The following is a 72089-nucleotide window of genomic DNA, read 5'->3' on the forward strand; positions in this document are numbered from 1 at the left end:
CTGGGACCTCCCCAGTCAGCCAGGACTGCTATTTGGTACAGTGTGCTTTATTTCTACCCATGTAACATCAAAAAATCTTTTTCAGCAGATTTGAGATGTGTTACATCTCCACCATAAAGTAGAGGAAAGTGATACAACATTCAGTGCAACTCCACTTAGGATAAAAATGAGGTATAATTAATATGGCCCAAAGTATGTACAGTATTAGACTATTTTGAGATCAAGTAAATTGCTAATGTAATCTAAAATTTAATAGAGGTTATTTAAAGTCTCTCTCTCTCATAGGTCAATGGTGAATATAAAAGCATACCCTGTAATGCTATCTTTTCAAAATTAAATAGGATATTTGAGGCAAGTGAAGTTATTTTGCATTTTAAATCTGCTATTAGATCAAAATTATTTGGTAAAACATTTCAAATAGTGGGTGCATCAATATATGTGTATAACTGGAATTGCAACTTGTTTACTTTATGTTGCTTCTAATGTGTCTCGAGATGCACCATATCCCAAAATGAAGTCTGGTATTTACCCAATAATGAGAGGCCTTCATTTTCACATGATGTCCCAGAAAAAAACCTTACACTAATGTGACCCTCCCACCAAAAGCCTCCTGTACATGAGCAGATAATTACAGCAAATTTTAACTAAAATTACTTCCTATAAGAGGTGGATATAATCCACCAACTTTCCCCAACAAAGATATCTTAAAAAGAGAAAAGAAACTAAAAAACCCTGCTATCTGATAAAATCATCACCTACACCCTGTTCAAAGCAGAAAATGGACATCACCTAGACTTCTGTAGGGAATATAAAATAGCTTGCAGTGTTTCAAAGCTCCATCAATTTATGAGGTAATGCAACTACCGAAGGCTGACAATAATGCATATGAAATGAATAAAACAATTTCTGAAAGTTCAGTCACAAACAAATTCAGGCTTAATTGATTTAGCAAGCCCATGAAGAGACAGCCTTGATTGTCTAGAACCAAGCTATACTGTAAGAACATTTATGAGCTGTTCTGCTTCATTTTTAAGTCTCATATCTGCAATGACCCACCTAGCCAACAGTGTTATTTCATTCAGAAACAAACCAAGGCTTGTCATCAGAAAGCTATGGACTATACAGAAGTAACGGGTTAATTAAAATAAATAATAAAAATCAGGAACTGGTATCTTCCACTGAACAGAAATTATACTGAACATACCTTTCTAATCCTACACCTAAACAAATACATATTTTTTTTCATTGAAAGCTGGAAGAATCTCATATTATTTGTACAAAATATCACAATCACTTATATCACAACATGATATCAGGAAAAACAAAAGGGATTCAGTCTCTGCATTCCTTCTATCAAACATTAATTTTTCGTCTGGTTTCCCTGAGAGACTAACAATGAGCAGACACCATACAACTGATTGTCACCTGCACACCAACAGGCAATTACAGCTAATTTTAACTTAAATTGCTTCATGTAAAAAGTACAAGCCCAACTGCTTATTGAGAAACTGGGAAGAGGAACCAAATACCCATCAGAAACCAACCGGTTCTCCACCAGAACGGCACAATCCCTGCAGCCCTTCATCAAGAGCACTACAGATTCAGTTCTTTTTACCACTGCCCATCCGCCAGCCGTAAGACTGTAATGCTTTGAATACATCCCAGTCTGATAAAGAATTAGGCAATCAAATTAGTGGAGAGACAATGGAATTCATCACCAACCTCAACAGCATGACAGGTAATACAAATCTTGCAAAACAGATAGCACAGCTGAAGATTTGAAATATGTAATCTTTACTACTCAAATGCTAGACTGAGATCTGCCAAAATAGCTGGAGTTTTTACCCTTGTTCTATTATGGTTATTTTGTATTATATACATATGCTGGATGGCCCATTAAACACAAGCTAGGAATTCCAAGATTCCATCTGTATCTTTTTAATGTACAGAGGATAAGACATACAGCATGGAGGGATAATCAAAATCTTAGAAATAAATATTCATGCATCCATGAGAATGATGAGTTTAAGCTGGTTTTTTTTGTCCTAGAGCTTTGTGAGCCAGAAATTTGAAACATTCTGTAAGATTCCTCTATACCTTAAATGATATACCTCTCTGAATAGAAACTATTTGCACTGTATGACTAAGTTTCACAGGTATGTCTGTATCTTGAAAGGGGTACACACATGAAAAATAACATGAAGTAGTTATAATAAGAATCAATCTAATCAGTATTGTGTACTGCAAGCCTATACAGTTTTTTTTAAAGGCCAGGAAATGAACTAATGGACATTTTTAAGACTCGATTTACACATTCCATCAAATGTTACAACCATCTCAACCATGAATGACATTAACCATATTTTTATGATGTGACTTTGTAGATACATACATAACTAACACACTGGCCTGTTTTAAAGACTTAAATTATTTCTATTTTAAAATAAATGTTAATTGCACTTGAAACAATAACAACAGATTAATATCATGGACCCTTCAAAATACATCAGTAGTTTCACACTTCAGAATAGAAATACACAGTAGAAAAGAAGCATCAAGCAAGAGCAACCAAAAGGAAAACTCAGCCAACTAACAGATAAAGAAACAAGGAACAAAATCACAACAATCAAGTCATTAACGCCCAGCTCCACCCACTGAAGCCAATAAGAATAAGGCACAAACATTTTCTTAAAATGTAATCATATATGCTTCTAAAAAAATATGGAATGAGAGCTGCTGTACTAACAAAAAATACTTATCAAATATGTATACATTTAAAGAGTTTTAAATTATTTCCCTATCCTCTAAAACATTGCATTCTACACAGACTTGCATCAAACACATCACTACCTTCATACATGCTATTAACTGAATATTTCTATTGCGTTTTATGGTTTAAAGATACGATACCTCTGTCTGAAGTATGGCAGCTCTCTGTTCTTTGGCAGTAAGTGACTCTTTAAGCACTTCAATGTGTTGCTTGCAATCTGAATTCTGATTGCTAAGGGTTTCAAGCTTAGTTTGTAAGGCAAGAAGTTCTGATTCTTTCTTTGAGAGTTCTTGTTTCAGTTGGTCAATCTGTAATGATGGAAAAAACCATTAGATCATTAATTTCATTTCCAATTCATAGTTGCACCTAAAATCTGAAAGTTGTGAATAACCATGACATGAGAGCTCAGGCACCTGTGAATTCTGAAAAAGAATTAATATTCAGCCTTTTTACTCTCACAACTTCAACTGAGTTTCTTGTAGTTTAACATACCCTGTCTTAAGAATGATTGCCCTGCAGTTGCAGAAGTTAAAAGGAAACTCTTAAAGATCATACACATTATTTGGCCTGTAAATTCACTATGGACCTCACTTAAGTTCAAAGGAATTTATGCTGTGCGAGGCAAGTCTGACAGGACGGCAAAAATGCACACAAAAATAGTGTTCATAAAACTATAAATTCACTGCAATATCCTCTTCCTTCCAACAGCATGACTCTTGTGACTTACCACTGGGCAGAAGGAATCAAGGTTTTTTAGGAGGCTGATAAGGAAAAGCAGGTGTCTTAGTAAGGAGAGGAAAAAAGAGAAGTAGAATTTTAACCTTACTCTCCTTGCAAATATGTTGCTGCCCACCATCCCCACCTCCTTTTTCTTTTCATGGCAGTTGATATAGAATTCTCAGGTACTAGGAAAGCCTAGCCAAAAAGAGATTAACTTAAGTCTGGGGAAAATGTTACCAAAAATTCCACAGAGTGAAAGGTCTGTGAGACTGTAAAAGTGTATCCTCGGGGAAACAGCAGAAACCCAGCCACTAAGACAGAGCTTCTGAACTTTAGAGAATTCGAGGTTCATCTGTAAACATCATGGAATTGTGACTATTCTTCTCTTTCCACAATGATAAATGGGAGGGGTAGCCACAGAATGCAAGAGGGCGGTGAAGTTAGAATATACACATCTGAACAATGCACTGGACTATGTACAGAATTCTGCTAAAGGATGAATTAGGTGACATAACTATTCTTCTTAAAGTCCTGTGAAATCACACTAGTCACCAGATGAGTTCAAATACACCACCTCATGAGGATTATTTGAGATAAAACACCTCAGTGCATCCATGTAACTCACAGAAACCACACAATTTATATTCGGAAAGTTTTCTTGATGACTGTAAGACCTAGATATTTTTCTTTAAAATTCAAGTTTCAATTCTGCAACAATCAGAGAAGTGCTAGAAAAGGTCTTTCCATTCTCTCCCATCAGTTGCATCCCAACGGACATTTGGAATGCAAGAAATCTAGAAGGGCTAGATTGAAGGTAATTCAAAAATACTCAGGACGAAAGAGAATATGTATCCACAGACTGATCCTACTCAATCACATACTAAAGATCCACATACTAAAATATTTCACAGATTAAATTTTATCTGGCAGAGTCACTGGTAACCTTTACTGCTGATCAAAGTATTTCTATTTTGTTTTACATTGCAAGTGTATCCTTAAAATTTAAATTTTAAAAGTTTCTTCCAACTATAGTCTATATGCATGTCTTAATATATTTATTCCTTATTTCTCTTTGTGAATCTCAATATGTCTGTCTAGTTGATTAAGGTACTTGGCTAGCCATCCCTGCGCTACTGTATAAAATCAAAAATCTATACTGGCACTAAAAGCAATCACCTTAATAGTCTGAAAACATCAAGATAAGAAAAAGAGCATATGAAAAACAGATGTCAAGAAATGTAAGGAGTGCAGTTAAGAAACTGTTAGAGAAAAATTTCTCTTGAAAGCAAATCACGTTCCTCCATCCCATGCCAGAACATGTAAGCAAATATGGCAACCGAGACAAAAACAGAGAGAAAATGAACAAGGGGAAAACCTGCCTACAAGATATAAAGACAAAACATAGCTCTGCAGCCAATCTGAATTACACCACATGCTCTGTTACAAGACTCACAGATGCTTAATTTCTCCTCGAAACTTCCTGCTTTTTCCATGACAGAACCCACACCCTGAGAAATAATCAACAACAACAACAAAAAAGCTTCATTTTTATTGCAGGTATGTTCTTCATGACTTAGAAACTGAATCTGTTTAGTATAACAGTCCTAAAGACTGCCAGGAGTTTAAAAATGTGTTAGAGCTCCCAAATAAAATAAAAATAAAATATAGTAAATTAAAAAAATACCAAACACATAAAAAGTGTGTTGAATAATTGTGCTTTTGACCGGTATTTTATTAAAATAAAGTATAATGGTGAAAATGTACTAAAACTTCAGTTTAAAAAAATTAAGTATCAAAACCACCAAAGGCATAACAAGTTCTGCATTATCTGTTAGTGCGTAAAAAAACATAAACAGGACATGAAATACTGACTCCAGTAGACACGCAAACATTTTTGCTTTGCTGTATTTTAAGTGGTGTGGAAGGCCAACACCTTTACGATTCAATGAGATCTCCTGATCTCTGTACAAAAAACAGACAAAAGCAAAAACATTCTTGTACTTTATGAAGAGTACAATGAAGACAGACTGCAAGTCTGGGTGTAAGTCCTGTAGCATCTAAAGAACTCCAAGCTTATTCCCTGATCCTCACCTTTCCACTACCTAAGGTATTTCACATATGTAATTTGCCTGTCACTGCTTTTTCAACATTGCCCAATATGATCTTGCTTCACCTTCTTTCCCAAAACCCTAGTTCCTTTGTCTTCCTTCTCTTTATGATTCTGTCACCTACCACAATTCAGTTCCTTAGATACTACCATTTCCAGAAAATCATTATCTTTTTTCTTACGTTCTTCTTCTTAACACACAACATAGAGTAACTGGAAACAAAGAAAAGAAACAAAACTAAACTAAACAAAACAAAACAATCAGAGCTTCCCCCCTGTATATTGTGTATTAAAATTAATTGGCTAAATCTTTAGGTAAATAATTACATTAAATGAAACTATGCTGATTTACACATTATAAGGATCTGGCCTTAGGTGACAAATGACAACGGCTTTTTCAAGTGACGAATTTAAGTAAAGGAAAAACAGCAGCAATGCAAATGAAGCGGCTGCACACAGTAGACTCTACAACTCTATCTGTAGATTCTACAGGTCAAGGCCTATTTTAAAAATCATATTGCCAGACCTATGCACAAAACGATGCTGTAGTTCTTTTCCTTTATATTTCTTCTACAGGATCACCTAGAACTTGCATGCTTCCTTCATACAGCATGAAAAGTTGTTATATACAGACATTAATTACAAAGTGCCTAATCAACTCTTAAAACTCATCTTACCAGTACTTTGCTGAAGTTGTACTAAACTATCGGTAGATTTTCATACTCATTCTTGTCGATAGCATGAGAGGTCTAATACTCAAAGAATTCCAGAGTGCTAACTCATACCGATTCCTTCAAATATATGGCCACTACCCAAATGACAACCTTAAGACTTCACTTGTTTTGACAATTTCTGTATTGTGTGAGTGAAGGCAATTTTTGTTCTATCAAAAACAGATCAAGAAGAGTCCTCATCTAGTGAGCAAGAAAAAGAAAAAGCAAGTTTTCTTTCTCATTTTTACAACTTCTATTTAACTGCAAGTCAAAATTAAAGCCTATCTACTCAAAAGGAGTGAATATTACTAAGAATTAGTTGAGAAAAGGAACAATTTCCACCATTCTCTGCCACTCATGATTTAAAACAAGTTATATTTTAAGAATAAATGTGAAGCATTAAGAGCTTTACAGCACCTAAGATAGTTAACTGCAAGAAAGGTTTTGTTCTGCTCTTTGCCATCAATCAAGACTTCTATTTATCAGAATTTATCAGCAATCTCATGTTCAACAGATCAGGTATTATAAGATCTGTTTGCTGACAGCTACATAAATACTTTCCACCTTGAAATGATAAAAATAATATCTTCGGCTGCAAATCTCAGTTGTAAGTGGAAGAAATGGACTGGTAAAAGAAAACAAAGTTTCATCAGAATACAGCATTTATTAAGGATGAGAACAGTCAGAATAGTGCTCCATTTGTGTATATTCCTGTGCCACAGAAATATACTCTCAAAAACATCACACGATTGTTAACTAAATACTAGGCTTTGTACATTATTTTTCCTATCAACAGAATTGCTGAGATGCATTACGAGTTTTGCTGTAAATTACTTAAACTGAATGGCTTTGGAATTAACAATATTTAAATAAGCAAAATCATTTTCCTGATGATAATGTTGCTTAGGATCTTTATTTTTCAGTAGTGGCGTTTCAGGAGCGGCGTTTTTCAACAGTATAATTTTATTCTTTGATTTTTTTTAATTATTATTTAATCAATTTGGATTAATGCCACATGGGCACTAACTCTTTCATTTCTTCTGTAGCACAAACCCCCAGAAGATGATATAAAATATGCCTCAATGTCTCAAGAAACCAGCATTTCCTGTGATGCAGTTTACAGGTTACTACAGTTTCCAAACTGGGAGACCATAACATCTTTTCCGAGATGGTAGATCTTCGGTATCCAGTACTACACGGCTGTGAATTTTCTTACTTCAATATTCACTGTGGAATTCAGACAAAGTAAAAGCATCTTGTCAAGAAGATAATGAAGGCCTAATTTACACAAGAAAACTGAAAATCAGATAACTCAGATTCTCCAGAAGATGCTGACACCATTTCATTCTCTGACCTCAGGCAAGCTGCATACCTTCTCTGCATCTTAACTTGCCCAAATCTGAAAGAGTGGTAATGGTACCCATCTATCTGATATTGCAAACTTTGTGCTCAAACAGCAACGCTGCAAAGTATTTTTAGCATGAATAGAAAATGGTAGGAAGAGAACTACACTTTAAGCCAATTAGCTACTATTTCTGCTTACATGGCCTCTAGAGACATAACAGCACCAGGTCCTCCTCAAGCAGCTTTTTCAGGGTACACTTTTCAGAAAAAGCAAATCAATCCATAAGTTCGCCAGAATTTCACATACACAATTTCCACATACACAAAACCTCTAAATATTAAACAGAATAAGAACCCAAAAAATAACTAGGAGAGAAACATTTTTAAAATAAACTAAGTTTTCATAATAATCACAACTACCAAAGTTGTTTGCCTAGGTTTTATTCTGGCATTATGGTCAAGTTTTAAACAACACTGCAAGAGATGAGGTGGCCGGTTTTCCTCTTCAGTATTTCTACTTCAGCCTCCTGTGACTTGTTTCACCTCATCTTTGTTTAGCTTATAAATAATACCAGAAAAAAAGCTATTTCCAAAATCTAAATTTATTTACATGAGAATGGGAGCATAAGCTCCAGTCTCCATAATTTCAAACTTTTTTCCTTCTTTTTATCAAGTGCTTTAATTCAGTATTTTTATCACTTCATAAACACAACACATTCAAGGTAGAGAGCTGGGAATAAACCAGCACTAATTGTAAGTTTACATATATTTATTACAATATTTAAGACAATCATAAAAATATCAAAAATACATATTAGAAATCACAGACAAGTATGTGGAGTGCTCATCTTTACCTGGACAGCAGCTGAGCACATCAAAATGAAAGGAGGTAGAAAGACCAGCTGGAACAACAATTCAGACATCAAGCTTCACTTCTGATATATTTAAAAATAATGAACAAGCAATACTGCTTTGTAAGCTTGATACCAAGGAATGTGTTACACCACCACACATTTGCCATCTGCTTGTGGTTAACTCATAATTATTAATGTAAAATAATTTAAAATGAAAGGTACAATTTGGCATCACCTATGGAAGAGCAGTCCTTACTTAAAATTACAGCTAAAACAAAAAAAAAGCACAATTAAACTTGTGTCAAAATGATCCAAGTCAAAATTATGAACTCATTAAAAAAAAACAAAACATACACAAGAAAGAGAGAGAGGGACACGGTATAGACTGAAGATTATAGTAGCCTCTGCAGAAGTGGTGAAATAGCCTCTTCCTTGACTCTTCGTAAGTCAAAACATGAACACATTTTTATTTATCCAATATGCTTCACTCCTCCATAGCTACTGAGCATTGCATCGTAGAGATTTACCAAAAGAAGACATGCAGAGAGCTGCTCGTGTTGAAAAGGGTCAAGTTAAAGCTTTTGTTTCTGTTATTTAAACAGCATTAAGCTATTTCATTAATAGACCTTACCTTATTTTTCATGAACTTCGAGTGACTCTTGTAAACTTCTATTTGTTTGATTTCTTCTTCTCGGTCCTCCGTGTTCAGAACTCCATTTGTCTTTAACATCTGTATTTCATCTTCAAGATCTCTTATATTGCGCTCAAGTGAAGCTATTTTTGTATCCTAAGTTACAAAAAGAGCATTGAAAATTATACAGAATGTATATTAAAGTGTAACAGAACTACATCTGTACTTGCAGGAACACCAAATAGTAAGATAGCAAAAATAGATGGTACAAATAGAGATTGCATATACTGTCATAAATCAAGGTTAATCCTCTTTATTTTGGCTTAAAGAAATGCAGAATTTAGACCTCTTTCACCACCAGAAAAAAAAAGTGCAATGTTATGTGATGTTGCATAGCCTGTAGAGAATACATTGTGGTCAAAATTCCATCTTCAGTCCCACACAACTAGGCATGAAGGGAAAAGGAAAGATCCCCTATTTCCCACAGGTACATGATAACATAGCTTGTTTGCTTTGCTAACCATCTAGGCCTGGCTACTCTTCCAAGCTCTTAAACACCAAGTTTAGCCTAGAGAGGCCAGTACATAATCGCTGCAGGGCAAGAGGCCACTTCATTTTGTGACTTGGCCGAAGGCGGATTTTCCCTATTTCCATAGAGTTTTGCCTGCTCTGAAGAGGAAGAAAGGTTGTCTCCTCATATACTTTTCCTCCACTAATTCAGCCACATCACCAAGAGGGGATTTAGCACTCTTTATTATAAGTCCCAAAATAAACAAAACTACAACTAAAAAATTTCTACGTCACAGCCAACAGCTGCCATGCGTGCCACCTCAGTACTGAATACATTCAGGGATTTTTTTGTAGTTGCCGGTCATTTGGAAATTGGCTAAATCTCCTCAGTGAAAGTCAGAAAGATTTAAAAAGTGATTATACAAACTTCTAACATAATTTTGTGTTTAAAAGAACATTGCAAAATGACTCATTAGGAAATCTACTTTAGGCCCTGTTTGCAGACATTTATTAAGAAACTGAAAACATTATGATTCAACTGGTCAGACAAGCAGTTCAAGAACATGAAGAGATTGTGATTAAATTCCTGTTCCACTGAGGGCAATATAAAAAAAACAAAACAAAACACAACAACTGATTCAGTACGATCAACGGCATCTTGGCCTGTATTAAAAACAGTGTGACCAGCAGATCCAGGGAGGTGATCATCCCCCTGTACTTGGCACTGGTGAGGCTGCACCTCGAGTGCTGTGTTCAGTTCTGGGCCCCTCACTATAAGAAGGATGTTGAGATTCTGCAGCGTGTTCAGAGAAGAGCCACAAGGATGGGGAGGGCTCTGGAGAACAAGCCTGATGAGGAGCGGCTGAGGGAACTGGGCTTGTTTAGCCTGGAGAAGAGAAGGCTGAGGGGAGACCTCATCACCACCTACAACTGCCTCAAGGGAGGTTGTAGAGAGGTGGGTGCTGGTCTCTTCTCCCAGGTGATGGAGGATAGAACAAGGGGAAACGGCACCAAGCTGTGCCAAGGGAGGTTCAGGTTAGAGATAAGGAGGAAGTTCTTGACTGAGAGGGTCGTCAGAGGCTGGAACAGGCTGGGCCGGGGGGGGGGGGGGGGGCCCAACCCCGGGGGGTTTAAAGAGCGGGTAGACGAGGTACTTAAGGATATGATTTAGGGGGTAGACAGGAGCGGTTGGACATGATGATCTCAGAGGTCTTTTCCAATCCAGCGATTCTGTGATTCTGTGATGACATTAACCTAGAAAGCTAATTTGGAAAAAAAATACTAATTTAATTGATCCTTTAACCAGGACAAGCTAAGCTTGAATCACTCTGCTTAACCATAACTTAGCTTCTATTTCTTTTTGCAAAATTATAGTTCTTTTCCTGAGTTCTAAGAGGACACCAAACCATCTAAAAGCAAGCAAAACCAGAGCTCCCGTTATACCTTCTTTCATTATATAACTAAGCAAATCTAGTAATTAAGACACAGGACAGATCAAAGCTCCAAATAGCACCTGAACTTTCGGTACTCAAGCAAAAATGAAACTCGGGTTCTTTTTCATATTTAGCAACCACAATTACAAATCCATATGGAATCAAAGCTATTCAGGGACTAAACAAGGTCCTTTAGGTGGCATACTATCATTCCTCTAACATTTTCGCTTTATAGTCAAATAAATCTGAGAGAAAATTTCTTCTATTATTCTCTTATTTTTTACATTAGTTAAGATAATAGAGGTTTTTGAATGGGAAATATTTTAACTATTTAGTTTACAGTACAAAAAACTGTTCATAAACAAGTGAAAATATTCCCAGTCTAAAATGTGAAAATAGAGATTTTTCAAGATCTGACAGGACAAGGATTCATGATATGAAATTAAAAGCTTGTATTTTCCTTAGAATTTTCACACTCAAAGAAATTCTGCATAAAACTAAAATTATCACATGATGTAAATTACGGTAACTGTGGGCCTTCAAGACTTTTCTCTCAGGGACTGATGCTCTTTCACTAAACAGGCTAGAGTGCATACAGATACTTTTGACTAGAGTACCTGAATATCCTTTATACCTTCAACTGAGGAAATTAAGAACACTTATTCTCAGCCAATCCTATTCCTATGTGGGACAACACCTCTCAAAGAATGGCATTTACTGTAGTTAATGCTACTATTCTTTTGTAAGGCAAATAAAAGCTTATTTGCCCACATCTTTTCCATTATTAGTGACTCAAACTCAGTAATTCACACTATAGGAGCTCTGTGAGAGGATTCTACCCATGCAGTGTGAAACAGTACTAGAACTTCACACCTTCTCTGCAAAAATAATGTCACATGAACATGTTCAAAGGACCTCAAAGAGCTTTCCCATATATCTCAGTTAATGCAAGTATTTTGGATACAGAGACAGTGTGCCTAGAAAGTAAGCTGTAACATAACAGCTCATTTGACAAATCATAGCACAGACTGACCCAATTAAAAGGTCTGCATAGAAATAATCTATCCACACTGTCTTCATAAAGTCAGAGCAATTGAGCTTAAATTCAAGTTAATCTGAACGACATAAGAAACAATTATTTGCCTTAGACTTCAATGGCAAGGTCTCTCAGGCCTGTTCACTTTAATGAAAGGGTTCAAGCAAGAGAACTATCAATAGGACTCAGACAGGGCTTACTTGTGAGAACTCAACCCATACAAATCCATGGCACTCAACTAGCTGCATTCGAGGGTGTTGAGATTGGCTGCTGTCCTTGCAAGCCCACTCTCTAGCATCTTCCAAAAATCATGGAAACTGAGGGAGATCCCTGACAACTAGAGGAACACAAATGCTTCTCTTCTCATCAAGAGCAGATCAAAAGAACAAACTAGGGAACTACAGGCTTGACAGCCCTACTTTGTTCCCTGGGAAAATCATGGTGAAGTCTTCTTGGACAACGTTTTTGATTATATGAAGGAGAAGATAATTTGGAACAGCCAGTAGGGGTTTACCAACAGTAAATCATGCCTGACCAACCCAGTTGCCTTCTGTGATAAAATTATTAGATTTGCGGATGAAGAAAGAACAGTGGGTATGAATTTACCTCAACATTAGAAAAGGCTTTGGATGCTGTCTCCCATACTTTTTTATCCAAGTTAAGGCATTATGATCTGGATAGGTAGACAACTAGAGCAAGGTGAAAACCTAGTTCTATGATCAATACTAGAGGGTAGTGGTTAATATCTGGAAACGAATAATAAGAGTACCATGGGGCCCACACTGGGACCTGTGCTGTTTAATATCAGTGACCTGAAAGAGGTGACAAGTGAATTATACCAAGATGGGAGAACAGTCAATATGCTCAAGGACAGGGCTGCTATCCAAAGAGACTTAGACAGACTGGATGAACAGGCAGACAAGAACCTTAGGAAATCTAACAAACGATGAAAGCAAAGTCCTGCGCCTGGGAAGGAAGAAGCTCTTGCCACTGTACCAGGCTGGGACTAACTCCCAGAGGAGCAGCTCTGCTGAAAAAGACTTGAGGATTTTGGTGGACAGCAAGATTAACAGGAGCCAGTACTGTGACCTGGCAGCAAAGAAAGCAAACAGCATCCCATGCTGCATTACCACGAGCACAGCCAGTAAATAGTTCCAGGAAAGAGATTATTGCCTTCTACTCAGCATTCATTAGACTTCAACTAGAGTTAAGCCTAGTTAAACCTAAACATCCAATGTTAAACCATGCAGTAGAAGAAAGACCTGATGAACTTGAGTGAGTTCACCAGGGGACCACCAAGAGGGCTGGGGAGCTGTAGTACTTGTCCTTTGAGAAAAGGCAGAGGAAAGTGGGCTTGTTCAGCCTAGAAAAGAGAAGGCTCCAAGGAGGACCTAAAAGTAGCCTTGCAATACCTACAAGTGTTATGTTTTGAGTAAGAGCATTGGAAATGGTTGCCCAGAGAGGTGGCATTGTCTATCTCTGCAAGTTTTTCAAGATTTGACAGGATAAAGCCCTGATTGTATCTCTTAATTGGGGCTTTGCAATTATGAGACACAACATACTGCAGGCAAATATTCACCAATTCCAAAGAGGTAGAAAGAATTTTCTTTCTCTGTCGTTACTCTCACAGTTATTGTAGTACAGTGTTCTTAAGTGTGAATGTCTGATGCCACTGAAATATGTTCAGCATGTCTCTGTATTACAATTTTTAGCACTCTTAATAATTAATGATGGAATAATTAATCACAAATGACTTTGCAATATAATTAATTGCAGAAGCAGATGCATGCATTTCCCAAAAGCAGAACAGACTTCAGTGCTTTTTGTTTGGCTTTTCTCTTCTGCAGATAGCCAGCTACATTGTTCATAACCACAGTAATGCAAAAAATTAAATTTATTAGTCTTTATAAGATCTAATTCTATTTATTCATGGGTAAAAAAATTTTCAGTCAAGCCCTGTTCTACTGAAAACATTGGAAAACCATGATACTGTGACTGTAGCAAGCAGCAGAACAGAGAAATCACCTCATTCCAAACAGTTAGTTGACAACTAGCATCAGAGTAAAAGCACATTTCTTCTGGGAAAGACTATGCCCTCATTAAACAGTTTTGTTCAATCACACAATCAAAACCACAGTAAGTGAATAATAACACTATACTGATAAAGTTGCATACGTACCTGTTCAACCATATAAAGAGAATGGCTATAAAAAGAACAGCAGGATAAGCACTTGCTTACAGTCACACAATGTGATCAGCAAATCTTTGTGTGAATCAGAATCGTGATAAATACAGGCCAGCCCCCCGCTTCCAGGTACTTAAAAAGTCCAGAATACAAATTTTCATTAAAAAAAAAAGTCATAGGATGATGGGGCAAAAAAAAAAATAGACTTGTCAAATTTTGCCTACTGCTAACATTGGGAAAATGGGAAATACAGAGCTAGTCTGCTGCTGAATGCAGATCCATTCACTTGAATCACACTGTGATATACCAGTTTTCACTGGCAGATACATTTCTGGGTTGTACAGCTATGCAAAGAAACCATAGTGACTGTCTGAAGAGCTTTTCAGTGTGTTTTAATTCAGTGTTTTATGTACAATAATAAATAATTGTAGCTCTCACAGATACTACAAATCAGCTTGCTCCATCAGACTTCATTTTAGAAATGTCCTACTCCTATTATTGAAGAAAAAAAGCCAAAATACAAGTTTTTACAGGCTTGGGGACGAGTGGTTGGAGCTGCCAGGCAGAAAAGGACCTGGGGGTGTTGGTGGACAGCAGGATGACCATGAGCCAGCACTGTGCCCTTGTGGCCAAGAAGGCCAATGGCATCCTGGGCTGTATCAGAAGGAGTGTGGTTGTAGGTCTAGAGAGGTTCTCCTGCCCCTCTACTCTGCCCTGGTGAGACTGCATTTGGAATATTGTGTCCAGTTCTGGGCCCCTCCGTTCAAGAAGGACAGGGAATTGCTTGAAAGAGTCCAGCAGAGCCAAAAAGATGATGGAGGGAGTGGAGCATCTCCCTTCTGAGGAGCAGCTGAGGGAGCTGGGGCTCTTTAGCTTGGAGCAGAGGAGACTGAGGGGTGACCTCATTCATGGTTATAAATTTGTAAAGGGTGAGTGTCAGGAGGAAGGAGCCAGGCTTTTCTTTCTGATGTGAAATGATAGGACAAACAGGAATGGGAGCAAGCTGAAACAAGGAAAAGTTAATTTTTAACCAATCTCTGCATATTGTGATTAGAACTGTATAAAAACAGTTTTCCTAACTCTAGAAAAATTGTCAGTTTTGTATTAACTTTTTATTGATACAGAAACCAGAAATTTCACAAATTTTGAAGACTAAAATCTATTTTAGAACAACTGATCAAAAACATCAGTGATGACACAACAGAAGTCAGACATCACCTTCAGTCACAGACCATTCAAGGAGTGAGAGGTACTGTTCCCTTATGCATGAAGAATACAGGAGCAGCAATCCTGTAAAAACAGACAGGCTGCTGGCCTGCCCAGGAAACCTGAACATTTTCCTGTATGGACAACTGCTAGAAAGGAAGGAACCTTGTAGGTCAAGGCTTGTAGAGAGAGCCTAGAGCTCCCAATGGATGCTGCTACAAGGGAGCTGGGTTGACTTACAAGATAGATTGAAAATTAGATAGCTTTGCTTTCACTAAAAGTTTTGACAGAATAGGCACATTCCCATAAAACCTTCTGATTTAGCTGAATCAGCATTTTCCCACAGAAAACTTCAAATGGAAAATTTTCAGCCAGCTCTTCTTGTGGCACAGGGTCTGGCAACATTTCAGAAACTGAAATAGGAACAGATGCAGTATTTCCTTCTAACCTCTAAGACTTATCCACATTAGCAACATTCTAAAAACTACATGGGTCTGTATTGAATCACAAAGAGGATTCCTTTGCAGTAATATTAAGGAAGTAGCTTAGAATTAAATGGTTCTAATAAACGTCTTTTGAGTTCTACAACAATGCAACATTTGTGCATTGATTTTTCCAGTCAGACCCTCTAAATCTGTTAAAAGACGTAAGATTATATAGCAGGATTTGCGATATAGATCAGGGTACTCAGCCTAATCATCCCCTCCTTCCAGTAGTATCTCTTCCTCATCTGCTTTATTAGAATAGTGTTGCAGATACTCTGTGGGAGAGAGATTAGGGCTATTTCTATGCCTGACCTAGCAGAAATTCATCTGTTTGGGAACATAACATAATTAGTATGTGTCCTGATGCTGAAGAAAATAATATTTCACAACAGAAAGGAGAGTAACTATACAAATGAGTTTCCACAATGTTTCATGAATCTCGTACATCCAGTCTTTACAACTAGACTGCTATAGTACATTTCCTGAACACTCAGCGTGGGGATAAAGGGCAAAACATTTATAAATAATACAGCGTTCCAGTCTGTCTTACTCTGAAACAAAAAGCAACAAAATCCTACTCTTCATCATTTCAAATACTCCATAAATTTAAACTATGTCTGCAAAAAATCTTGCTTGTAAGGCATGCAACAAGCAATCAGTAGTAAATATTTGAAACTTCACATTTAATAAAACTTGCATTTAAACGCACATATGCTATCAACAGATCACACACGACTACTCTGACTATATACTTTCTTTAACTTTGTCAAATTAATGCAAAGAATATTTGGGTTTACTTTTGAGGACAAGGCAATGTGAAAGTTCATGCAGTCTTCACAATAGGAGTATGTTGCACTGCAAACACACGTAACACGCTTTTTTAGAATCAAACCCATACCTGAAATATCAAAGCTGGATCAATACATAAAGATGGCTCTTTCTGCAAGTAAGGTAAACCATAAATATTTTCATTTACTTTACAGCTTACCACTTTTAAAGACTTCTTAATTCTTGTTACTAGACTGTATCTATTTCAAGATGGTCAATACCCTACACTTACGATGAGCTTTATGCCAGATCTGTAGGCAACTCGTTTCTGATTTTCTCTCTCAAGTAGTATCACTGGATTCAGCCTGGAACTGTTTGAACAAGATCATAGATAAAATCATAGAATGGTCTGCGTTGCAAGGGACCTTTAAAGATCATGTCCAACCCCTCTGCCACAGGCAGTGACATCTTTCACTAGACCAGGTTGCTCAAAGCCTCATCCAACCTGATGTTGGGCACTTCTAGGGGGGAGGCATCCACAACTTCTCTAGGCAGTCTGTTCCAGTGTCTCACCAACCTCATTATAAAAAATTTCTTCCTTCTATCCTATCTAAATCTACCCTCTTTCAGGTTAAAACTGTTACCCCTTGGTCGGTCACAACAGGCCCTACTAAAAAGCCTGACCCCATCTTTCTTATAACCCACTTCAAGTATTGAAAAGTCATAAGAAGGTCTCTGAGGAGTCTTCTCCAGGCTGAACAACCTCAATTCTCTCAGCCTTCCTCTGTGGGAGAGGTGTTCCAGCCCTCTGGTCATTTTTGTGGCCCTCCTCTGGCCCTGCTCCAACAGGTCCATGTCTTTCTTGTACTGAGAACCCCAGAAAAGAATGCAGGACTCCAGATGGCGCCTTGAGATGACCAAGTTTTGACCCATTTCATGTGCTCAGAAGTACATGTTATAGAAAGAATGAAATGAAAAGTGTGTTTCATTTTACTCTTTTTTGTTATATTAATCAGTGTTAATCAACTTTGGATATCACTGACATCCAATGATAGCAGTAATCTGGCATTTGTCAGCACACAATACACAAAGAAGTATGCCTGGGTGCAACTGCAATTAAAGGAAAGGATTTTAATGTACTAGCTTTATTTTACAGTTACACAAAGATTTAGACATTAAAAAAAAAAGCTTCCCGTATAACACAAGTCATAAAATCTCATGAAAACTGTTAAATATACACACCATGTATTATTGCGCTTTTACTACTGTGGCAGATGCACCCACCCTACTAAAGACCTGAGAAAGACCCAACAAAGACAGTGCTAAAGTTTCTGGCCCTGGAGGTGCCAGGACTGCCTCCCCCCTCACAGGTCGTGTCTGGTCCACACAGTGGGGGTCAAAGGCGGGAAAGTTGGGGTCCTCAGCCAATAGGGGGTGACACGACCATGGACTGACCACAGAGCAGATTCGACCAGGGTATCAATGGGGCCCCGCCGGAGGACTCATTGGAGTCGGTCCTCCTTGGAGCAGCAGGTCTGCAGTCGGGGACTCTCCCCTTGAGTTGGGACGCCACTTAAGGAAACTTCTCGAGATTGAGAGCCCTCCCTTTCTGGTGAGTGAGTGAGTGCACATTTTGGATCGTTTGGCCAGAAACTTAAGAATTCTTAACTCAGCTGTGTCTGGTAATATTCCCAACCAGCATATCAAACCTGTATTTGTTGAATGTCAGTGGGATGTTATTTTGGTGAATGAAGTTTGTCTGCTTCATTTCAGTTGCAGATTAAAGCTGGTTTGAGTTCATTATTTGTGTGCGTGCAGCCATTTTGGTGTGATTCCGTGACAACTGCCTCAAGCTTCCACACACTGTATTTTACAACACATTATTGCCATTACTGGAGAGACTTTATTTTTTTTTTGGAATGAACATGTCTCAGGCAGGTATCCACAGTCCGTAATCTCTTTGCTTTGTCATTTCCAGTTTTGTAAACCATACAAAATTAAGCTCCAACCCCTACCCTTCTGTGATTCTGTGGCCAGGAACACATGAGAAAAGGAAGCATCCTGTCCTATTTCTGTCCTGTGACTCTGCTTTCTAGAAGAAGGGCAGACTTCTGGAGAAGAAGGTCTGTTGCAGATGAGGGAACAGAGATTAAAGAACGTAAGGGGAAAGAATAAGCAGAAGACATCGGACATCCAGAAGCAAAAGTGTCTAAGAAGCAAAGCCAGAATGTTAGTAAAGAAAAGCCTGCGTAATGCATCTGAAAAGACAGCAGATTATCTGAAAAGGAATAAATAAAGCAACAGAAAGAGGAGTCAAGACATTATCTGAGTTTTCGGGTTTTTTTTGCCATTTTTCTTTTTTACAAGTATACAGAAGATAGACACTGGTCAAGGAGACAACAGTTATGCAAAAAACACAATCGCTGAAAAGTCAACTACTTGCAAAGTTTTCAGAGAGAAATGAAGAGCAGGGCAGAATATGAAAGGTAGCACAGAAGAAAAGCTCTTTAGGACCAAAAAAACCCAAACAATCACACATGAGATGATAGGTAGGAGAAATGGGTATAATTCATGGGATGAAAGGGAGGACTGACTGGGAAAAGGGACAGAAAGCATTCAGCAGTGGCAAGGGACAGAAGAAAACCACAGGAAAGAATAGAGGGATTTATGAAGGAGGGAAAGCTGCCTCCTGGCAGAGCCTGGGGGAGCCATAGAGGGAACTCAGACAGAAGTAATGCGGTGAGGGGGTGGAAGCAGTTGGGTGTGGTAAAGAGAAACGAATACTGCTTGGAGCCTCTGCATGGGGGAGTGTATGGCCCCAGATTGCCATATCACAGGGTAATCCCTCCCTCCTTCTATCCTCAACACTGTAAAGAAATTGTTACTTCAATGCTTGATCATTCAAAACAAATGTTCTGCATTTTTTTCAAAATAAATGCTGTCTGGATTAAGACAATTTAAATCTACTTGAAAACATTCCAAAGCTGGAACTTATAATGAAAACTGCTGTTTAATCATATGGATTTCAACATCTTACATTTGCCCCTTTTTATTATCAATATTGGGCCTAGTTTGGAGAGGGCAATCCCAAAGGAGCCTGTGTTCATAGGAAAAGAACGAACTGCGTGCCTCAGAGCCAAGAGGCAGCTCCACATCAGAATGCTCCAGCAACACGACTACAGCCTCACCTGTGACAAATGAAAGCCCTCACTACAAAGATCAGATTTTTTTAAAGTGGAACACTGTACCACACTCAACTCTCCCAGGAGACAAACAGAAAATACTTTACTGTCTTCAGAGACAGACACTGTCAGAGTGGCTGCAACTGCAGTCATCATGCGTGTTATTCATGTGTCGTGTGTCTCCTCCCCCATTCTTTTCAAAGAGATTTGGTACAGGAAGAAGAATTGCAAATTATTTTACAACATAACTTTTATATTGTTAATAAACCATATGGAATACCATAAATTATTCTAACACTTTATCTCTCTATCCTAAAACTTTTAAATTTGCAATTCTGAATATTAATACAAAGGAACAAGTTTCTGAACCAGTATCCTACTTTCCCATATACTGAGGGTAACAAGTTACTGCAAAAACACATGATTTAGATTTCATACATAGACCTCTGAACTAGAATAAACAGAGAAGGTCCAAAGCAAATACACATCAGAAGATGGAATACTGAAATTGATGTACCTTCTTTGTTACTCATATAATCCAAACTAATTATTATCTATTAAAAGGCAGATACTGTACTTATGAAGTCCTGCTGTTATTGTAACTGTGTATTTACCACGATGTTCAGACATGCTGAACTCATTTGCTCGTAACAGAAGTCACTAGCAAAATGAGGCCTTTAATTTGCACTTCCTTTTGAGACTGAAATGAAAGACCATCATTAATGTTTTTCAGGCAGCACTGCCAACTCACAAATTATCTCAAGTCTCATGGCATTTTTCTTAAAGATGTACATTCCAGACTCACAGAATTATGCAAAAATATCAGTTTTCACTTCTTAAATTATTATTTTTATCTTTTGTTATTATGGGGAAAAAAGTCACAGCGCTTTAGTAATATATATCAAAAAGAAGAAATGATATTCAGGACTAAGATAAGAGTTTCATCACATCTTATCGTATCACTCTGCTGATGCAATGAGTATTTTCCTTATGTTAGGTATAACATGATGGCCAAGTAACCACCAACAGAAGTACTGTTTCTGAAGACCAAGGGAAAAAAACATTTTACATCAGCCTTGAAGAGTTTTTGTTTGTTTCTGTTTGTCAGTGTATTCCATCTGCTTTGGCTAATCCGAAATTTTTCCCCCTCCACAAGTCCTTTTAAAAAGCAATATTTAGTTCTCATTATTCTGCAATGCTGCACTTGATTTTCCTTTTAATCAAGTGTCATTAAGAAAGCAGACTGAGAGAAAGACTTACTAATTATATAGCTTCACAGCAAAACAAATTGAGAAGCAAATGTAATGATTGAATAGTAGAAGTTATAAATCGAGGTGTTGCGGGTTATCCTTGGCAGGCAGCTAAGTGTCAAAGCTGCTCGTTCACTCCACCTCAGTGGGATGGAGGAGAGTATTGGAAGGGCAGAAGTGAGAAAACCTATGGATCAAAATAAAGCCAGTTTAATACATAAAGCAAAGCTGCACACACAGGCAAAGCAAACTGTGGAATTCATTCACTGCTTCCTGTCAGCAGACAGATGCTTAGCAATTTCCAGGAAAGCAGGGCTCCATCATGCATAACAGTTATTTGGGAAGACAAATGCCATAATTCTGAATGTCCTCCCCTCAGTTTAATTGATGAGAGTGACATTCTATGGTGCAGGATATCCCACTGGTCAATTCAGGTCAGCTGTCCCAGCTGCTCTCCCCCTCAGCCTCTTGTCCACCCCCAAGCTGCTTGCTGAAGGAGCAGAGGAGAACAAGAAACTGCAAAAGCTTTGACTCTGTGTAAGCATTGTTCAGCAGCAGCTAAAACATCAGCATGTTATTAACACTGTGTTGTTCCCAAATTCAAAACATCACATCATATAGACTGCTATGAGGAAAATTAACTCCATCCCAGCCATACCCAGTACACCAGTTCATGCTACAATAATGTATGGGGGAAAATGGAAAGACCATACCTTCATTTCAATAACTGTTTGAAGAGCCTTCGTCTTTGCTGGCTCAGGCTGAAGTTGGGTTCTTCTGTGTAATTCCTGTGGAGGGACACGATAGAAGTAAGTCTGACGGCTCATCTTTCCATTATTTTAGCCACTCATATGAATTTATGACAATAAAATAAAAGTCTGATCATTAGAAGCATGTAACTCCAAATGCTACAGGTGCTTCCTTCTCTATAATCCCTCTAGCATTACTACAGTTCCTATCTTATATTACAGTCAACTCTGACAGCACATGCGCTATTCTGAAATCCCTATCAATAATTAATGTCAACAGTGACAAAGCCAGCAAGTAATTTCTTAGTCCAAATACAATGCTGCTGTTTCTGCCTAAACATCAAAACTTAATTAACTCGGTTGTGTTAGTAATTCAAACACCGTTAAGTCATTTAAAACCTTTTACTGTTGTTTCTTCTTAGTTTTTCCTCTAATATCTGAAATAAGCAATCTAAAGACATTCTATTTAAATTTGGCATTTTAAGGATAATAATTACAGTGGGTTGACACAGCATCCTCCACAGTAGTAAATTACATTTCAGTTTTCACATTTTCATACTATTTTTTATGCATGTTAATCCACAAGTAGAAGAAAAATAGATCGGATTAATTAAGATATACACTTAATAGAATTAATGTCTACTGGTCTTTTTAAAATTTAAAAAAAGAGAGTACAAAGACAGCATCACTTGATCTCATAAAACACGGGAGTTTTCTCTTGGTATCAGATGTCTCAATAAAAACCTCACATATCTACATAGGACAAGGTAAAGCTGTAATGAAACATCATTTAAGAATTTGGTGAAGCTGATGCCCCTCTCAAAAACCATCTGAGCAATCTATTAGAAACAAATGAAAGAGGACAGATATAGTCCTGTTTCTAGTCCCTTAGAGTCCTTCCCTCTAAAGGACAGGACTGCCATGGCAGATGCCTTTCTCTGTTCTCAGTGCTCCAGACACACACTTGAACTAATGTTATAACCATGAAAAACACATTTATGCCTGGGAGGCTGAAAAGCTGGTTTCACTCACCACAGAAACATTAGCTGACTCTAGAACCTGAGCTAGGTGTCTTCCAAATTATGCCTCTCCCAGCTCATCTTCATAAATTGAGGGAGGGAAGATCATCGAAAAACAATACTGTGAGTTCTAATTATCTGTATCGTCACCTCTCAGATCTCCTTTTCTTGACTGAAGCAAACAATGTACAACTTATCTATCACTTTGTTGGCCAACAATCAAAAGTATAATCAACTACGCATTCTGCACATTTGTTATCCTGCCCCTCCTCAACCTATCCTAGCACATTTCTGGGTCTTGCCTACCTTATAACCCAGAAGCTTAATAGTCATAATTTTTTGTATCATGAAGCATCAATCATCTTCTTGTCCTGTTTAGCAACAAGCATATTGCTTATCAATTATTTTGAGGAACAATCAGTCTTCAAAGACTAAGTAGTGGGAGTGATTTGGGGCATATTCTTAACTTAAAATCTACTGATAATAAACACCTTTATAAAATACATTCAAAAATTGTGTGGCCTAATATATGAAAATACCTGAAAGAGAAAAGTTAGTCATGTGTGCTCCATTTAACTTAATGCAGATTGCTTAACCCCAAAAGTAGTATATGACAGGACATAATATCAAGACACTCATCCCAAAATTGTTAGGTTTGGCATGCATTTTTGGTTAAAATAAAAGAAGCTGCTTATAGGTAACAGAAAATGTTGTGTATACAGAACCAGATCAATACTTAAAATCTGTAGGATTACAGTTATGTACCCAAGTTACGGTCAAATGGCTATTAAATTAAAACCATTTAAATCATACCAGTTTGGTCTCATTTTTCAGACTCCTCTGCTTGCTCATGATCTTAGACCACAACTGTCTAGGTGTCTGGGTAGTTTTTCATTCCCTATTTGTACCACATCTAACAATGACACCATAGCCAATGACTGAAGCTCTTTGCAATCTGGGCAATATAAAGAAGAGTTGGATATGCTCGGTCTTGCCTGTTCTGTTTTGTCCACTCTGCTATTTCCATGGAAGGGATGCACATAAACATAATGGTTAGACACACTGTTAAATTAGATTTTGACCTGAAATAGCTTGTTGATATCTTGATAAAACACAGCACTGCCCAGAAGACTCAGATTAGGTACAAGTTTTTGAATGAGTACCTAAAGTTAAGTAGGTCTGCACGCTTTTTAATTACATTAAATATATTACAGATATACGTATGCATATTTAAACTACCTCTAACTTATGACAACAGTGAACTTCTAATTTTGCACTGGGCATTTAAGAAAAAGTATATCTGAATGGTCCCTTTTCCTTACTTTTTTATATGCAGTTAACTCTCCACATTATAAAAAGAAAAATCTCTGCAAATCACCTATACAGGGAATCTCTCAATCACCACCAGCTGTTTGTCTCTGATGAAACAAGTACCTTCACCACACAAAGGTTTCAAAAAAATAAGAATATGTTGTAGATTTGTCATACAGTTCTCCTATAAAAGTCATGGAAAAAATAGTTGGCCAGTCATACCACTATCAGATCAGCAAAAATTACAGCTAATTCTAAGACCAGACTTTGCTCCCCAAGGCCACATAAACTGAGCTGGAATATAAACAGGATTCCACACATTACCCAGGGAGACAAACCAGAGTTTCCACCCCCTTAGCCAAAGATGAATAGACTGCCAAAGATGAGTATTCCTAGATGTCTATCATAGCATGAAGCCTTGCCTCACAATGCTTTTCCTGTTTGCTTTATGAATCAATCTGATGCTGGCTGACTTAAAAGCTTTCCTTCTTGATCCCTGATGGTAAAACGAAGCAGACTTTAGGATTCTGGAGAAGATCAGAAAATGACTCCCACTTTATTATTTTGTGTGGGTTTCCTTCCAATCAGATTCAAATGTTTGGAGACTCCCACAAGGCTCAGTTCTTGAATTTATGTTGCTCTATGTATGCATTTTTTCTTTTGGGAGTACCTGATTCAGGGGCATACTTTTACTGATTCAAGGATTCTACCACTTTGTGTGCATGATACCTCATACTGATTGCTTTACTATCTGAGGTCACCTGGAGGGTTTCAAATTTGCTTGAACACCTAACCAAGAGATATTCTGAACATTTCACAAGGTCCTTATAGGCTAAGGAAACCAGATTTTTATCCATTACATAATTTTTTGAATAATGCTGCTTCGACTTTTGAATTTAATAAAAAGCCCAGTGAGCCTAATAAAACACTTAAAAAAATAAAGGAAAAAAACCCCTTCGGGGATAGTTTCTTTTAACCTGAACTGTATTGAGCAGAACTCTTGATAATTAGATCCATTATAAACTACTTGTGCCATCATCTCTGCAACCATCAAGGTCTATAGTAATAATCCCTCAGAGATGTACTCATTTACAAAATCACACTTTCATTATATCCCCTATATGACGTCTGTATCACTGCAATCAGTAGTAGTTCTGAGCAACCAATTTGCACATACAGATTAACTGATTCTGCATAGCCAGATGCCCACACCTGGTTTTTCATTACTTAGTTGCCAAGGTGATTAACACACTCCCCCAAAACTGGCAGGTAATCAGATCTTTTTCTTCACATTAAATTTACTCTAATATTCATTGCTTTCAGACCAAAATGAGTGTTAAACTAAAGTTGGTCATTGCTTTCTCCTTCCATATGTTTCTGGAATATTAGATTAGCATCTTGTGTTGGCCTCAAAATTAACTTCAGTATGGAATTTTACCACTAGCTTAAACATCATGAAATCCCAAGACGAGACAGTTTATATCATATACTTCCTAAAATAATGGTGGAAGATGAGTCCTGTTTTGTTCAGAAATTAATAAAGAGACCTTGCAACATTTTATCATTATTGACAGGTATTCAAAATCCACACTACATAGCATAGTCTGAACTTAATACTAATTAAAACCTAAACAAAATTGCCTTTTTATCCCAGCTCTATTATAAGACACTTTATCACTCGGCTGCAGGAAAGCCCAGGTGCTGCAGACTGATCCTCCTTGTATTCTGTTTCTGGTGTATTTTATTAAGGTTCCTAAAGCATCAGTGACCATGTGTTGTTCTGATTAGATGAGATTGAGCTGAAACTCTTAAATTAAAAGGCTACACCAATGCTGTTAAGGCAGTTCAAGGTTTTACCTTCCATTTGCATAAAACTGCCTAAAACAGCATGACACAAAGTGCTGGAAGAAAAGGACTTTTTTGGAAAAATAGGGAATTTAGAGATGGTGTCATGAAACCATCAGTCAGTGCCTGCATTTCAATTGGTAAGCTTCTACCAATTAAAGAACAGAAGAAAAATGGAATCATAACTGAGAAGATTTATAAAAAATAGTCTTAACAGGAACAAAGACATCAGAATCAAATAACCTTTGGAAGACAGACAGGTGACTAAAGATGACAGCCACTATACCTAAGGCAATGTAAAAATAAGCATGAGAAACCATTGTGTCAGTAAATCTACCTTCTTGTATTCCTAGGTAAAATGTACAGATCTGTAAACTACAGCAGACAATAGTATATTAGCTGCTAATTCTCTCAAACACTTCAGAGCAGATTGCTTCCCTTTTCCTGGAAAAGAAAGCCTTGATATTGCTTCTACATGATCAGCTTGTCTGAACTCTAAAATTTAAATCAGCAGTGTATTAATATTTCAATCAATTATTTAAGTAAAAGCACAGTCACTTACCTAAAGTGCCTAAACAGTAGTGTTTCTTCAGCCAGAAATACCATTAGAAAGGCTGATCAAATTTTATTTAAGCAGGATACTACAAAAATGTAACATATAGGAATTAATTTTTTCTTAACGCATTAAGCTTATCTTTGCTTTCCTGCTTTCTAATTCTTAGCATCTACCCTCAGCCAGAATGGTCTCAGAGTAATATAGATGAAAGCATATTTAAGAAATCCTGATCAAACTCATTATCTTTCTGCAAACCATAAACTGACAACACTGAAAATTTCATGTTTGGCTCCAGTATGTAGGAAAAAACCCCTTATTATTAGGAAGGATTCCAAAAATCACGTTGCCATTGATCATCTTTTAAAAGATGCGAAAACCTGCTAAAGAAATTTTGTCAAATCCCAACAAATTTTATAGCTTGAAGAAATTAATTGTGGATACAAGCATATGAAATGAAAAATTATAGGAAACCATAAAGAGTTGATAGTTATACGAGTTCTAGATAAGGAGTTTCTTTGTAAATTAGGTGTATTTAAATTGATTAAGTCCTCACAGTTAAGCAAAATATGCAGATGCATGCCTAATTCTCTCTCCATTTAGCATTTAACAGGTAATTATGAGCTTTGATGAATACAGAAGTAATTGCATTAATGAGGCACCGCCAACAAATAATAAAGCAAAGATCAGTGGTCCATCACCACGGACAAGTCCAGCAAGGACCTCATTGGCTTCAGTATTATGCCTGAATGATTCTGACACCACTCCTGGCCCTACATTAGCAAACTCCGGTGTGTGAAGAAGGGTAGGAGGGAGGAAGAAGGAGTTTTTACACCAGATTAAAACCCCCGTTTTGAATCACTAGCCAAAAGATTTCTTTCCAATTATCATACTTCCATTTGTTCCTGAATTCATGCATAAAAGAAGGGCTTATAATAAGTTTTACCAAGCCTAAAGACAGAATATAAGGAAAAATAATGTGAGCATTAAGAAACTCAGCATTTCTTTGACTTGTATGTCATAAACACCTTAAGCAACCACGTATGTTGCCATACTGGAAGAGTGTCCTCTGGCAAGAGACCACATATAAAAAAGTTTCAAGTGAAAAGGCGATTTGTGTATGGAGCTTGAAATGCATGTGGGACAATTGAGTTTCTAATTGAAAGCACATAGAAAGTTTCCTGAAAGGAGCCACTGAAACTCTACTTTCACCAGAATTCTTGAAAATTTATTTCTTTTCTTTGTAGAAGGAGCAAAATGTCTAGAGGATAATTTCTTTTTTTTGCCCAGTATCATTAATCTTTTTTCCTCTTACCAAAATTACTTCTCCAAACTTAAGAAAAAGGGAAAGTTATTGCTTCACAAATATCTTCAGAAAAATAAACTTGACAATAAATAGCTTTCTCTTTTTCTCATCCTAATTTTATTTTTAAACCCTTAATAAAATCCCCAAGGGCATGCAAGTAAAGGAAGCACATATATTTTTTTTAGGAGTAGTCAGTTAGGATCAGAAAGTACGAGTTCCAATTGCCATTTACACTTGTGCAAAGCATATGTGCTCTGGAAACTTCCTGGCAAGAAAGCTTTGTCTTTGCAGTGCATAGGAAGTTTTAGAACCACATGGAAAAGTATGCCCATTTTTTAAAAACTAAACTTTTAAAGTAGACATTCATTAATAACCCAGCTGCACTAAAAGGAGTCACTTAATTTACATTAGAGCATATGAATGAAATATAGTTGGGATTTATAAACCAAGATTTTTAGGTATCTGTATTTGGGTATGGGTTTGGTTGGGTTTTGGTTTTTTTAAGTTTATCTGTTTTTAAAATCACATCTTCAAGTACTAATAATGTAAAATCCTTATCAAAACAAATCCTTTCTGTAATCCATAGTGTTTAAAAAAATCCTTCTCCAACAAATCCATGATTTTAAAGATTTATTTCCACTCTCCAAAACTGTTTACTCCTTCCTTCCTCTTTAGGAGTTTGAACACACAAAGAATTTTTTTAAGAAGGTTGAAAAAGGAAGAAATATCACATCAGTTTTTCAATAAATGTAACACAGATGCTGCTGTGTGCCAGCTCCACTGTTCATAAATTATATTTAAAAAACAACCAAAACCAAACAAAAAAATCCCCACAAAGATTTTAAAGCATGCACAGTGCTGCGAGATAGGATGTTACAAGCAGTGCCAACGTATAGCGCTTGCAGTATTTCTCTGGGTAGTTCATCTAAGTAGAGGAAAACAGAGTTTTCCAACTGTCCTTCTCCTATTCAAATAACTACCATCCAGCTGGTTTCCTTAAGCTGAAATGTCAATGGTTCTGTTTAGAAAAGGAAAACAAAGGCTAATATCTGGTTTAGTGCTTTCCCCACCTTCCAAGCTATGCACACACCTAGTGATAGTTTTCAATTTCTGTTCTGCATCTGTGCTCCTCTTCAGGTTGAATGAAAAAACCAATTTAAATGTTTAAGTTTAAATTCTTAAATGGAAGCAGAACAACACTGAAAAAACAAACTCAACTACTCAGAGACAGAAGAACGACACATTTCACACACTTGCTGGGCAAATCTCCTAAGTTTACCAAAGAGAGTATTAGCTGGTGTCAATACACCTAACTTCAAACATCCTGTTCACTTTTTTGGTAGAAGTCACTTTTAGAAACCTAGCATTGATGAAACACCAATCCTTGGTCAGAGCATCACTGCGAACAGCCTGAGCCAACCAAGGAAAATGTTGGCATTTCCTATGTGATGCGTATCCCCATGTTGCAGCAATGCTTGAAACCGATTAGCATGGCACTTTTTTTTAATTTCAAAAAGCATAATTGCATAGGCGTATCTACTAATATTCCTACTTATTAATTGATATACTGCTTTGTTATTATCTTTCTAGCCTACCCTTTAGCGTATCCCTTACTGTCTCTTTTCCCTTCATGGTGGCTCAGTGATATCACTAACTAAAATAATTTATGGTTTTGATTTTCAATTCCCTGTCCAGGAAATGCTTTTCTAAATATGGCTCAGTTCTACTTACATGCATTTAAAATTACTGCTGGTTTAGGCTATTTAGTATTTAAACATCAGGCCTTAATCAGCAAAGTCAACAAACATCAGAGCTAATAAGTCTTCAAATCTGAACGTTCCTAGGCTCTTTGGTAAAGCAATTATTTTTTAAACCAAACAAAGTTTCGTGGTGTCCCTCAGTGGTCCATATTGGGACCTATTTAATACATTGATCAATGACAGGCAGTAGGATTGAGTGCACCCTCGGCAAGTCTGGAGACACCACCAAGTCAAGTGGTGCAGCTGATAAGGCTTAAGGGAAGGGAAGCCACCCAGAGGGACCTTGACAGGCTGAAGAAGTGGGTCCATGTGAACCTGATGAAGTTTGACAAGGCCAAGTGTAAGGTGCTGCACCTGGGTTGGGGCAAGCCCCAGTATCACTGCAGGCTAAGTAATGGATGAATGGATTGAGAGCAGTCTTAGAGAGCAGGACTTGGAGATATTGGTAGATGAAAAATTAGATATCATTATTTTATAACAATTATAAATATTACAGTTATAACATTGTCATGCATCAGAATGTCAAAGCCCTCAGTTAACAAAATTATCTCCCCTAGATATTCAGACAAATTTCATCCCTACATTCCCAAGCAGTTAATATATGTGCAGGTAAAGGCGTTGCATTGCTGGATCAAATCAACGCACAAAACGATAGCCTAAGCACTATATATACACAGAAGTTGGGGGTTATTCAACAAAATATCATATAAATAGTAGCATTATTTGGTTAGGTTTTTCCACTACATACAACTTGAGTGTGCAATATTATTTTAAAATATATTTGTACATATTTGTATGGATGACAGTAGTAGAAAGGATCATTGATTAATATAAATTCTGTATAGCTGTTACGTTACACCGTTATATGACAGAGAGGGACATGAGAGAACTAATCTACCTCTGGATGAGAGAGAACACTCATTTCACTCTGAAACATATTCTACAGAAGAGCATGGATGCATCATTACAAGAATACATTTAAATAAGAACATTGTAAAATAGAGTTAATTGTATACGAGAATATTAGAGTAAAGCAAACACCACCGATGTCACCTACAAAAACTGGTTGTAATTTGCTTGCCCCCTATACTGTGCACTACCATAACTACAGAAAAAAAATACTGAAGTCACACAGAAAACAACCTGTACAAGTACAGCTGAATATCTCTCATTCCATGAAGTACATCACGAGTCTGTTACACTGTTCATACATCAGCTGACAATAATAAAAAAAAATATAAGAAAATCCACTTAGCACCTGCTCCAATTCTTTCTCCATTGCCTAGGAAACAAAGTCTTGCTTGGTAACTTGAATCCATCTGTTCAAGCTTCCTCTGTCAGCCTTCCTTTTTATCAAAAGAAAAAAAACAAACCTTAAACAGAAAATATGATCAGGAACAAAAAAATGTTTCCTCACTGCATAAAAGATGCTACAGATCTCTACCTGCACTAGACTTAAGACAGAGTTACAAATATCTAATATTGTCTCTTCAAAACAACACCACTTCCTCGCCCAGATATTTTTTGTGATTGCTGTTGTTGTTTTTAAAGCAAGCAATAAAATCTCTTTGTTTTGTTCCTTTTCCCTACCTCAGGGCAATATAAGCAATAAGACACCACTTCCTCACACAGCTTAGAGACTGCACCTTTTCTGTAACTGTATGCTGAACACGAAGATCTGTAGCACAGGGGCTAAGGCACAGATTACAAACTAATTTGCTGTGCATCAGTACTTAAAATATTGGGTTTGCCAAAAAGTAATTCCATATTCTTCTAGGTAATAAAAGGCAAATTTTTCAGGGGAAAAAAATCTTTATTAAAACAACATAGCATCCATTTTGTTCAATTATGTTTTGCCATCTCTCAGGCAACTTCAAGTTTCCACGCTCAAAAAAGCTCTTACCTTTTTTGGCAAAAAACAGTTCCGACAACAATTTGATATCCTCATCAGCAGTGGAGGTTTTACCATCCAAGGCATTTTGTAAAGAACAAAACAAATGGCAGCCTGATGGTGCCAGGTCTGGCAAATGCAGTGGATGTGGTGACACATCCCATCCAAGCTGCAACAATTTCTGATGAGTGACCAAACTTGTCTGAGGTCTAGCGTCATCGTGGAGAAACAACACCTTTGCAATTCACCAATTCTAGACGCTTCTGTTTGATGGCATTGTTTAATTTATCCAGTTGGCACCAGTTCACATCTGAACTAATGGTTTGGTTCCTTGGAAGCAACACAAAACACCTTTGAAATCCCACCAGACTGACAGCAGAACCATGCCTTGGTGAAAATCTGCTGTGGAAGTGTTTCAAGCTGGTTCGCACTTGCTCCACTGTCTTTTTTATCCATTGTTGTTGTAGATGATCCATTTTTCATCGCCTGTTATCATACATTTCAAAAATGGATCGTTTTCTTCATGCTTTGAGAGAGAATCACAGATGTCAACGCACTCCATGAGATGAATTCCTTTGAGCTCCTGTGGTACCCAAATATTGAGCTTCCTAATGTATCCAAGTTGTTTTAAATGAATTTCAGTGCTTGATGTTTATATGTCCAGATTATCAACAATCTCTCATGTCATTAATTGTCGATTAGATTCGATCGATGCCTCTATTTTGTCATTATCAACTTTACTTCCCCTTCCTGAGTGTGGTGCATCTTTAACATAAAAATCTCTGGACCGAAGTTTAGCAAACCAATTCTGACACTGCTGTAGTTTTAAGGGATCTTCACCATACATATCACATAACTTTTTATGAGATTGCACTGCTTTTTTTGAGCTCTCATTTTATCCTTTTTGAAGCAATACAGCAAAAGACGACAAAAATGTTCTTTAGATTTTCCATTTTAAAATCGACGCCAAATAAATAACTGTTAATGACATCGTGCACTTTTTTCCCTAAAATAAGCTTGAACCGCCAGCTGTCAAGTTGCATAATGAATTTGTGGTTTAAAATGCAGTTAGTTACATTTCAAGACATGCATGTCCATCTATTGAAAAAAAACCAACACAATTACTTTTTGGGCAACCTAATAAATGCTGAATGGATAGGTATCATAAATATCTAAATGCTTAGTTTCCTCTAAAGATGTAAGTCAAAAGAGTCTCCACTGAAATGACTGGTATTATCTGCTGTGATTAAAATCAGCCCCTAAAGGAGAAGTTTCAGAATGTTGGGAATCCATGTGATGAAGGAAACAGGGTAAGAATGAAAAACAGAAAAATGGAGAAAAACTACATGATTATGTAGGATACCAAATTCTGTGTGCAAAGTATTACCGTATTTATTTAAAAAAATCCCACGTTACAAACGGAAGTGGTAGCAATGACAAACCAGAGCTATCTAATGCTTTCTATTTTTTAAGTTTTTAGGTCCAAAACTTATCTCAGTATACATATGGAGTCTGTTCTGTTTTGGTAACTTCTGGGGCCAGATGTGGAGAAGGGCTGCAGAAAACAGGTATAGGTTCAATGAATAAAACTGCTTTAATATACTGAGAAAAAAATACATTCTAGATATTATTGATGTCTACATCTCTATTTTCAAATTCAAAAACTTGGAATTACTGCTATTTTAAATATTTCATGTCATCTTTGCTTCACAATAATGGCAAAGTCAACTCAAGGCTTCTCAGAGTGACACTTGTTTCAGGATCTTTAGAGGGAAGAAAGGAATTGAAAGAGTAACAGCCAAGAACAGAGGTTTCATGCTCTCTTCTGCTCTTACGCAGGCCACCCTTCCTCAGGAACAAGATCTCATTTTCTCTTTTATGTGGAGCACAGGACAATATGATGCTCACGACCAGCCTGGAGATACTGCAGGGGCCTCACTTCACACCCTAGAAGCAGTGGCTTTCTCTTCTTTACCATTTATCCTTTCTCTTCAGAAATCCCATTTATCTTCCTGTTCCTCTCATGGTTTGAGGAGCAAAATGCAGCTGAACAAGCAAAGGAAACACTCCATTTAGAGTTTCAAGGAGGGGCTGAGGCAGAAATCACTGCCACAGAAAGCGAGCCACTCCACATTCTGAACCCTTCCCTAAGCAGCTGGAGAGTTTGGAAGGCTTTCTGCTTTAGAGGAGATGATTCACAGTTTCTCAGCATAGACAAGGGCAGGCAGATTACCATCAAGGCTCTGCCAATTACTTGAAGAAGCTCAAGTGAAAAGACTGACTTCAGTTAAGTTTGCATAATTCATGATTCACAATGGGATCCCAACACTGATGCATCTAAATGAATCCATTACTTGTTTTATTCTCTTTTATACCTTAGCAACATTTTCTTTTTTAACAATCCCTCTGTGCTGTGGCTTATCTAAACCCTTGTGGTCCATTAAAACTCTACTCCTTCCACAAAATGAGCATTTTTAATCCTCAAAAGTAGTAAACTTTCCACTATATGTAGGAAGCTAGAACAATTTATTCAGCCCACAGCCCACAGCCTCTTCCTTCCTGCCTACTGCACACTGCTTCCATTTTCCCAAAAACACTTGCAGCCCATCACTAAATCACCAAATGCACATCCACTTCATGAGTAAAAACACAGACATTTCCCATACATAAGCAAGTCCGTCTGGTCGCTAAGCCATGCCAACAGCATTTTGATTGTGCATTAGATCTACTTCTCGTTTTAAAGTGGGACTGTAGGTCAGTACAAACATTCAATGCTTCATATGGAGCTACATCATCTATTCAGTCTAATGATTGCACACTCATGAACTGTTTCTTTATCAGACAGTGAAAGAGAACTTATAGATAGTCCACAAGGGACGGCTTATGTGCCAGCAGTAAGCAGGACTCAGTTTTTGGAATCGACAGTGCTGCCTCCTTCTGAGATCATGAAGGAACACACAGTGCTTCCTGCAGCTTAACAGCCTCTGAGCAGCACGGTGGACACCCCACGCTGCTTCCCAGAGGAGCCAGGGAAGTCTGGCACCATGGGACGCTAACCTCTGCCACGGGAATCACTCTGCAACATCTATTTTCTTTCGTTCTTGCTCTCACCTATGGCCACAGAGAGCAGCAGAAACCTCTTCTAAAGGTCTCTGACATTGAAAAACGTGCCTTAAATGGCTTCCCCTTATCACAAAACTGAGAATCATTCTGAACCGAGAAAGTGAGTGAGTAATTTTAGAATTACTGGCCAACATAAAATCTAACTTAGCCACAGAATCACGGTATTTATAGCAATATATACCTTTACACAACAGCTGATTCAGGCTATTTACCTACACGAATTGATGAACATTTCTAACTCATTATTCATGAAAATATTTCTCAGCTGCAGCAATTACTTTTATGCCATTTTCATTCAATTAGTACAGGTCATTTTGCTAGTAATTCTCACGATAGGTAAATGCTGGTTAGTTCATTAGCAAACAAAATTTGCAGCACAGAAACTGAATTCTCAACATACTAAAAAAGTCAGGTTAGAATTGTCTGAGCCAATAAGCTGTTTATCCAACATATTTGTCTTAAACTAAACATACGCTATGTAGCACTACTACTAGCTAAAATCCCCCTTCAGAACACGTTATACCACCCACAAACGAGCCAAGTACATAAAATAACTGCAATGTAAATAAGAAAGGATATACAATAGATGCTACTATAAGCAAAATGGTGAATTGTCAATCTTATTTCTATATTCTAATTTCAGGACAAAGACTGTTTTTATACAACTGTGAAACTGCCTTCAGCCTGAGAAGCAAATTTGCAAGAGCACAAGCTGGCAGAAGAAATTACAGTGTTACCATGGAGATCTGCATTTGTACATTTTGACTTAAAAAGAGCAATCATATTTGGAAAACGCAATCTGTTGCTGAAAACCCCTAGCCATAGCAAGCAAAGCAAATCTGAAAAATGCCTGATCTGTATTTAATTATCACATAATAAATGCATTAACAGTTCAAAGTATATATTGTTGATAAAATTAGCATAATAAAAACTTGTAGATAAACTTATACCAAATGAATTCTTTTTATAATATTCTATGAATGATAATTGATATTATTCTATGATTTAGAATATTCTATGATTTTTTAAATAATATTCTATGACCTAAAACCGAGAATAGAAAACAGAGCGAACCTTAGTCTGTACAATATGTATGACAGTAAAGGAGAACTACCATTTTTCTGCCACAAATTAATTTCAAAATACAATACATCTCACTGACATATTAATAATGTATTTGTAAAGCTCTTTGAAATGGCTGAGCAAAAGGTGCTAATCAAGTGAAAACTACAACACAGCTGGAGTAAAATTTCACTCAACATTTGCTTTACATTACTGGTTGCCACGTCTCCACCATATAGACCACTATATTTTAGGGGATGAAATAATTTTATGTTGTCATTTAGTCTTAAGACCAGTTATTAGAACTATTATCTCGTTATCATGTTAACAGAAAATTTCTATGCTCTGAGCCTACAACAGGGTATCACTCCTTGCTTGAATATAGTTATGCTTTATCCATCCTTCAGTCCATCCCTCTGATTCTTCTGAGTTAAGCAACTGTTACTGCCGATGCTTATCTTTAGGGATTCCATAACTCACATAGACTATTCTTTTATTTTTCCTACTACCTTCACACTAGAGAGCAAACATAGCAACCTGATTTAGTCAGTTCTCTCAGGTTTATTCTTACAACTCTTCTTTATCTTAATACTGCCTGAGATGTTGCATTTCACATTTATTTCATATCTATTACTTAAGTTTTTCTAGGCTTAGACAAGGTCAGTCCTAACAATCCTTTCAAACATGGTAGTTTAGTTTCTATGCCTTCCCAAACAAACCTGTAACGAGTTTGGTCTAGTTCTTCTGTAAATCACTGGGGAACCTGAATCTTATATTTCTGTCACAGGTTTAGAAGTGCATACTACTGACTGATCATGCCAGAACTTCATTCTCAGTATAAACACCATTCATATATGTTCCATATTTTTTAATCAGTTAGTTACTCTGCATTTAGAAGCTCTCAGTGAATATAAAATGTACAATACAATCACTAAATAAAAAAAAAGTAACTTACCTAGCAACACTATGAATCAATAGATTTTCCTGAATTTAAGTACAGCAGAAGACTGTTAACAGCTATTACCCAATCTGTGCTGACATCAGATAACAAAGCTCGTACATAAAGACATTTGGCACAAGATAAAAAAAAAAAAGCAAAGCAAAGAGTTATAAATAGTTTAAGGGTTAAAAGCTTTAAGATGCAGGTTAACTGTACAAAGAAGAGAGAAACTGTGTAGAGTAAGAACTGAAACCTAGACAGCACTAAAAGTTACCTGCTGGAAATGTGCCAACGACAGAATTCCACTGACATATTACAGAAAGGATTTATTTCATAGTTTACTTACTCCATTGCTTCTTGGTTAAATACTATCTAGTTATTTACAGCTCTCTATGGACTCTCCCAATAGAGTCAAACAGATTTTCTAGGCCCCTGTGTCTTACCACGTAACCTCCATTTCCAAAATCACTTCTTCACATATCCTGCCCATTGATAGACTTATCTCACAAATGTCAAAAATTCTTGGCACCAACTCCTACCGAACAGAAATCTCTTCAGTAACAGGTCCATAGTCAGTATCTCAGCATGTTAAAAGTTCTCTTTACATACATTATTCATTTCCTATCTGGATATTGCTGTGTGCCATTATTCAGAAGACTGAATTTCAAGGCTGATCTTCAGCAGTCAGTAGGTCTCTATGAACCAATGGTTTGACTCTTTCCTTATTTACATCAGTGTAAGTCAAGTGTAATACTAATCAATGACATCACTCAGCAGCAAAGTCATTGCAGATGAAATCATATGCAAGTCTGTCAAGCATAACAGAATGGGAAAAGATACCATGAGGTATCTTACATTCATGATATTTAGAAGCAATAAAAAGGAAAAGGATATAATATCTTTATTTAGTAGCAAACATACCAACAATAAAACATCATTATAAGTTAGTCTTACATGTGCACTTGTCCCTTTAACCGTTTAAAGTCCATACCGTATCTCTGGAAGCATGGCTCTGGAAGTGTATCACTTTATGAAAAAATTAACGCCAAAGTTTCTTTGCATTTGTAATAAAAACATACTTAAAAATAACTATGTTTCATATACTTTTATTGTAAGCTTTTCATCTTATTGCAATTTTGCATTATGGCATTATCTTTAGAACAGTTTACAATATGAGGAAATATTTCTAAAGGAAAAAAATGCGTGCAACGTAATCCTTTTTTTCCGCAGGCTTCTTCTGCTCCTCACGTCGTCCATGTTTTCTAGGAGCAAAACGGTAGTACACGGGATGATCTCATCACAGGGGTGATCTAAGAGAAAGAATGGTACAACGGTGCTTTAATATTTTTACAAAGCAATTAGGTAAAAGGAATGTGATTCTGTTCTTTGTTTCATTAATATATATCATGCAGCATTCTAGGACACAGCTACTACATAGTCTTCATATCAAATGGGAAGAATTAAGAGCCAAGGAACTGCATCATTACCTGCCTCAACTTAGTCCTTCAAGGCAAGATCGCCAGTTTCTTTCTCTGACCCTTCTCTTATGCAATGCATTTCCTACCAGATGATAAGTATCTGCAAGACAGGAAAAGGACAAGAGAATCTTAAATTGTTTTTGTAACTGATATCATTTTCCAACCCCTTAAAATAAAAAATAAACAGAGAAATTGAAATATAATAATAAAGAAAGTTTAATTGAAAAATTAGAGAAAAAAAATACTCCAAGATACATGCACAAATTGTTCTGATCACAAACATAAATAGGAGTGTAACCGACAAATAATTCATTCACTATAGCAAACTTACCACAGAAAGGCTTGTAGGACTTGTGTGGTGCAGTCATGACCAGTACCCTGTGTTCACCGGAAGAAGTGGGCCACCCTGAAGGCCCTCTTTTAGTTCTTCTGCTACACCCTGACGTTCTCCCCATCTGCAGATGTACGCATACAGAAAAATCCCTATATACAGAATAAGTACCATTTTATGGGCTTCTTGTTCAATGACTGTGCCACAAAATGAGAAATGATCAAGTTAATGCGTTTTTGGGTTTTTTTGCTAAGAAAACAGAACTGAACTTGCTTCGAAATTTCACTTAGCATGTTGGTTCCCTTTGCTATCTTTTGGAAGGAGTCCTGAATCTCAGTATCTTTATGTCTTATTTTTTGAGCAACAGCAATGCTACAAAATTACTTTTACTACAGAAGAGCTTTCTCAATTACCATAGCTTGTCTGATAGTTAACAATTAGTTTGTAATGATCTGTTCACAATAAAAAACCCACTTTCAAAGGTAGAATTAAAGACAAGGTTCAACACGTTGGGGTTTTGCTTATGTATGGCCTCTGAATTTCTTGAGGGTTTAAGTGCTTTTTTTTTAAAAAAAAAGATAACATTTTAAATGAAAAAGAATTATTTTTACCTCAAATTACTCAACACTCTCCAGCCTTACTTTCGATGTAGGTTTTCCTGATACTTAGTTATATATGCTTCCAATAGTTGCATATAAAATGTTCTAGGCACACTGTTTAAGCAAGCATGAGCATGGTTATGCTCAATTACCAACATCTAAATATAGATGATTATATCCCTATTTGGTTGTTAGTCATTATTTCCCTTTACCCATCTATATTTTAAAAGTTTACTTTACAGATACTAGATGAAGAAAAAGCAGGCTCTGTACTTCTAGTATTAGACTAGTTCTATAAAGTCATTAAAAACAGATCAAGGTGACAGTAGACCAGAACTTTCAAGCCTGAGTGAGATGAGACACTGCCCTAGTGTAAAGATTAAACAACAGCGGAAGAACAACTCATACACGGCAGCAATAAACGGAAAGAATAGGCAAATTTTTCTAGATAACACAATTTAAACAAATAACCTCACAGGCTTCTTTCACTATTCAAAGTCCTGTGACGATTCAGAATCAGAGAAATTCAAATCTGAATGAAATTATCTGAATATTCTCATGGCTGGAAGTTGGGACATTTATAAAGTAAGACTTTCTGAGGTTTAGTTATGATTTGTAAATAAAGGTACCTAGAACCAAAGCATTTACATGAAAACTTCCTTGCAACAGTGGAAGGTACTGCAGATATGTCTCACTTCCTTTCCACACATGTTCGGAAGTGCCTCTGATACTGTCAGTACTAAGATACAAAACGTTTTGCTCAAAATTAAGACTGTTCTCTAGCTTTCTCTTGGAACACAGTTTAATGATGTTCAGAGCATATTCTGCCTGCTCTTTCCATTCTCAGGGGACTAAAAGACACATATACTGAATACCTCTGCTAAGACTAAAAGTCATGTTTCCCTTCTGAAAGCACTCTAGAATGATGGATAGCACATTGTATCTCTTCTGTTAAAATCTCTTCTTTGAGTACAAGTAAGTCCAGATTCATTGATGTACACAGAAGACTTATAAGTCTCTACAGCTGGCAAGGTGACTCAATTGCATCCCCTGCTCCAGGGCTGTTTAATGTATCATCGGCATGGCCAACAACCCTCTACTTAATTTTAGAAGAAATGCAAATGCTGTTCACTTTTTGGAAACGTGCATGTACCTGTCTTCCAGAGAGGCATCAAAATTATGGCATGGACAATGACTCAGGTTTGGATAAAGGGCAGTCACTTTATTTTTAAACGTAACTGAAAAAGGTGCCTTCCTACGAAATATTACTCTCTCTCGTTTTCTTAGGGACTGTATTTATTACATTATTAGGAAAACACTAGCAAAAAATCCTATTAGATTATTGCTAATCCAACCTTCAAAAATTCCTCTGGGAAACAGGACATTCCCATGAATGCAGAACTTGTGTCAAGCTGTTGGAGAGGGAGTGAGTTTTCACTCCAGTAATTCTGGAAAATCCCGAGCTGCTATGTAACATGCATTAACTGTTTTAGCAGAGCTTTAAGGACTAAAAATCTAGTGATACCCTGAGCTACCACAAAGACAACTCCCCCTTCTGTTTTTGCAGATGGTAGAATTGCACACTGTGTAAGCAAAAATGCTGTACTTTCACAAGAATACACGTAAAAGTCACTGGCCCTCAAAGGTCCAGGCCCTGAACACATCTTGTGCTGTCTTTAGTTTCGACAATTAATTTCTCAAATTTTACTCAGTGTCCTGCAAGACCAATCATAAAGAAATTAAAGATCATACCCTATTAAGTTCAAAATATCCTGAAATACCAGCAAAGCCTATTCAAAGACGCCAAGCAAAATCTGGAACAAGTACATCTCTCTCCTACTTCTCAGACCACTGCACTGGTAATATTACATGAAAACAAAGAGTCTTGAACAGCCTAAGTTATGAAATTAAATTTTTTCAAGACTTTGTTAAGTAAAATCATAACAAGAACAGTATCATTCAAAGGGTTTTCCTTCATCAGAAAGCACTGCTGCATTTTTAATGCAAGTAATTTCCAACAGAAAACTTTTAACAGAAAGCAGTCTGGGCAGTGCTCAGATTACAAGTGAATGTATTTTCTGCTTTAGCTTTTGCATTACCGTAACATTACATTATCTCATTTAATTAGATTTTTCCAAAACCTCTGGAAAATGAACTTTCCACATGCACTGAATGTTTGTTTATTGACTAAACATGGTGTGCATGAACTAAACAATGTAGTGTGGTAACAGGAATTATGAAAGAGCAATACTACAGCCTAACGGACTACAGAAACAGTTCTGCACAACCATCACGTTATCTCTAGCACAATGTGTGTCTTAAACATATTAAAGACTATCTTTTATAGTTTTGATCTTTCTATTTTTCTCTCAGAAGTGGAATAAAAAACAGCTCCTGTGTTAATGAACAGGCTCTTAGAAGTTTTGTGACATTTGTCATTTGATCAAAGTGTTGATTAAACACGCCAGCGTTCCATTACTGTTGAATTTTGAATTTCATTCTGAAAAGTTACGTATTTGTTCTTCACTATTTATGTGGCTATTTTAGAAAAACACCCTTCCCAGATCCCTAACCAACAATGTTTTGATTTTACAGACGTAACAGCATTTTCATTTCTAGCTGTTTACACCGTACAAAATTTGAGATGCTCCAGGCACGGGGTGACCAACTCTGCCCCCCACCCCCTTAGCAGATGATCTGCTCCTTCCAGTGACTTCATCTACAATTCTAAACACTCAGTATTTACAGAATTCTTAGCATCAGAAGGATGATAACCCAAAAAAATCAGAAACAAATAAGCAGACAGTTGCAAAAGCTACACCCAAATCAACTGGGCCAGCAATAAGGAGAACACAGTGGCAGGACCAACAGGAAACATCATATCTGAAGTCACATATCACCCCTTTCACCTATAATACTGCTATTTCTTTTCTTAACTCACTTCATTCAATGCACATTCTTCCAGTTTCTAGAGCAAATGACACAAATGTTCTGCCAAAAAACCACCTATTGATTGACTTCCTGATCCCAGCACAGAAAAACTGAGTCCTATTTTTTTTACAGTAAGAGTTTTGTCTTGTGGAAACACAGCATGTATTCTGTAAAGGCAAAGACATTTGAGGTTCTACCGAAAACCAGTTTTTATGCTTCATAATTTCCGAGTACCTTGCTGTTCTCTTACAGTATTACTTTAGTGATACTGAAAACATTTCTTTAAAATACTCTTTTAAAAATCTGCCTGCTTTGAGTGGAGAGAGAGTAGAGAGAGGAAAAGGAGAAAGAAATATTTAACAAACAAAAAATAAAGAAGAAAGTGATACTGCTCTATTAAAGAGTTTTCTAGAATGAAAAAGAAGAGAGGAAGGTCAGATCAGACATTAGGAGAAGGTTCTTCACTGTGAGAGGGTGGTAGGGCACTGGAACAGGCCACCCAGGCAGCGGTCATGGCACCAAGGAGTTCAAGGAGCATCTGGATGTCCCTCTTGGTAATATGGCTTAGTGTTAGGTAGTCCTGCGAGAAGCAGAGAGCTGCACTCGATGATCCTTATGGGTCCCTTCCAACTTGAGATATTCTATAAGTCTCTGAAAATTTCTCCAATTAAATTACAAATACAACTAAAAATTATTTGAAAGTTTTTGAGCACAAGTTTCAGATATAATCAGTACCTTCACTTCCAAGTTCCGGTCAAATTGTATTTTCCTTCGACACCTAGCACACTGACACATTCGAGCAAAAGAACAAGAGTAACTTTTCTCTCTCTTGGAAGAAAAAAGTAAAGACAAGAAAAAAAATAAGCACGAATTCCCCAAAATATCCTCACTACCAACTATGTAGCTTTCCAAAGCTATTCTCGTTATGTTTCCCTATGATGCCAGTGTCAATGCAGTCTAAGAGCCAGTGAAGAGCCTGTATTTTTCACGTCACTCTCCAAGCTGCAGTATGAGACTTTTCTCAGTTACCTTCAGATATTTTTGCCTTTCCTCTATTCCTATCCTTTTTCTCATTATTAAGCAATAGTACATGAACAGATGGTCCACTGAGAAAACCACCAAAACACAGCCTGCTCTGTTACAGCTCATGTGTTACAGAAATAGTTTACAAAAATCCTTTCCTTTAGTGCTATTTTATCATAACATTTAAAGCATGTTGGACAGACTTTCTTCCATTAAAAAGCCATAGAATTAATTTTAAAAAATTAAAAACAACCAAAGCAATAAAACACCCCACAACAGTTAGTCTTGATTTCTATTGATTAACATCCATATATAAGCACACTAATTTTTTGCTTGCCCGTTATGGTATAACAGCATCTAAAACAGCTTTTGGAGGTTTGGTTTTTTCCCAAAACAAAACGATATATTGCTTCCAGTTATCACCTACAGTGTTAGCAGAGATGAGAAATTAAAGACACCTCACTCCTTCCCCTAAGGTCAATCATTAACGCAGTTTCTTTTCAAGAGATTCCAAGCCAGACCCTGAAAATCCCCAAGAGCTTTGCTCTTTACAGATCTATTTCCTCCTTTTTTATCTTCTTGTTTTCCAGTTTAGCTGAGACTCTGCCTCCAAGGGTGACAAGATCTAAACCCTTATGTCCTTCAGGAGCTTGCTAGCAAAGAGAAATACAAAATGTCTCATACTTAATATTTTACACTGCTAATAATAATTTGCAATCCTGCCATCACAGTGAAATAATCCCATTACAGATTACTTTGTTCAGGTACCAGAATGCATCTATCCATTCTTTTAATACCACTGATTTAATACGGGTGAGAACATAGCAAACACTTTTAAAGGTATTTCCTTTTCCTAACAAGGTTTTGACAATTTGTTCACTCAGAATTTTTTTTTCCCCTGCTTAAGCATATTCTTCACAGCTGCAAGGCATCCTGTCAGAGAATACACACACTTTCAATGTGTGAGATATATCGAGAGATATATATACACACACATGTATTGTCTATCCTTCACAGTTAAGTGTCATTTTTTAAATTTACTTTTATTTCACACCAAGAATCAAGAGGTGTAGTGCTTCAAATCTTTAAGGGTGGAAGGAATAGTTTAGACATCTAGAGTCCTGAGCACATGCAAAAGGCAAAATTACTACAAAATATGGAGTCTAATTTTATTTCTGAATACAAAATATGTGCCCTATAGACAAAAAACTCTACATTGCTAAATCCTAAACCAAATAAAAACCCCACCACTTTCTTCTTCCTGCCATTGATGTAAATTTTACTATGTCACTAATGAAAAGTTATTTTTCCAAACAAACAAGGAAAAGCACATGACAGAAACATAGGCATTAGAATTTTCTCAGTATTATCAGAAAGAACCTTTCCAGATGGAATAAATCAGAGACCAAATTTACAAGAACAATTTACAATCAGTTTGAATTTACATTGCAAGAAAAAAGTGAAATTGTTGTCTAAAATATCTTGTAAAGAACATTTGCCTATCCCCAAATTCTACCTTTTTTTTAATGACATTTCACATAGGATTCCTATCATGCAAAAGAACTGATAGAAATCATCACCCAAAAGTTTTCACCGATCCAGTAATACCACAAATATCACGTTATATAAAATGCTACATACGGTATATTAATTATATTTAATTTTTTTAAACATTAATTAGCAACTGATAACTCCTACTCAGTTGCAAAGCTACTGTGAGGGACTGTATACTTAACCCTAACTATGGATAGTAAGATATTCTTCTGAAAATATTTTTGTATCAGAAAACCCTCTGACACAAAAGGAATATCAATATTTTAGCAAACTGCATTTACTTCCACATAAATAAACCTAATTTTTCTTATTTTTCAGTTTTTAAGTGGTTAACTAAAAGGTATGTTCATTCTATCCACTGCTGAGCAGAAATTCTACCAGTAACAATATTTTGCTACTATTTTAAAAATACCTAAATTGCAAAGCACTTCAACTATTACACTGACTTGAAAATGAAAACACTAATTGCCATAAAATTGAAGTAGTTACACATACACTTCACGAATAAAATGTACTCATATCCTATTGTAGAGGAGAAACCTGAAAGACCTCTAATGCTGCCTTAAACTGCATTACTTTAAGACCCACTGACATATACTTGTGATCAGAAGTTAAAATAGATACATATGTGCAAGTTCTTATTGGTGGCTCTGAAAGTAAACGTAAATGAACATGAAACAAAGCTACCCAGACCTCTATGTCTCTGTTCCATTAACAGGCGAGGTAAAAATCTGCCGTTAAGGCATGCAGTGACTGCAACAAGTGCATTGCCAGACCTCCCACTGCACTGCAGCACGACCTTTCTGAAGTTAAATCAGGGTTCTTCCTCCACAGATGAAGTCCATGAAATAAGCCAAAAATGTCAAGAGCTGCACAAAAAGCAGACGTCTTACATTAGAAAAGGTTTCTTTAATGGAGAATTGTGAAATAACTTATCTCTGCCAGTATTTAAAATTATTAGTGAAAACATTCTCACTTACAAGCTAATACATGCCACAGTCTTTAGCATATTAGCTATCTTGGCTAACAGGTAGCAAAAACCTTTGCCATTTTGAAGTATCCAGAAAAGCAAACATTATGCAAAGTATCATACACAACAAATACCCAAAGTTAATATGTAGCAGCTTTTACATTTTATTTGATGTTTATTTAAAACTACCGTGCAGAAACATGAATGTATGGAAATAGTAAGTGACAGAAGGAAAAGGAAGCTTTGTATTTTCATAAGCTGAACACTGATTTAGAAACAAATTCATTTTCTTTGCTGGAGAATGGGAATTGTCAACTCCCAAAATATATGGGAGCATTTCTGAAAATTAAGGTAGAACATTTCAGGTCTAGAGGAAAGAAAGAAAAGCAAAAGGAATTATTAGTAGACTTACAGCCAGGAAATTCACTTGGAAAAGACAGAGTCAAGTCCCTGTTCTGTACATTACAGTGATTTTGTTGGTGCTGTTTGTATTTATATAAGTAGTTAGGTAGCCATCATTCGCAAGTAACTGCTTTTTGGACTAGAGTTGTGGAAATAACTGAAGTCCAAGCTGTGGAGCCAGAGGAGTGTGACAGCCAGCCAGACACACACGGTTACTCATGTGCTTTATACACCTGCAGCAGAGTTGTAACCGCTGCTACGTACTCTGCACATGCATCCTAGCTACACTCACAAGTGCAGAGATGCAAGAACAAGACATAGCCTATTGCTGTTCTTTCTATGCTTTGAGTGTAGTTGGCAGTGGAAGTGATAAGGTGGGGGGCAAGAAGTAGAATATACAAGGGGTCAAAGCATATCTCAGAAATCCAGAGGACAGGCAAGGTGGTAAACTTTTCTTTTTTTCAGTTGCCTGTCTTTTTGAGTGTTTCCCTGTAAATGAATCCCAAGCAGCATGTAACACTTCTGGAAAGAAAAGTGAATGAATCTGTTCAGAGCCAGATAACTCATAACAAAGCCTTATTCAGAGACACAGACAAATTTTTTAGTGTCTCAACAGGATTAGCAGTTTAGGGAAGGAGGTTTTCAGCCTTCGAATAACAAGGCTCTTCTGACATCTAACAAGTGCCATAAAACTTCTTCATTACTTGAGTGTGTCTCAGAAGGAACACAGGTTAGCATATAACCTTATTAAATGTGGAATTCTGAAACTGTCTTGGGCAAAAGCTTGCAGTACAGCTTCAAGATCTCCTCATGACAAAGCAAAAAAAAGGAAAGAGTCTAACAGAAAAGTCTCAATTGTTTCACCCTGATACTGGCTGACAGAGCAATCGCCAAATTCCACTTTGAAAGTGAAATGGAAAAGGGATGGGAAACAAAGGACTTCAACACATTAATACTGGAATATTACATGCAGATCTGCAGAAGGAGGGGAAGGTGTTCTTGTGAAGAAAGAAATCTTTTGCAGCTCTTTAATAAATACAACTGAGTCACTGCAACTTTAAGTTGCAGCAGTGTATTGAAAGACTAGGAACACTAATGACTACCAAGTTTTGACAACAGTCAAATTTAACTGTCACAATGGCAAAGAGAATTATTCAAATCACGTACAAAAACTTTTCCAATCTGACATAACAAGCTTTGTAAATCTCTTCACGGTCTTGTCTAAATCTGACTTTTCTATAGCAGACATCTATCCAAAAAGCATGCTACTGAACATGAGGGGAGAAGACAGGTGCCAAATGGATCACTCCTGCAGAGACAAGAAATCTGATTTAAGAGATTACTGAACGTGGCCTCTATAGCCAGCTGAAAGAGCTGTGGAAATCCAAAGGACATGTCAATGCAGGAGGTGCCAGCTGAACTTGCTGCTCTGGCCACAAGAATTTCTCTGACAGGAATGCAGGTATTAGTTAAGCTGACCACTGACTCAGAAAACCATCCCTTGGAGATCTGTGACCAGCCACAGACTCAAGAACTCTTTCATATTCTTGTTTGCAATGAATCCACGGATGGATAACCCCCACAGCTGGCAAACTACACCTATCGAGTTAGTTCTTTGGCTTCACTTTCCTGGGGAGTTCCTGTTAAGACTGCCACCACATTTTAAGTAACTAGTAAGGATTTCACAAATACCATAACACAGTGCTGTACATACCAGTTCCAAAGCTTGCCTGCTAGCGTTTCTAATTACACAGCCTACACTTGCCCTTATTTATGGAATTTATCACTCTCAGACTGCCCAATGATTCTAGCAGGAAGAGATCATAGGAAGGTCTCAAACACGTTTTACATTAATTAAAGCTCCACAATGTTAAGTTGAATCAAAAGTTCCCGTGAAACTAAACTATCATAAATTCATACACTGGAAATACTCAGCTTACTAATAACGTATTCATTATTTGTTTCCAAAGGAAACAAATTCTTTTTTTTTTTTGTAAATTCTTTATTTTAGATGAGAAAAATGCACAAGAGGGAGTATGTTTATCTGTTCCCAATCTCTTAGTAAGATTTCCTTTTTTCTAGCCAATCATCCTGTGCCTTTATGATGCAGGTGGGACGTAAGCACTGCCAAGACCTCTGTAAACACTCACGATACTGTTGAGAGGCTGAAGGGTAGCATTATATTGATAATGGTTTTGAGATTTGTTATCAGCAGAAACTCTTTTGTCTGCCAGATGGACTCCTATGTGAAAATATGCCTTTTTCAAGTTGAGAGCTGAAAATTACTCTCTCCAAGTGAGTCAGGAATAATTGAGAACAAACTGATTGTTGTGACTCTGAAATGTGCAGGTGTTCAGTCCATCAATGCTCTGAAACAGAGCAGCTTTTTTGTCAGGAATAACAATGAACCTGCAATAAAAATCCTTCCTCCTCTGTTACGATGGCACACTTTTAAACAGAATATAGATTCCACTTCCTTTGTAAGAAAGCTCTCCTGAGAGAGCTCTACAAAAGGAAAACATTGTGGCACTTGAGCATAACTACACTACAAAATCAGAAAAAAATCTCCAACACGAATTTGTTCATCATTATGCTATTTGTTCAAGCTACAAAACCCTCCACAGGCATCTTCTACGTGAGAGAGAAAAAAAAAAGCAAGCTACCTCTCTACCTCTTTGGGAATTCTCACTATGGTTATTCCCTAGGATACTGCAATTACTCATCACAAAGGAAGTTTAACAGATGACAGCAAAGGCAACAGCTGAGCAGGCAGTATACTGGGTGTTCTCATCTGTCAGACACTTCCACAATCCTTGGTAAAAACGTTATAGTAAAAAGTTGAATTACTCATATTTAGGACAGATAAATTCATCAGGAATTACATAGCCCAAGCTTCAGTTTTTTCAGGTTTTATTACTTAGGTGGGTTTTTTTCCACTAAAAACATTGTTCTTTTGGATGGTATGTTCTTCACCATAGTTTTGAAACAAGGAATGCTGGAACCATGAAAGTGTCCTGTGCCTCATAGGTACCATAGTCCGCAAGATTCAGTGGCTCTATTCAACCTTTCTTGAACTCAAGATCTTGCTAAAAACCTGCTAACATTTGAAATAACCATAAGCGGTTCCCTAACACTCTATCACAGTCTGCCTGTACACTTGGCCAGCTCATAGTAATTACGAGTGATTAAATTATAAATGTCAGACATTTAATAGTAAACTTTTCTTTCAAAAATGTGCAATTGCACATCCTAGTCATCTTCTCAACACTGCTGTAAACTGTTGCTTTATCACCTTGCTCACCACGGATTTAAAAGAAAAAAGAAAGGGAAAAAGAAAAGTTTTAGGTAATCCCTATTCCCATTGCTCCAGTGTTCTACATATAAGAAACGAAGATGTGTGTATATCAAATAAAAGTTTGTGACATAATTTGAAACTTGTTTGTTTGGGGTTTTTTAATGTTATTTAGTTCTGTTTTTTAGCTGAGGTCTCGTTTTAACCACATGACACAATACAGGCTCCCTGTACTAGCGCACTAGTAGAGTAAGGCACTGAAACTGTTGAAGAGTGAAGAGATGTGTTTAGAAACACCAACGTTTTCTTGACTTGTAGCGGTCTTGAAACCTTGAAATGCAATAGGGCACGTCAGCATGTCTTGAGATATTCTCCACTTTCCAGATCCCAATCACAGAGTATCAGTACAGAGGTGTGTTTCGACAGTAGAGGTGTGAGAGCGCATACCATGGTGAAAACGCCAATCCATTCAAAAGAAGATAACTTCTTAGTTTGCTCCATTACTCTGAAAACGCCAATCCATTCAAAAGAAGAAGATAACTTCTTAGTTTGCTCCATTACTTTTGTAAATTAAAGTAAATTACAAACCTCGACTAACACATTGGGACTGAATTCCATTAATACCTTCAGACCGAATTCCTGATTGCACTTTTTCTGCAGAGAGCTGCACTATACTTTTTAGTCTCCTTGCTTTGATTCTCAGATGCAGCTGTTCTACACTTCATTCAGTCTACACACTGCTATAAAAATTCTGTGAAACTGTCTTTCCATCAACCTTAAATGAAAGTAGCCCTCCTCTTATTTCTAGCACTGTAAAATGAGTGATGAAAAGTAACCAATAGGGTGGGATCATCTGTGAAAACCAGAATGAAAACCAAGCCTCATTCAAGAGCACCATCTAGTGCCCGAAATAACCCTGCAGCCTTTACCCGAACAACGTGAACCGACCGCGTTACATATCGGCTGGTATTTAGGAATTATTTAGACGCCTTACTGCTTCCTTTCTTCTTTTTCTTTTAAGAACAAATATTACATTTGAAACTGTATAATGACACAGTTTCTTGTCTCTAACAGGCTACTCTTGCTGCAAGTTACAGTATCTCACTTGAAGGCAACAGCAATTCTTAGGCAGCAAGCATAATTTGAATGTCTACAACTTTCAATGCTGAATGAATTTTATATACCTGGAAGTCCGTATCTTCAAAAACCTCACGGTACATATCCATGAAAATGCATGTCTGCAGAAGTCCTTCTATTCCCGGGAAAACAACACCAGGTGTATGTAAATGCAAAAGGAGTTTTAGGGAATGGTGCTGGGCATTAAAGAAATACGCAACACGTGAAGTACACCAGTAACTTTTCTCAGTTCTCATTACAAATCCTCATGTGTGGGGACTGGCTGTGATATAAGTGGAGCAGATATTAGACCTTTGGTTAATATTATTCCCTATTCTATGCAATTTTATACAGTCTTCACTGAGACTGTTCATACACACGTGCACAGTTGTAATGAGGTTTTCATGAGATAGGGCCTATAATGTTCCCCTTTTAATTCAAAATGCCAACATGAGAACTATTCAGGAGATATTTCTTCATATCTTTGTTTTTAAACAAACTATACAATTAGATTCTGATCAATGCTTTACTCAAACATCTTAAGAGAAAGGTACGATTGCAGAATCAGAACCTAACAGAAAAAGTGAACCATGAAGTACTCTCTAGTTAACTAGTTATACGACAGTAGATTAGAAACCAGTCGCTAACTTAAAAAGGAAAGAACTTTGAAGCAGCAAGCAAATCAGACAAAAACATGCTCTACCCCTGGACTATCACATGGCTTGCTTTTTTTTTTGGTTTGGTTGTTTTTTCATCTCCATTCCTTGACAAGAGGATATATGAAGATATAAGTTTCTCCACAAGTTCAGTTTTCATAGCACAGTTCCTCTAGAAAAATATAAAAAGTTTCATGCAATCTTTTTTTTAATGTGAATAATGCTGCAAAAGAACAGCATAATCCTAATAGCTGTCTAGTAATTTCTAACAGAAATCTAAACATGAAGTGTTTATGTAACGTGCCCATTGGTTATCTGTTCATTTAGCACTACAAAAATTACTAAAGCCTCTTCTACATTAGCCTATTGACTTACAAAACTGAATCATGGTTTAGAAACATGGCAGAAACAATGCATCTTATCTTTTTTGTTGGCACAAAGATACTTCTTGTTTGAGTTACAGCACTTCAGCTCCACCATAAATGAGATATGCTGTCAAGGACTGGTGAAGAAACATCAAGTTACTACACTTTAAAGACAGCAACAACCAAACAGTTTGAACCATAATTTGACTTATTCTTCATATAACTACCACAGAAATTGCATTACTTCATCACGAAACAATTATTTCTTGTCAAAAGCAATCCTGCAGAATAGACTAATTGTTACATGTTATATATACTTGAAATAAAGCAATTTCTCTTGAAGAAGAGAAACCTGAATTCAATTGAACTTTAATCTTAAAATACAGAATCACAGAATGGTTTTGGTTGGAAGGGACCTTAAAGCTCATCCAGTCCAACCCCTGCCATGGGCAGGGACACCTCCCACCAGCCCAGGATGACCAAAGCCCCATCCAACCTGGCCTTGAACACCTCCAGGGAGGGGGCATCCACAGCTTCCCTGGGCAACCTGTGCCAGTGTCTCACCACCCTCACAGTAAAGAATTTCTTCCTAATATCCAGTCTAAATCTACCCTCTTCCAGGTTAAAACCATTCCCCCTCATTCTATCACTACCAGCCCTTGTAAAAAGTCCCTCTCCAGCTTTACTGTAGAACCCCTCATATAATCTGAATATTATCAGTACTCACAAAAACTTATGTAGCAAATAAGGGCACAAGTTAATAACACCTTTTTTCCCCCCAGTACTTTCGGATATCTAGTAAACAATATACTTTTTATTGTTCAGCATCTGAAGACAGACCACTGTTTTAGTTAACAAACCTTGTAAAAATGCAGCTGATAATGAAAAAGTAGACATTTAATTAACTCACTATTTTTGCAGGAACTTGCTGAAAAGATACCATGAACTGAATAATTACTCAAGTTCTCCTTCTAAATATCACATGTCAGGAGAATATTGATTTCCAGTGTTTATTTGTTAAAGTCAAATAATGAGCCAAAGAAAAGCACATTATTTAGTTTATATTCAGTGTTATAAACCTAAAACCTAAGATCCACATATTTTTGTAAATAAATTTACATTCAGGGAAATAAAAAATGCCAAGAGTCAAAGCCATTTAAAGCAGTGTGACTGCAGATATATATATCTAGTTGTCAATTATCTAGCAGATGAATATAGTGCATTCTGCAAATGCAGATTTTGGGGAGAACAGTGTGTGAAGCGCATTCTCTATAGTAAGATGTCCCTTTAATAACCCCATTCAGGAGACTTTCACAAGGAATGCTCATTTGAAGTGAATTAAGAAGCAGATTGCCAGCAGAGCAGAGCAACAGCAGCACAAGAACTTAGTTCATGAAGGAACACAGTAGCCAGAACTCAGTGATACATCGCTAAGAACCTGTTTGCAATTACCAAGTATAGCAGGAAGTTGACTGCATTTTTCTCTATGTCAATTGTTTGATTCTTTTTCTTCTTCTGAATTTTATCAGTGGAACTTGGTTTAAGTACAAAATATTCCAGTATCGTAAGTGTCTAGGAGAGAATACAAACTATGCTTTTAAAAATAATACATTGAAATAAATAGTGTAAAAAAACCCAGAGCAATAAAAACACACTAGACATGTGCCTTATACCTTCTGAGTCTATAGAGTAAGAAACACTACTGTTTCATCTTTCTACGCTCTCCAAAAAACTGATAATACATTACAGTCTACAATAGGGTATTGCATAAGCACTACTTGTTTCAGTAATTTGGGAAACACATCTGATTCACACTTCCCTGGATCACAGATCACTTCTACTTACCACTTCATTTCCTTCAACAGGAACTATGAACTGTTACTAAAAGACCAGCAGGAACACTGCTTAATTCTTTTGTATGAAAATGGAAGGAACATGCAAGGGCCCAAACCCTACAGGTATGCATAATAGTAAGTAGCACCCTAAGTTCATCTAACTACCTACAGTAATACTGTCCTTAATCTTGGAAAGGACAGTCACAAGAACACACAGAACCAGTAACTATTTTAAAGACATTCATTATACATAGGTGGCTCTAAAAAGTCTGGGTGGTTTTGCTTGTTTGTTTTGTAAAGCTTTGTTTCAGGGAAAAGAAAATAATCTGAAAAGTAACTGAAACACTTTTGCATGTGAGTGTGACGACACCTGTGCTACTAAATGGAGATAATCCAAGCAGGTGAAGAAGTCAGCTCTATCTACAGCAAAGCTACAGTGAACTACTTCCTTCCAACCAGTGCAACCAAGCAGTAACCAAGACTGGATTCATGTATTCTCTCACATCTAATCCTATTCACCTTAAGTCACTCAATTAATCTCATTGACCTCCTTTGATTGACGAAAAAACACAAACAGCATTTGGTCCTCAGTACTTTCAAACATATCCATCATTTTGGTGAGTATGTCTTTTAGAGTGCATCGGGGTTATTAAGGAGTATTTTAAGCATATCTTTATAGCGAGATAGGATATATTTATATTCATTATCAAATTTTATATTTCCAAATAAATATATTGAGAGCTCTACAGTCAGGACTATCAGGCTCAAGCTGTCAACAGAAAAAAAATTACCTATGATCAAGATTATCTCACAAGCCAATGAATTAATCTATAAAACTGGGATATGATCGGCTAATTAGGGACCAGCTAAATTCCATTTCCACTAGGCCAAAGGCTGTATTCTCTTCCTGATGAAAGGAGTCAAGCTGTTTCAATAAGAAATTTACATTTGTTAACTAATTCACAAATCTTGTTTCATTAAATGATTTAATCTAACATTACACTTTCGCTTCATCAAACTGAGTTTCAGATGAAACTTTAGGAAGAGTTTACATTATTAGCCAGATTCTACTACCTATAATACACTTCGATTTTTATTACTGAGATAGGCCGTGCATATACAAAGGCAAAACCCATGTTGCTACACAGTTTAAGATCCATACAAGGAAACCGTTTAGCAAGCAAAAAGCTGTCATTCCCTTTTAAGGAACTGGGCATTGGGGAGGTGCTGTGTGTTACTTGGTTGGCTTTTTTTAAATGTCAAAACACATTTTCCTCTTTTGGTTCTTTACATCCACACAGAGGGAAAAAATGACACATACACATGTGCCGTGGACTCTGGCAGGAGGGTAGCCTGTTGCAGTTTTCTGGCAGTCAAGCTTGTACAACAATACCTGGATTTTTAATCCAGGTAAAAGGCTGCGTGAATCTTAAGATAAAAAGAAGTCTCAACTTAACGAAAACATGAGATGTGCTGGAAGTAGCAGTTTTATTTCAGAATTTAGAAGACTAGCCCTGAAAATTACAGAATAGGATTTGCTAATCTTACTCTGCTCTTGGAGCTATATAGGTGTAAAGGATTTAGAGCAGTGAGTGTTCTTAAATCTATTATTTTACTAAATCCTTCTTTTCCTCTAGAGTTCTAAAGGTTTTCTTGTGAGATGACACAGGAGGAGGTAAGAAAGAGAGATGCCAGTTTACAACAGCTTTAACAATAACTTTAAACTAACTGAGATCCTCAGTCTCTTCTTCCACTATTCTGGAAACATTCATTCAGTGGGAAAGCACTGTTACAATAAAGATTCAACGGCAACTTTCATTTTAAAAGGATGACAGAATAATTTTCAGACCAATTTTCCTTCTGGGGTGTTATAAGACAATTTATCTGGAATATCAATGTTGGTTCAGGTTTGAGGTCCACTCCATAAGCACATTTCCAATTCATGATGCCTTCTGGCTGAAGGTCAGTTATTTTAAATTGCAGCAAATGCAGTCAACACGACTGTTACTCTAAAGCTTGCTAAGTAGCATGCTCTTAAATTCTTTGTAAAGTTTTTAAGTAGGAAGACAGTATCTGCAATGAGAGACTATATCATTAACTAATGATATCTTATATCCTTACTTAAACATTGTCAACTAGCTATTGCCTCAAAGAAAGATAAAAAACCCAGTAGATTCAGTCAGTTGTACCTCAATATGAAATGTAAGTAAGAGTCAGCAAAAGCGGGACACATGATTTGCATCATTTGCAACCAGTGTGAGCCGCAGATAAGAAGGATGTGGTTTGACTAATTTTATTGATCTGAGAAGTATGAACAATAATTCAGCACATGACTAAGAACACATTTGGCTGAAGCCTTAATTCTTGACCTCAATCTGAAAACTGTTTTTTTAAATAACATGAAGAGTAGCCTAGAACCTGCATTAATACTCTGTGTCACGGTTTAACCTGGCAAGCAGCTAAACACCACGCAGTATGCTTGCTCAACTCCCTCACACTCCCTTGTGGGATGGGAAAGAGAATCAAGAGAGAAAAAGAACTCATCAGTTGAGATAAAGCCTATTTAATAATTAAAATAAACCAAGCTGAAATAATAATAATGCTGACCAACTGCAACAAGATAGAAACAACTATAATAAAGCAATCAAAGTTACACTCAGCTCACAAACAGCAGACGCTGGCCGGGGAAGGGTAAACCTCAGGAACCAAGGTGGGCCACCGTCAAGAAGTAAAAGGGAAGGGAAGGATCAAAGGGCGGCTGAAGGGGGGAAAGGCCAAAGGAGCAAGAAGAGGTAGTACCCTGCAAGTTCTCCAATTCATAGTGTGTGTATTTATGGGATAGAATACATCTTTATTGATCAGCTTGGATCAGACCCAGATCAGGCCGCCCAGAGAGGTTGTGGAGTCTCCTTCTCTGCAGACATTCAAAACCCACCTGGACGCCTTCCTGTGTAACCTCATCTGGGTGTTCCTGCTCCAGCAGGGGGATTGGACTGGATGAGCTTTGGAGGTCCCTTCCAATCCCTAACGTTCTGTGATTCTGTGATGTTTCTTTTACCCCTTTTAATTACTTTCATTATATTTTATATGAACAACATAGCCCCATTCTTTTTTTTTAATTTTTTTTTTAAAGAGGCTCTAGGAAGGTAAAAATATGACTTCTCCCTAAATGGATCAAGGAATTAGGAAACCCGGCTTCTACCAGATAGCGCTGTCTAGGTGTTACATTGTGCAGAGCAAATACCAAGATGCATCATCACTCTCAGCCTAGCTCCATTTCAGTAGGAGCAGCAAATTTCCACATTCTGACAAGTTATTTCTTTTTCTCATGACTGCTCTAACAAAAGTGTTAGCCATCAACCATCTAATAGGAACAGAATAACCAAATGAAAGTAATTCTAAACTAAATGTTGAAGATGGCACATAATATGACCAAATTACTTTTAAATGCACTTCTAAGTATAAGGAACTGTGCTATGAGCATAAATTCTGTGGGATTTACAATCTGTATCTTGTATCTCCTCAGCCCAGTAAGGTTCCTCAACAACTCTGGGCAATCTGTTCCACGGTTTAACTACACTCTGGGTACATACCCTTGCACTTAGGAGAGTATGTAAAGCAGAAAAGTACACATAGGAACTCAAGGGTAACCAACTCCCCTCTTCCCTGCCAATTCAGCTCTAATTCTTCCTGTGCTATGTCACTCATATGAACAAGGACAACGAGTTGAAGCTAGAGAAAATTAATTACATTGTAGAATAATGTAGTTATTGCCACAGAGATGAGTGGCAGCATGTTTCCAGAACAGAGACTTTAAGAGATAATAGAGAGAAGATTAAAAACCTATGATAGAACAAAATCTATGCTAGAAATCAAAATTGATTTTTTTTGTTTTATTATTGACTAGTCTCCAAAATTTTTACATGCAGCCTGAAAGTTGTAGATGTGTGAACTGAGCAAATAGCCCTGCGAAGACAGCATTTCCACATCTGGGGACAATACCAGTTCTACAGCAATTCAAGACATTATGTTCTATATTTGGAACAAAACATTACGTTCTAATTCCCCACATTATGCTCTAAAGGATTCACTTTGCAGGAATTCTGGCAGGATCAGCAGTAATCACCTCCACATATTGAAACATGGAATACCTAGCTTATGAATCTCTGATTTTCCCCTCTCTTCCTAAAATCATTTCTTTTTAGTCGCTACTCTGAGCCATGTCAGCTTGAAACTGACAGTTCTCTTGTATTCTGGACTCCAAACTACTGGTGGTGATGCCACAGAGAGCAATCCTGTTCTCAAAGAAACCAATTTCTAAATGAACAAAGCTTTCTAATCCTCCACATGGACTTATAAATACAATTGCAATCAAACACCCTGGCAAGAATATCATGGGGCATAACAGAATCTGAGTGGGCTATGTTAGAAGTAAGAGCTGTTCTCTAGAGCATAATCAGGTTCTGTCTCCTTTCTCATGTCTGGAGCAACTGTCAACATCGCAGAGTCCTTCTGTATACTTAAGGGGTCACCTTAAAACACATATTACTATTGATACTTTGATAGAGAGTAATTGTCTTTATAGCAACTGAGTAGATCGATATTTAGAGCTGAGCCAGGAGAAATAAAAGGACAGAGGCACTAATGAACCTAATAAAGAGGTCCAGTCTAGAATGATTGTTAATCTATATAACTAACTTCATGGAAGAAACGTTTGGTGTTGATAAAGCATTTCCTTAGTAAATTACTACTGGCTCCAGTGTAAGACATTTACAGTAAACACCGAAAGTCTGCAAGGCATCTGTTCTGTTCACAGTGGAAGAAGGAACTTTGCTCCATTAATAACTTTAAAAACACTCAATAACTAATTCATGATGGCAGCTCAAAGGCCATCAGCAGCCTTCATTATTTGACCAAGCTGAGTTCAAAGATAAAGCAAGTTTTAGAAAACCCTTGAAAGTTTAAAAGTACACTTTAAATTATAATAAAGAAATTCTGTTCTTCTTCTTCTTTCTAGTAAATATAAAAAGCCGTAGCTTTAAACCATGTGCAACATTTTTTTAATAATGCATGCAAGATAAGAGTTAAAATGTGTATATAAAATCCTATATGATCTCAGATTCTGTTTTAGTGACATTGTATGTTATACAGAGAGGGCATGTGTAAAATACGTGTATGTATATATAATAAAATACTTGCTGGAATTTTAACATTTGACTTTACTGGAGATTTAGTGGGACTTTGCCTAAGGCAAGTTTTTAACAGCAATAATAAAAAAATACTTAATGGTACTCAGGGTAAATAATGTGTGGTCACTGTGTTTAAAAAAAGTAATACCAAACATCTGTGCTAGATTTCCACATGATAAATTCCCCGTATTACCTACAGTTCTCCCAAAGCTAGAGAAAAATAATGTTTACTTAAAATTCTAGAAGAGACGTGATAACCAATTTAAGAACTTTAAGGCAGGCATCCTGTGTTTTCTGACAGGAATGTATATTTAGTGATCTTCATGATAATTAATTCTGAACATGCAAGATGCCATAGTACGATATGAGGCTTCAAGACATATTTTCAACTGTTAACATACTTACAGGGAGAATACTCGGCCCAAAAGTGTCCTTTTTTTAAGTGTGTATATTTACAAAGACCACTTTTTATCCTGTATACAGGATAAATTATTTCCTTATCAAAACAATTGCTATGTAATTTTGTCTCAGAAAATATCAATAAAATTCAGCTACCTTTGAAAAACATTAACAAAAATGTTTCAGTTAGGTTAGTTAGTTACAGACACAGGATTCAGTCTAACTCAGTGATTGAAACCTAAGTGCAAACTGGGCAGAACTTCTCAGAAACCATGGAAAAGAGCTCAGCATTCTCTCCTCAATAGGCTGCATCTCCAAAGCTGAAGCAGAAACAGATGCTCACACTTCTTGCTACTCAGAGTTTTATTTGTTCTTTCCTGCTTTGTAAATCAGCAACTAAGGAAACTTTTCTTTTAACTATCAGAAAGTTGGGAATCTACCTATCCTTGTGAAAGCTTATTTCCCAGATTTTAAGTTCTTGAATACATGGAAAGAAATCTAATCCCACTTTTCGCATAACTTATTTCCCAACATATTAACGAACTTTACCGACACTGACATTCCTTGCTATTTTTGTAAAAGAGCAGGATTCCAACTTCAGCTGATGTCCTCCTCCACCACCTGTATGGTAAGCCTCAAATTTCCCATTCCTAAGACCTTAAAACACAAAACTTGAGTAAACCTATCACCACAAATTTGCCTCTGTGAAACAGTTTAAAGATCCAGTAGCCTGCATGCTGCAGAAAGGTACAGTCTTTGAAGGCCAGGTAGTTAACATGCCAAAGTCAGTGCAAATCTGCTAAGAGTATGAAAACAAAGAAAAAAAATAGTTCTTTTTCCGAGTTATTCCTTTGCCTCTGCTATACTTGCTATTTATATGTCTCTTCCCTGTACCTTCTCTAAGAAATATAATCTAAGGCCTGTAAAAATGCAGATCTTTGAAGGCAGGAAAAAAAAAGATTCTCTGGCTCAAGAGAAATTTTTACATAATTCTTGTATATTTGGCAAATTATTTTGAATCAAAACAGTAGGGTATTAGTTTCTGGTAACATGCATACTTACGTGCAATGGGCAGAAAAAAAAATAATATATCCCTTGCTAATCAACTCCTATGACCAGTGCTCAGAAGGGTGCAGGGTACGGAAACAGGGTTGACAGTCATTGGAGACAGGAGCATGTAGAGAAGAGGATGTCCTTAGCTGCCCATGTTTCATGACCAGTTGCTTCAGTTTCTCTCACAGCTTTTAAGTTTAATTCTCTGGTTTGGTCAAAATTCCACCCACCAGTCATTATTAATAACAAAATAAATTTCTTCTGCTTCTCATCCATTAGCTTTCTGTTCCACCACATTGAGATATCTAAGACTCTGAGAATTAACAAGAAAGGATACAGATTCCAGCTTTGGCACTATTTTAAAGTGAACAGCATAAAGGAGAAAGGTATCACTGCTTTAGGGAAAAACACATTCAAAAGCTCAGCAAAATACACACAAGACTTGGCCTTTCTCTGCCAGGATTTAAAAGGCAACAGGCTGGTACAGAATTAGATTTCAAGAACTGAAAAACTTCAGATTGAAAGTATTTTTAAACTAAAAACCAACAGCATAGCTTATGAGAAGTCAGTCTACATATGCTTTTTAATGTAATGTTAAGGCTGCAAAAAATCAGTAGTCTTCAGATACTTTTTCAACATTCAAGCTCATTTCCATCACGTTCAGGTTTTTCCACAGATAGCACTCCTTCCACTGCAGACTACAGCAGAATGTACCATTAAAAGGGTAAATTCATACAGTACAAAACTCTCTTCATTGAATAACTTAATTTGCTGCTACAAAGGTTATCTTCTTTAACTTGTTTCAAGTGCAGTGACAGAAAGTCAAATAGCAAAACTAATTAAAACAACAGAAACAAGTGTTCAGGACTTTATCAAACAGTTATGTCACACATGGCAATAGACCAGTTTCTCAGAAATATACTCAACACATTTGCTCTACACTCCAACCTGTGAAAATACAGAAAGCAGAGGATTTTAGATGAAGTTCTAAAATGACAAATATTTTGTTCAAGATCTAGAAAGATTAACACAACTTGAGTGAATGCTTGTTTAACCTGGCAGGCAGCTGAACACCACACAGCCAAGGTCAGAACACTCATAGGTTGAGGTAGGAACAGTTTAATAATTGAAATAAACTAAACCATAATATTAACAATAGAAGTAATAACAACGATAATAAAACACAAAGTTAGCTCATATAGCAGTCACAGGCTGTGCACGCCCAGCAGTGAACGCTAGAGAAGATGACGAACGCTGTGAATACCACAGCTCCAGCGAAAATGAGTCACAGTGAGTGGGGCAGTGGGCCTCGGGAACAGCATGACAGGCAAGGCTCTCCAAAGATGGTGACCATCAACAAAAGAGGGCTGGCCCCAGCAAAGCCCCCACTTTGAGTGTGATGTTCATGGTGTCATAATTCTGCTGGCCAACCTGGGGCATCTGCCCTGGCTTTTGCTTCCCCCAGCTTCTGCACCTGGCTAACTCAGAACTGCTGAAGACTTCAACACTATGGGAACCTGCACACAGTGCCGGCCAAAAATTAAAACAAAATGTCTCATCAGCTTTGTTTCCACTAAATCAGTGCTACAGTCTTCTAAAAAATCATAGAATCATAGAACCATAGAGTAGTTAGAGTTGGAAGGGACCTTGGTCACTCATTCCAACTCCCCTGCCATGGGCAGGGACACCTCCCACTAGACCAGGTTGCTTAAAGACCTGTCCAACCTGGCAGATTTCCTGAACAGAAAACTGATTCTGTGATTCTATCCCAGAGAAATCAGGACAATACTAAATAATTCATGAATGGAATTAATTAAAAATGTAAAAATGTAAAAAATTCCAATTTACTTTTAAAGCATTGTCGGGGCAGGGGACAAAATCAACAAACAAACCACTCCCCAAAACCAAACAAACAGACAAAAACCACAAACAACCACAAAAAAACCAACCACCAGTAACTCTGCAGGGTCATTTACACAGAAGATTAAACACAGTAATTCCTTTTCTATCATCTTGGAAATCTGTATTGTGCAGGATGAAGACTACAGGCAATGGCAGCAATTAATACGAACAGTGCAGAATAACAAGGACTTACCAAGCTACATATGAAGATCACATGTTGTTCTCTTTGGACTTTTAACTAATAGAGGAAACTATACAGAATATCTGATATTCCCTCAAAGCCTTTGTCACCGTCTCCCACAGCATCCTTCTGGAGAGGCTGTGGTGAATGGAGCTAAATCCAGTTGATGCCCAGTCACAAGCGCTGTTCCCCAGGGCTCTGTTTTGGGGCCAGTCCTGTTTAACATCTTGATCAATGATCTGGATGAGGGGATTGAGTGCTCCCTCAGCAAGTTTGCAGATGACACTGAGTTGGGAGGGAGTGTTGATCTGCCTGAGGGTAGGAAGGCTCTGCAGAGGGACCTGGACAGGCTGAACCCATGGGCTGAGGCCACTGGATGAGCTTCAACAAGGCCAAGTGCCGGGTCCTGCACTTTGGTCGCAATAACCCCATGCAGTGCTACAGCTTGGGGATGAGTGGCTGGAAAGGACCTGGGGGTGTTGGTGGACAGCAGGATGACCATGAGCCAGCAATGTGCCCTTGTGGCCAAGAAAGCCAATGGCATCCTGAGGTGTATCAGAAGGGCTGTGGTGAGTAGGTGAGAGAGGTTCTCCTTCCCCTCTACTCTGCCCTGGTGAGACCACGTCTGCAATATTGTGTCCAGTTTTGGGTCCCCCATTCAAGAAGGACAGGAACTGCTGGAGAGAGTCCAGCGTAGGGCTACAAAGATGATCAAGGTAGTGGAGCATCTCCCTTATGAGGAGCGGCTGAGGAAGCTGGGTCTCTTTAGCTTGGAGCAGAGGAGACTGAGGGGAGACCTCATTCATGTTTATAAATATTTAAAGGGCGAGTGTCAGGAGGAAGGAGCCAGGCTCTGCTCTGTGACAGCTAATGCCAGGACAAGGGGCAATGGGTGCAAGCTGGAGCATAGGAGGTTCAATCTGAACATGAGGAAAAACTTTTTTACTATTGAAGGTGCCAGAGCATGGCCCAGGCTGGGCCAGAGAGGTTGTGGAGTCTCCTTCTCTGCAGACATTCAAAACCCGCCTGGACGTGTTCCTGTGTGACCTGGTCTGGGTGATCCTGCTCTGGCAGGGGTTGGACTGGATGAGTTTTCGAGGTCCTTTCCAGCTCCTAATATTCTGGGATTCTGTGACAACTTTCCATAACAAGACAGCAAAAGACAAAAATTGAACCTCAGAACATTTTCCAAGCATCCACTTGAATCAAAATCAGATTCCTATAAAACCCTAAACATTTTATCTCCAAGGTTCCTGCAATACACTCAAAATATGCAGAAAAAAATAAAAACCCATAAATACCATGTGCAACAGGAAGAGAACTGGAGAGACAGACTTCACCCAAAGCCTTGAATTTTTAATAATAGCAAGGAAATTGTTAGTCAAAATCTCCAAATCACTACATAGTTCCTGCCAATCTGGCAGGGATCAATTCCAGACAGCAAACCCAGTAAATTTTTAAACCTTGACCAGTTACCAAGGTCATAAGCAAAAACTCCAGTAAATGCCATTCTATACTTGCAGTAGCAGTATGATCTCCTTTCAGCATTCCTTGGACTAATCAATAAATTGGATGCCCAATTTACTTGGAAGCTTACATTTTATCTACTTTTCAAGCTCTATTTCTATTTTTCTCAGTACTCTTGATTACTGTGCTAATTAGAAACCTTCAAAATTTCACTGTAAATTTATTCATGTCTGATACATAACCAAATTAAGATTCACAAACTTAAGTGATTCTGGTGCAACAGACAAAGTACAATCAATCACATAATAAATCAAATAATAAATAGCAAAAAAAGATGTGCCAAATCATCATCCTTGAAACAGACTGTATGTACTACTCTGAGAATAGCAGATCTAAATCCTGAAAGTTGTCTGCTAGTTTAGAGAACTTCTCCCACAATCCTCCCTTATCTCAAACTCAGCGTCATTCATTCCTTATGCAACTCCTCCTTTCAGGATCCATTGACTTTCAGACTTCTTTAGCAGGTGGCATAACTTCTTAGAGTTCTGCCTGTGAAAAGGTTCAGGATCCACATCTTCACAAGAAAGCTTTACTGAAATGTAGCATTGCATCTTGCAAATTTTCTAGTTTCCAAGCGTCAGATGGGCCCCAGACACCACCAAGTCCTCAACACACAAAAAAAAAAGAAAAAAAAAAAAGGAAGGAAAACAAAAACTAAAGTAGCCATAAGCTAAATAGAAAAGAATTTGTCCATAGCAAAGAATATATTTTGACAACATTCTGTAGATGTAAACAGCTGTTCTTGATCTCCAGCATTCATACGTTTAGTGATATACAGGAGCAAATAATCATTTTCTATGCTTTAGTACTAATTTTATTCATGCTTTGATCTGTCAGGCAAATCGATGTTTTCACTAGACTGGAAGTTCAATCAGACTATGCTGTTAATAAGGAAACAGAACTGTTTGTCCTGATTTCTCTTACTGTGGGTAGCTTGTACTCAATCTCCCTGCAATTTTCGCAGTCCTTAGCAGGAAGCAACAGGGTCTTTCTGAGGAAGGCTCACATTGTCTTGTTTGCTTGACACGAGTCACTTGATAATGCTGATGGGCTGCTGTGATGCAGAGTGGCAGACGGGCTTGACACCAGGCCAGACTTGCTTTCGACTGCACTAAAGTAATCATCCTAAATCCAGTTCCAAAAATGCATTCACAATTGATGTGGGCAGCTGGTGCAGGTGGGCCTGGGATCACATTAAGGATCTCTCAAAGTACAGCGCAGCCACCACCCCAGTGTTTTAATGTGGCAACATCATGTGGTATATTTACCTAAAGGGCTGGGGCACCACACATGACAATATATTAGAAATGCACATAGGCAGAAACCTTGTTTTTATATGGAAGTCAAAACATTTTAAAACACTCATTTCAAACACAAAGGGTATAAAAATCACACACACACAAAAGTAGTGTGCACTCAAGACTATTTAGTTTATAACCACCGAGGTGTTACTTCCCTCTTCAGTAGTTCTCGTCTTCGTTTGCCAAACACCGATTTGTCAAAATACAAAGCATACAGAAACTACGCAGAGCAACAATAGAGACAATAAGCCCCAAATACAGTCACTTTTCTTCCATAATTTCTTATGCTTTCTTTTAAATGTCATAGAGTCCTGTTGTGTATTTATTACTGATGTAAAACAAATGCATGTTATCCTCATGAAAAATGAGAGCAGAAAAAGAGAACTCTTAGATATTCTAAAGTATACCTCCAAAACTGCAGCAAGTACTTTGACAATATTTTAAACAAATAAATGAGTTTTTCCTTACCTCTCTAAGATGCATGTTTTCCTTCTCCTTCTGATCTAAAATCACTTCTAAATGATTAACCTGAGATTCAGCCTCTGCCATCCTTCGAGTTCTCTCATTGTCATCTTCCATTCCTTTAGATGGCAAACCTTTACTTTGCAACATTTCCAGAAGCTTTTTAATTGATTCATCTCGGGCATTTAGCGTTTGCTTTTGTGTTTCGATCCTAAGCTCCATTTCTTCTAGCGTTTTTCTCAACAGGAAGAGCTCTTTAGCTTGTCTATCATGTTCTGCTTGAAGTCTTCGAAAATTTTCCTCTGTGAGCTCAATAGTAAAATGCTCAGCCCCTCGGTTTCCACTTTCTTGCTGGAGAAGATGATTAAGGTCTCTCTGTGTTCTAAGTTCATCTTGAAGTGCCTGGATTGTCAATTGCAGATGCTGCAATTAGAAAATAAAAAACAATTTAGGATCTGAATACAGGATTAGTTTTGATTAAACTCTTGTTGTATGCTGTTACAAAAACTGATTAGAATCAACGATGAAAGTGTATCAAATGACCTTACAAAATAGTAAATGCATGTGATAATATTTGTAATGATATCTTTCAAGTGCTTCTAAGAAAAAAATACAACACACAGAAAATAGTGCCAGCTACAGACAAAATAAATAGCAAAGAAAGGCAAACCAACAAACTCAAACACAAGACAGACACACATCCATTATTAGAGTCGATCTGTACCTATAAAGCTGAAAGACTCAGTATTCCATGTTTTCTAAATTACTTTATAGACCAAAGGTAATTCTGTCCTCCATGGTGCTCAACAGTACTGCTGTTTATAAAGTCAATCAAAGCACTCACTGTAATTGAAGGGGGCTCTGGGGAGGGGCTGAGTTGGGGCTGGTTGGTTTTGGTTTTTTTCTTGTTGACAACTAAAGCTATGAAGGTGTTTAGTAAACAGGATTACTGTATCTCTAACAAGCAAACAAAAAAATACAATAAGCAATACTGAATTTTGAAAAATATATTGACTGCAAATAGCGGACAAACCTTTGTTCTCCTGGCATCCAAAAACTGAACAGCATGGTAAATGAAAAAATGAAGCAAAATCAACATAAATAAAGGTCAGATGCAAGCAAAGGAGATTCAACAGAAAGAACTGAATTCAACAAAAAGTACTTTCAACAGAAAAAATAATTTTATTGAGTTATACAGAAAGGCAGCAACAACTTCACAATACTCAAGTATAGTAACCTAAACTACAGACAGATGTTACTCAAAAGATGTGCCAAAGAAAAGGTATTAGAAATCATTCATCCCGGAGTGAATAACAACATTCCTATTTTATCTTACTGTTCTTTTACATTTCAGGATTTTTCAAAACACGGTAACTTGTCCTAAAATATTTGTACTACATCTGAGTACAAGGGTGTCTCTCTCAGTTGAAGAGGTAAATCTTGCATTCCTTATTCAACACAAATCAAAATGGACTTTGCCCATCTTTTGTTAAGATTGGAACATAGATAATTATCCTAAATTACTATGTCTATGGTGTTCATTTTAGATTATATTTTTATCTGAGGATTTGTTGTTGTTCATCTTTTTTCCCCTCTATTCACTGCCTACACAGCATACTGAATTTATAGAAATGTGAATTCCTGAACAGCCACATGGTCTGTACCAGAAGACATTTAACTGGCGGAATTAGATGACTGAGATGAATGGACCCAGACTTTTTTGCATTAATGGATATTCTGCAACTCCACACTCTAAAAAACAACAAAAAACACCAAATTAAACAAAAACAGACAAAAAATAACCTCAAAACACACACACACAGCCAACAACTAACCAGAGGCACCCAAAAAACACCCCACCAAACCAAAAAACTGTAACACAACCACAAAATTCATTAACACATAAACTCAGTATGGGAGACTTCTTCATTTCATTTGGAGGAAGTATTAAGTCAATGATATTAAAGGTCTTTTCGCACCTAAGTGACTCCATGATTCTGATTTGATATTACTCTCATGTTCAGCACAATTACATCTAAAGCTGTCAGTTTGTGACAATAACTTAAAAGCAAAATGCAAATCTTTTTTAAAATCGTGTCTTTTATCAGCCAGTGGTAGAACTCCGCAGAGTTAGACACTTCAGATCTGTTCTAGCATTAAATAGCAATGTTCCAATAAATGTCTGGATCTTAATTGTCTTCATATTTGCATCTTATTAGGCACACACTTAATTAAGAGCATACAAATGTAGGCTACTCATTTACAGCCCTGTTTCTATTGAATGGTAAATCTCATCTTAATCTCATCATCTTTTTAATTATTTACATAATCTTAAAAGTTCACAATCAATTTAAAATTCCTGTAGATGTTGCAATTTTCCCACTTTAAATCTACTAATGTACTAGACTGACAAGATTGACAGTTTTAGCACAGAAATTCAGTGCATAAATCCAAATCAAATTTTCAAATAGTACAGAAATTATATTAAATTATTACAATGAATGAGCAAATTAATGATGACAAGGGAAGGCAATGACAAAGAGGAACAGGTGCTGCAAAGTGAACAGAATCAAATCCATTTATGTTTAAATGCTTCTTCACTGTGTTGTCATAGACACGTAACTGGTGTGGATCACTCTAACCAGCGATACCGAGGTTTTACAGTGATTCCAAACTACAGGACATATTGCACTAGAGAATACAGGCTTACTGTATTTTCTAATCCTTTGTAGCTTTGTAACACTGAAGTTTGGAGAGCATATGCTTGAAATTACTGAATTAAAAATAATTCCGTTTTTACTAAAGAGATTGCAAGTTTCCTTTCTAAAGGAAAATACTCTTTTTCTTCACGAGCATTATAGCAGAAATACAGATTAAATCCTGGTTTAAAACTAATACAAAGAAAAGGGGAAAAAAACCCAGAAACCACCTTCACATTACATTCTTCAAGATGTGACTATCAAGCTGGAAAAGGCAGGGGAGAAGCTAAAAGTAACATTTCACTAAAGAACAAAAATTAAATTCTCAACAAATAAATTGCAGATACCTCAAAGAATGCATTGGAATACACTGGAATATCTCCGCTCTCATCTTTGAGAACATTTTAGCTTAACTGACGATGTCACAAGCTACTTTAAAATTACACACAGTACTTTGTGTCAGTGGCATGACTGGTAAGGGATTTCTTAATAAGCATCTAAGAACTCGTAATACGAGTTTCTACCTTGAAGTTCAAGGAATTGTTTTTTTTCTCTTCATATTTTGTTGGTTTTAGTGGTTGGGGACAGGGACGTGGCACATAAATCCCAGGCGCTGAGAGAACGCAATTACGCGTGAGACACTCAGCTTCCATTTACAAAAATACATTTTCATTCAGAGGCTTCAACGGAAACCACGACAGTGTTGCAAATGTGAAAAAATCAAAATAGCACAAAAAATACATAAAATGTTTAATTCAGTCTTGTAATTTAGGAAAACAGATTGATTTTTCACAACTTTGGACATAGAATCATATAACTGACCTATCTGAAGCATCTTCACTTTGTCGCCTGTTATGAAATGAAGTCTTGGTTAGAGCTTATTGAAAACTTTCAGATGAGTAATTATGGAAAAATGTATTTGTATCCACTTAAACTATTCCTAAATTTGCATCAGGCTTGGCAAACAGCACCTCTCAAAAGCTGAACAGAATTCAAGAAACATTTTTTGTTTTTCAGATTAGAGGTTGAGAGTTTTACACTTTTTCATGCTATTTTAAATTTTAAATTGGCCTTTTTTTTTAAACTGAGTTGGAATTTTTCCAAGTAAAATGCTTCCTTTTGATAAAACAAAATGTCATTCAATAGTACACAAATTAATTTCCCTTTTAGTTTTCAGGTTGGACTCCACCTCCGCTATCAGCCAGTCTTTCAGTCCCAGGGCATTAATCTGAAGAATGAAGCTCATATGTAGGTATTCTTCAAAAGAATGACTGGTTGAAATAACACACGCAGAAAATTTACTTTGTATAAGCTAAGTCCTCCACATACCAAAATTATTTCACTACTATGCAACAGCAATATCCAGCAACTACAAAAGTCTAGAAATAGTCAAAAGAAAAGAATTTTTTTCTCTGAATAATGATTTAAACTATATCATCCTAAAGTTAAATTAGACACTATTGATTACTTGATGCTAAAATCTACAAGGAAATGTTTTCCCAAAGTCAAGTAGTCTCTGTACACCAAATGCCTATATGCCTATAAAACATTAGCTAAGCAAAGAGAAAGTAATTTCTAAATTATTTAAAATGCTGTAAGACAAAAATAGAAGCAAAGTTAGCATACAGTGTTGCTCACGTACAACCCTGAATGCAAGCTGTAAAAGCCAAATCTGTTGGATCCACACATAAATCATTCAAAATTAGAAGTCAAACAGCAATTCAGGTAAGATAAACCAGACAGCTTCTGTCCCACAGCAACCTATGTCTGCAGCTCTCAGGTTCTACCCATAACCACATTTGTCACTGAGAACAGCAGTAGTCGAGGCTGCTGCTCAGTGATTCTATTAAAACAGCTTCAGCTGTGGCAGACTATTGCCACTTTGACACAAGAAAATCCATTTTTGTACCCCTTCAAGACTCAGAACCCTCTTTGAACATGATGGACCAGATTTAGACTCGTGCTGGCACAGATTTTTGTGCCTGCAGCTAGCTAAGAAAAGAAAGAACAAATGTTGTGAGGGTGGAAAGAAATTGTATAACTAATTGCAGTAGGGGAGGAATGTAGGAGTGCTGTGAATATCTTTCACGCTGCTGTCATTACATAGACATAGAATTTTACGGGATTTAAGAAACCATGCAAGATCTATCACATTTTTCATAATTTTTTACAGACCAGTTGACCAGAAATATTTCCATGCCAGTTTCTTAGTAACAGATAACTGTTCTCCCAGAACTTTTTCATTCCTTCTCTATAGCCTGACTCCAAGAGGCAATCCATGGAACTGCACGGGAGTTCTGTTAATCTTTCTGTGAATTAAGCATAGAGCAGGTTTTCAAAATTTGAAATAAATGAAAACATAAATTAAAACAAAGCTATGAAAGGAAGACAAATTAATGGTCCTCCCCAGATTCCAATTCATGTGCTACACAAGGACGTTCCTCCAATCTGTGCCAATCAGCTATTGCCAAATGAACTGTCTGCAGAGACCTATCCTGTCACAGTATGCCTTGGGCCAGAGCACATAAGCACTTCCAAAGCACCCCAAAATCTAGGACGGTGAACAGGAGAGGAAATGGAAATCACAGGGAGACTCACGGATTCACAACTGTTAGTCTGTTACAGAAGTACACAGCTTCTCGTACTTTGCACCATCACCCCCTGCGCCAAAAGCAAAGAACATGTTGAAGAATCCGGTCTGCTGTCATGTTAAAAACCGAAGGAAAGTGCCACACCTTGCCAAAGGGTAAGACAGACAGACATTACAGCTGTGGCTGTCTTACCTGGGAAAGCCAACCTGAAGGATTTGGTGGCAGAAAGTGGTCTGCTGCTATCATCAAGTGATGAACTTTGAACTACACATCCATCAACATGCAATTTGCTAGTTTTATAGTAGTTTTCTATATTGTAATGATAATCTAACAAGCTAATTTCTCAGTCAGGAATTGCTCAAATTTGGGCACCAGAGCTGCTGAAGGATTCCAAGTAGGTTCTATGATAGTTTCTGCTCTAAATAATTCAGTAAAGCACTATAACTAAAGGGGGTGATGGCAAGATCACCCAGTAGGTTTGAAGCAACTATTTCTGTACCCATCCAAGATGATTTGTTATTTTGGTGCTTTATCCAAAAAGAGCTATAGTAAATTTTCTGGATTTCAGTGTTTTTTTCTCCCACCTAATGCCTCAGTACTCCCTCTCATCCCCCACTGTCTTTTTATTGACTTCTAGTTCCTATCTCTCAGAGCTCCATTTTTAGCTCCCGATCCTCCTGTTTCTTTCCCGTTCCAAACACAAGGACAAAACATATTAGCTTTATCTTCTGGGACCCTCTTGCCTGGCTTTACAACAACTGAGAAGTAATGACTACTGTGATAACAATCTCCAACCTCTCAATGTGAGAACTTCCATATAATGTGATGGTCAAACAATCTGACAAAGTGAAAACCAACTGACAGCAAAACCCTGCACGTTTAGAAGGAATAATCAGAGACCAGGAAAGAGAGCAGGTCCAGGGAACAGACACTCACACACGGCAGGGTAGGATGTGAGGTGAGGCTGAACTGCCTTGCCCTACATCAGGCAGCTGGCAGTATGGGAATACACAGGAGCACATGAGGATGGATTCACAACAGAATTCCAGAAGAGCTGGAAACGAAACCAAACTGAAGATTTCAATATACTCTTTCTTTTTTCCCTTTTATTAATGCACATAGAAGTGTCAAAGAGTTTCATCAGTCGTTTATGTTCTGTTACAACCTTTGAAAAGGCATGGTCTAACACATCATTTTTCTGAATTTATTCTTCAAACTGCAGATGAATGCTTTAAGCAGTCTCTGCAGCTAACTTCTTGATGGTATGGGCTATCTTAGCAAGTAGCCTTGTACGATCACATTATCTCTGTGATGCATGCAATGAAAGGAATCAAATGTACTAACTAAAATGCTCTGTGTCTTGGGACATAAATATAGAATTGACAAGGCTGGATCAGCTGTTGTAATCTACTCTCTTGACAGTAGCAAATATGTGATGATACAGAAGACTATGGAAAAAAATCCTACGGTGTAACTGTAC

The 72089-nt window shown here is 37.2% G+C and overlaps 1 protein-coding gene across 1 annotated transcript; it reads right to left on the minus strand.

Moving 5' to 3' along the window:
- Window positions 1-2910: 2910 nt before the first annotated feature.
- LOC104545307 (ERC protein 2-like) lies at window positions 2911-22021 on the minus strand (the record flags this gene model as incomplete). The annotated part of the gene is made up of 3 exons (XM_010190411.1): window positions 21908-22021; window positions 9140-9295; window positions 2911-3078 (listed from the first exon to the last, which is right to left on the minus strand). Coding segments are annotated over exons 1-3 (438 nt in total), but the record flags the coding sequence as incomplete, so codon positions are not given.
- Window positions 22022-72089: the final 50068 nt, after the last annotated feature.

Source organism: Mesitornis unicolor, unplaced genomic scaffold (assembly GCF_000695765.1).
Source record: "Mesitornis unicolor isolate BGI_N332 unplaced genomic scaffold, ASM69576v1 scaffold8168, whole genome shotgun sequence".
In the NCBI taxonomy this organism is placed as follows: domain Eukaryota; kingdom Metazoa; phylum Chordata; class Aves; order Mesitornithiformes; family Mesitornithidae; genus Mesitornis; species Mesitornis unicolor.